The sequence below is a fragment of the Helianthus annuus genome, chromosome 7, assembly GCF_002127325.2.
Source record: "Helianthus annuus cultivar XRQ/B chromosome 7, HanXRQr2.0-SUNRISE, whole genome shotgun sequence".
NCBI lineage: Eukaryota > Viridiplantae > Streptophyta > Magnoliopsida > Asterales > Asteraceae > Helianthus > Helianthus annuus.
The window spans coordinates 66,054,170-66,126,258 of NC_035439.2; the positions used below are offsets into that span (position 1 = coordinate 66,054,170).

The 72,089-nt window shown below is 37.2% G+C and overlaps 5 protein-coding genes across 5 annotated transcripts; all 5 read left to right on the forward strand.

Moving 5' to 3' along the window:
* Positions 1-11,577: 11,577 nt before the first annotated feature.
* On the forward strand, positions 11,578-22,038 carry LOC110916109 (MICOS complex subunit MIC60). Its single transcript, XM_022160869.1, has 12 exons — positions 11,578-11,723; positions 11,933-11,996; positions 12,935-13,618; positions 13,716-13,820; positions 13,911-14,063; positions 14,163-14,240; positions 14,350-14,442; positions 14,525-14,644; positions 14,731-14,808; positions 16,019-16,198; positions 18,185-18,286; positions 21,481-22,038. The coding sequence occupies exons 1-12, from the start codon at positions 11,713-11,715 to the stop codon at positions 21,712-21,714; spliced, it is 1,902 nt and encodes a 633-aa protein (XP_022016561.1). The 5' UTR covers positions 11,578-11,712; the 3' UTR covers positions 21,715-22,038.
* Positions 22,039-39,508: 17,470 nt separating this feature from the next.
* On the forward strand, positions 39,509-43,050 carry LOC110890853. The gene is made up of 2 exons (XM_022138506.1): positions 39,509-40,079; positions 40,181-43,050. Exons 1-2 carry the CDS (start codon positions 39,509-39,511, stop codon positions 43,048-43,050), a joined length of 3,441 nt encoding a protein of 1,146 aa, XP_021994198.1.
* Positions 43,051-43,909: 859 nt separating this feature from the next.
* LOC110916099 (photosynthetic NDH subunit of lumenal location 4, chloroplastic) lies at positions 43,910-46,177 on the forward strand. The gene is made up of 5 exons (XM_022160859.2): positions 43,910-44,311; positions 45,430-45,522; positions 45,616-45,676; positions 45,748-45,816; positions 45,901-46,177. The coding sequence occupies exons 1-5, from the start codon at positions 43,985-43,987 to the stop codon at positions 45,978-45,980; spliced, it is 630 nt and encodes a 209-aa protein (XP_022016551.1). The 5' UTR covers positions 43,910-43,984; the 3' UTR covers positions 45,981-46,177.
* A 2,855-nt stretch (positions 46,178-49,032) lies between these two features.
* Positions 49,033-52,306, forward strand: LOC110903911 (protein FAR1-RELATED SEQUENCE 5-like). Its single transcript, XM_035975552.1, has 4 exons — positions 49,033-50,272; positions 50,368-50,626; positions 50,936-51,493; positions 51,652-52,306. The coding sequence occupies exons 3-4, from the start codon at positions 51,044-51,046 to the stop codon at positions 52,279-52,281; spliced, it is 1,080 nt and encodes a 359-aa protein (XP_035831445.1). The 5' UTR covers positions 49,033-50,272; positions 50,368-50,626; positions 50,936-51,043; the 3' UTR covers positions 52,282-52,306.
* Positions 49,189-50,623, forward strand: LOC110890847 (protein FAR1-RELATED SEQUENCE 5-like). The gene is made up of 3 exons (XM_022138493.1): positions 49,189-49,207; positions 49,477-50,272; positions 50,368-50,623. The coding sequence occupies exons 1-3, from the start codon at positions 49,189-49,191 to the stop codon at positions 50,621-50,623; spliced, it is 1,071 nt and encodes a 356-aa protein (XP_021994185.1).
* Positions 52,307-72,089: the final 19,783 nt, after the last annotated feature.

Here is a 72,089-nt window from a genome sequence, read left to right on the forward strand (position 1 = left end):
GGGCCGAAAATATTGACAATGAATTTCCACTAACCGCACATGGGCCGCAAATATCTACTAAACCAAAAACTTGATTGGGCCGCAAATATCCACAAAAAAAATGATCACATGTAATTCTGACTGGGCCGCCAATTTTCACTAAACCAATACTGATTGGACCTCAAATATTCATCTTTTTAATGATTGGGCCATTCAAATAATATCTCTTAAATGTTCAACAAAAATGATGCAAACAATCAGACATCCACAAAATCGACAACTGATGTTGAACTTTTGTGATTGGGCCTCTTTAAAACACAACAACTATCATTGGGCCGACAACATCATGTAACCAACTCACAGTCACTTTAGTTTATACTTTGTGATTGGACCAATTTTATAATGTGGACAAACAACAACACATACAAATTTAATTATGGCCGACAACTTTTAGCAATTGATTAGTGATTGGGCCTTTAAATGTGTCAATTCTATTGGACCGTTATTTGATTGTGGCCGACAACAACCTTATCAATTTATTAATGATTCAAAAACATTGATTGGACCAAAGAACTGACAACTATGATAATCGAGCTGAATGATGAACCAACATTTCGTTTATCTTGAGCCAACACAATCACATGCACATTTATTTAAATCTCGTGGCCGACAAACTTTTATTACTCAGTTTAATTGTCAATTTATAAAGGGGCCGATACGTTTGTATTCAGTCGATGACTGATAAGCGGACCTAATGAGCGGAACCTTTAAAGTCACTATGAGCGGACGACACGATAATGTCACTATGAGCGAACCTCTGGAGCGAACCTCAAAATAATGTCACAATAAGCGGACCTCTGGAGCGAACCTCAAAATAATGTCACAATAAGCGAACCTCTGGAGCGAACCTGCAATTTTGACGGCGAATTCGAACTGAAAATCTTAGATTTCTCCTAAAGAGGAATTTGGATCTGAAACTTGGTAGGGTTATAGATCAGGTGTTTTCGCACAACATATAAAAAAATCAGACGATTTGGACCGTAAAAACCCATTCAATTTGACGAAAATCAGTTAAAAACGTGAAAAATATGAAAAAGATGAAGAAATAGATGAAATCCGGATCTGAAATCAATGAAATCACGAGCGGAAATATGTGTTGGATCAGTGCAATCGAGCTCCTGCTCTGATACCACTTGTAGGACCGGTTTTGACTCCGAAACGATTGCGTAACCGAACGTGTGACGTGCGGAATCCGTACACGAACGTGACCGAACACACGAGACGTAATATAATCTGTGATTCTATTGATCAGATTTGAAAACGTACAAGAACTTGAATCACGATGTCACTTTCTCTCTCTAGTTTCTCTCTCTAGCTCCTATCTTCTCCAAAGCTCTAAAGTGACCAAAGTTGCAAAAGTTCTAAATGAAAACCCTAAGTTCTCTATTTATAGGCCAAGGGGCAATAAGGAATCTTTCCTTATTTACAATAATGCCACCTTACCTTTTAGTAACTTCTGTTGACTACGTCTACATTACGTCTTAGGTCAAGATAGGTCAACATAGGATTTAGAAAGTCAAAATCATGTATTATGTTGATAGGTTCGCTTTTGTGAACATGTTTTGTAGTAGGTTCGCTTTTGTGTCATTAGTTAGACATAGGTTCGCTTATTAGTCATCAGGTATGGTCCGCTTAGAGCATTCACATCCAAATAACCAAATTATGTGTGTGGTGTTTTTAAAATATAAAGAGTATAAAAAGTGGTTGTGAGTGGAGGAGAGAGAAAATGTTACTGTTCATCTGTATATTTGAGGGGACACTGTTCACCCTCTATAATTTTTTAATATATTTTGAAAGTGGTTGTGAGTGAAGGAGGGAGAAAAAATAATGATAAAGGTATAAAAAATATTATTTAATTGAAAAGGAGAGAGAAAATGTAGTGTTTTTTAGTGTAATTTAGGGTAAAAATATGGTGGATTGAATGTGAATGCTCTTATATGTCAATGTAGTGGGTTCGCTTATTCGGCACTCCATATAAGCGAACCTCCAACACTATAAATACCTGATCATTTGTAACCTTTGGAGCGGATCTATCTCATTGCTTTGTTACCGAAACTCTGTCAAATTAGTATCAAAAAGCAATAAAAGGAAAGGAATTGAATAGGAAAGCTGTTGTAACTTCATTTACGTTGATTCCGCCTTCGTACGTGAAGATGAACGTTCTCTACTGACTATCACCTTGCCTATTTGTCTAGATATTACATCATAACGACTCGTTTTCTTCTGTTTCTCGCTACTGCTCGGATTGACGAAGGCTATAGACATAAATGCACCAATAAAAGCAGTTGAGTTTGAACCACCAATTGACAGAACAAAATTATTCAAAAATTCAAAATTTGAAATTGGTTAATGTTCAAACAAGTTTTACAACAAAAGAGCTAAATCTGACAACCAGAAATGGGTTGTTAAAAAGTCTGTTGATAGCTCTAGCGATGATTCTGATAGGTCAAAGTCAGAGGAGCTATCTTCTGGCGATGAATCTGATTCCACAAAATCAGAGGAGCCACAGGTTGCAGAAAATGGTGAAAAATCAGTTTCGACTGTGGATGATGAGAATTTTCCACCACTTCGGGCTGAAAATTTTAAAAAGAAAATTGGTAAAGTTGAGATATCAAACCAATTTTATGATGATGAAAAGGTTTTTAATGTTGAAAAGGCTTTTAACCCCAAGGTAAAACATATCTTTGGTAAGATGATTGATCGAAAAGTTAAAGGGGTTAAAGAGTTCTATGAGAAGAAGAGGGGAGGTAAGAAACCGAGTGTTGATGACTCGGTAACACCCAAGGCTGGTCAGGCTTGGGTGGATATTTTCTTTGAATAGAAAAAACCTGACTTGTCGGAGATCCCAAATTTGTAATTGTGGATCAGGAATCGGCATCATTCTTGTTTAAAAAGGTTTTTGGTGAAAAATTTAAAATTGTTGAAATTTTTACAGGTGATGGACTATGCCGGAGCTTCCAGGCTGGTAAGTGCGAAGCAGGAATCGGCATTCTAGTGGGTAAAATGATTGAGTGTAGATGTTTTATTCCTACACTTGATACAGGTGATTGTGTTCCTACATATGGTCTGAAAAGTGACTTTATTCTACAAGTGGTACAAAGGTTTGATAGTGCATACTTGCAAGTGGTAAATCAGGAACATTAACTTGTACTTGATTTACTACTAGTGATTAAAAATGAACAAGATGATGAACCAGTCCCTACAAGTGGTAAAAACAAACTTATTTTCCGGAAAAATCATTTTGATTAAAACAAACTTAAGTGTTTTGAAATCTTAATGAGAAAATAGTTTGTTAAAAGGGGGAGTTCTGATTTTTTTTATGCCAAGTGGATGGCGAATTGATGCGATTTGATATCGGTTGTCATTTTACTTGTATAGTTTGTTTTCAAAATTTGTTTCTAAGTGGTTCAAGAGCTTAGTTTTTGTTTTTCAAACTTTCTTTAAAATGTGTTTGCATTTTAGGGGGAGTAAAAATTAAAAATTTCAGAAAATCCAAAAACATTAGAAAATTTGAAAAAGTAAAAAACATGATAAAATCAAAATTGAGTTTTGGTGTATAAAAGAGGAAATGACAGTACATCAGTAGACTGTCACAACATGCTAAAGAAATGGAAAGTTAAAAAAATGTGATAAACAATCTCACTGTGGATATGCCAGTAGGTTTTTGCACATTTAGTAGATTGCGACGAGATATAAACCTAAAATTCAAACTTGCTTATTTCGTGGGTAACAACTTCTTGGATATATGGGTAACCCCCGAAATCTTGTTTGAAAGGTCCCTCTTTCTGAGATACTAGGTCTTTATACTCAGTGATATCTGGGGTATTATCCCGGGACTTCTGCTGTATGGAAATACTGACCTAGTCCCCGTATAATACTTTCCGTAAATGCTTGAAATACAGCGCCGCCCTCAGCAACTTGATGAAACAATAAAATTGATAGTCATTGCTGTTGTAAAAAAGATCCTCTAAAGGGGACTCACCTAAAAGTCGAGCCGTCATCTCTCTGCTGAACGGAAGTTCTGACCTGAGCTCTCACGGTTTCGCATCTAACCCCTTACAGATATCATCTAGGAATACTCACTTGTAAGACTGAATATTGGGATCTGGATACGGGAGTATATTCAAGTAGTGGGACACGCGAATAAGTTTAAGTGCTTAAAACATTAATTTCGTATCTCGAACCAGTTGAACTTTGTGTGAAAATTTAAGTGGACCAATATATTGACAATCTAGGTGAATTGTTTAGAGCTTAAAATGAAATGAAGCTTAACGGTGTTGGTGATCTGTCTTGAAAACTGATATGATCCTCTTGCACAAACTCAAAAAAATATTGATACTGCATTCCTTATATTCAAAAATCCCAAAAAGATTTTAGTGTGTTTTAGCATAAATTTTGAAAAAAAAATTCAAAAAGATTTTCGGCAACTGGTGTTGAAGAGTTGATTTTCAAATTTCCAAGTGCTAAACATGACGATAGTTGGTTTGGGGTATTATCCCGGGACTTCTGTTGAATGGATATTATGACCTAGTCCCCGTATAATACTTTCTGCAAATGCTTTGAAATATAAGCTCACCCTCAGCAAAATGATGAAACAATAAAATTGATAATCATTGTTGTTGAAGAAAAGATCCTCTAAAGGGGACACACCAAAAGTCGAGCCGTCATCTCTCTGCTGAACGGAAGTTCTGACCTGAGCTCTCACGGTTTCGCAGCTAACCCCTTTACAGATATCATCTGTGGTATATTCACCTGTAAGACTGAATATTGGGATCTGGATACGAGAGTATATTCAAGTGGTGGGACACTCGAATAAGTTTAAGTTCTTAAGACACTAATTCATATCTCGAAGCAGTTGAACTTTGTGTGAAAATTTAAGTGGACCAATATATTGACAATCTAGGTGAATTGTTTAGAGCTTAAAATGAAATGAAGCTTAACGGTGTTGGTGATCTGTCTTGAAAACTGATATGATCCTCTTGCACAAACTCAAAAAAATATTGATACTGCATTCCTTATATTCAAAAATCCCAAAAAGATTTTAGTGTGTTTTAGCATAAATTTTGAAAAAAAAATTCAAAAAGATTTTCGGCAACTGGTGTTGAAGAGTTGATTTTCAAATTTCCAAGTGCTAAACATGACGATAGTTGGTTTGGGAGAATGTGTTTAAGAGTTTAAATCTTTCAAGTGGTCATCAGAAATTTTTGTAGAGAAAATGTTTTTGCAAGTGGTAAAATCTATATTCCTATAAGTGGTTCATCAGATACTAATTGTTAGATCATTTTATGATTTCTACAAGTGGTGTCTGAGTGAATTAAAGGTTTATTTTAGAAATCTTATGTTTAAGGTAGAATTGAATACGCTGGGTTATACACTAGTACAGGTAAATACCTTTTAGCTACTTTTTGTTGGTGCATACATCTGTCGACTTTGTCTTGTATCGAGTCTAGTACTAGATATGTTAGATCAGGGCACATTGTACGGGAAAATAGAGTTGTAGAGTTGATTTCCCACGAAATGGACATGTCATTTCGTGGGGAATTAGAAAATTACACTTTCGTGGGGAATCAGAAATTAGTCATTTCGTGGGGAATCAGAAATACTATAAATAGGCTTGTGACATTGTCATTTCGTGGGGAATCAGAAAATCATACCGAGGTGCTGCCGGTTTGATTCTTGAAGGTACAAGCTGTAATATCAATCAAATAAGTGATTTAAGTGAATTGCTAGCTGTTTCTTCATCAGTTACTTGTTTTCCGCACCTGTAACTGATTAAAACTCCTCTGAACGACTCGTTCGGGTCAACAAACGATCCTACAAGTGGTATCAGAGCGTAGGCTTGCTTTGAGCACTCTAATTTCTTCAAAGTAACAACGCCAGAGGCACGACTCGCCCAGTTAAGTGGTTTTCTAATTTCTTCGAATGATTGAATGGACAAAATGATGAACCAATCCCTACAAGTGGTTTTCTATCAAACCTGCAAGTGGTAAAAACAAACTTATTTTCCGGAAAAATTATTTTGATTAAAACAAACTTAAGTGTTTTGAAATCATAATGAGAAAATAGTTTGTTGAAAGGGGGAGTTCTGATTGTCTATGCCAAGTGGATGGCGAATTGAGGCGATTTGATATCGGTTGTCAATTTTTTGTATAGTTTGTTTTCAATTTTCTTTAATGTGTTTGCATTTTAGGGGCAGTAAGAAATTTCAGATTTCAGAAAATCCAAAAACATTAGAAAATTTGAAAAAGCCAAAAATATGATAAAATTCAAAAATGAGTTTTGTTGTATAAAAGAGGAAATGATAGTACATCAGTGGACTGTCACAACATGCTAAAGAATTGGAAAGTCAAAATGTGATAAACAATCTCACTGCGGATATGCCAGTTTGTTTTTACACATTTAGTAGATTGTGACGAGATATAAACCTAAAATTCAAACTTGCTTAATTCGTGGGTAACAACTTCTTGGATATATGGGTAACCCTCGAAATCTTGTTTGAAAGGTCCCTTTTTCTGAGATACTAGGTCTTTATGCTCAGTGATATCTGGGGTATTATCCCGGGACTTCTGCTGTATGGAAATACTGACCTAGTCCCCGTATAATACTTTCCGCAAATGCTTGAAATACAGCGCCGCCCTCAGCAACTTGATGAAACAATAAAATTGATAGTCATTGCTGTTGTAAAAAAGATCCTCTAAAGGGGACTCACCTAAAAGTCGAGCCGTCATCTCTCTGCTGAACGGAAGTTCTGACCTGAGCTCTCACGGTTTCGCATCTAACCCCTTACAGATATCATCTAGGAATACTCACTTGTAAGACTGAATATTGGGATCTGGATACGGGAGTATATTCAAGTAGTGGGACACGCGAATAAGTTTAAGTGCTTAAAACATTAATTTCGTATCTCGAACCAGTTGAAATTTGTGTGAAAATTTAAAGTGGACCGGTATACTGACAATCTAGGTAAATTGTTTAGAACTTAAAATGAAATGAAGCTTAACGGTGTTGGTGACTTGTCTCAAAAACTGATATGATCCTCTTACACAAACTCACAAAAATAGTGCCTGTAAATATTTCTTTACTGCATTACATTTTCTTTATTACAAAATCCAAAAAGATTTTTAGTGTGTTTTAGCATAAACTTTTGAAAACTCAAAAAGATTTTCGACAACTGGTGTTGGGAAGCTGATTTTCAAAATTCTAAGTGCTAGACATGATGACAAATTCTGTGAAGGAAAGTTTGGCCTTAAACAAATATTTTTTTAATCTAATCTTCAAGTGGTTCATCAATATTGTCATTGATAAAGTTTCTGTTTGGTTTGAGGGAGAGTTTGTTTTAGTGCATACATTTTTATTCTAAATTGTAAAACTTATGATTTGGGTAGAGAATTTGCAGGTGATCCAGGTTGTGTTGCTTGAATCTGTAATTTGCCAGACTACGATCCTGAAGCAGATGATGCTGATGAACTTAAGGAATGCCAGCACATTGTTAGGGGGAGTCTGTTGATGTTGATTGGAAAGAAAAGCCCAAAGACTGATAAAGACTGAAGATGAAAAGACTCGACACTGAAGACTTGTCAACATCTGAGGGGGAGTCTGTTTGTGCATACATCTGTCGACTTCGTCTTGTATCGAGTCTAGTACTAGATATGTTAGATCAGGGCACATTGTACGGGAAAATAGAGTTGTAGAGTTGATTTCCCACGAAATGGTGATTTCCCACGAAATATGATTTCCCACGAAATGGACATGTCATTTCGTGGGGAATTAGAAAATTACACTTTCGTGGGGAATCAGAAATTAGTCATTTCGTGGGGAATCAGAAATACTATAAATAGGCTTATGACATTGTCATTTCGTGGGGAATCAGAAAATCATACCGAGGTGCTGCCAGTTTGATTCTTGAAGGTACAAGCTGTAATATCAATCAAATAAGTGATTTAAGTGAATTGCTAGCTGTTTCTTCATCAGTTACTTGTTTTCCGCACCTGTAACTGATTAAAACTCCCCTGAACGACTCGTTCGGGTCAACAAACGATCCTACACTTTTATTAAAACTTGGGATATAGTATATAACCCCTTAGTTCGGGTATTGTAACGGACTAAATGTCTTCATAATGCAATAATCCGATTTAATTCGTATTGTTTGATAACAGAAACGATTGGGGGTTGATAGTAGCGTATCTGGGTCCCCCGGTTCATTACTTATAATGGCCATAAGTGCGGGGTGTAGGCATACACCTGACAGTCACAAAATATAGTGTGTCTATTAATCTAGTATTGGCTTCCACCCCAGTCCCCGAACATGACAAACATGTAAATATGGTAACAAGGATACTTGTCCCGATGAAAAATTAAATGTTTTAGAAATGAGTCGGTTAACTGTATTTACAAGTGAAAGCTAATATATTTTTAAAGATTGACTTACATGTGGCAAACCTAGGTGGCAAACCTAGACATTAGGCTGGATAAGGCTCAGTCTATATCTTTGGAATTTGCGACACCAATTGCCAAGATCTATGATGTCTCAAAGTCCATTTTATTTTGATCCTACCTTTGGGTTACCTTGTATCGAATATTTGATACTTACAGTTTTAATATTATTTTGGAGTTTTTAGATACATGTACTTTTCTATTACATAACTCCCTACTTTCGTTACGATGTGAAATTGGTATACAATCGTCACGCTCAAATCCCACATCCGGGCCCATCAGGAAATCAGGGTGTGACATTGACGATCAGTGTTACCTATTTATTATTATTATTATTATTATTATTATTATTATTATTATTATTATTATTATTATTATTATTATTTAACTGTCATTAGGTTACTAGAACAGTTAAAATGGGCTACTTTGGGTTGATCAATTTTTGGGTGTGTGGGATTAGTGATCAAGGGTAACCCATGTTTTGATTTGTAACAATGATATATGACTGATGATATTTAACAGTGATGAATGATTGATGGTATTTAACTATGCTTATTGTTGTTTTAATTGAATGATGTTTATTGAATGCTATTTAGTTAGACCATTGAATGTACCTGAGACAGTCTACACTGATCAAGCATGGCTTGGATTTATTTTGACCAGGGAATGAACCTGAGATACTCATGTTTGACCATCAACTGAACCTAAGGTAGTCAAACCTGTGTTTGAGATCGAATTGGAAGTTTTGCTTAGATAACCTATGTATCATGAATTGGATGTTTGTTTTAGATAACTTGTGTTTTAACAGTAGATAACATGGATTAGATGTTTGTTTATTTGACAATTTTTGGTTTTAGACATTGGAATGAACATGTATTTGGTGTTCATTTAACTGTATTGGAATGGACATGTACTTACTTGACAGTAGATAACCTATGCATTTAATTGCCTTTGGACTTTCAAATGAACATGTATTTGATAGTAGAAAACATGTACATTTAACTTTAATTGACTTTTGATGTTCAAACTCGTTTGACTAAACATAGGTCAAAACCAAGTCAAGTAAGTTGCACCAGGTGCAGAAATGTGTTTAAAAATTGACTATACATAGGTTAGACCAGGTGTAGAAATGTGTTTGAAAATTGACTATACATAGGTTAGGAATGTGTTATGAGTGACTATTGTTACTAATTTTACCAAACAAAGGTCAAATAGGTTTCTAGTTCTAGAAGCCAAACCACTTCAACATGTTAAAGTCAAACCCATAGATTTTGTTTACTCTAATTTTGTAATGAAACCTATTAAACTGTTATCATTAATGATACCTGTGTTTAAGTAATTGCTTTAGGGTGTAATATGCTATACAGTAAATTACAAGAATTGTCCTTTACCTTTAAAATTGATGAGATTTATACTTTATGTTTACAAATCTTACATGTTATGTCCTTTAGGCCTATCCCAGTTAATTTTTCTCGTTAAATCTAGTCATGTGAGGACAATTTTGTCAATCTACTTAATTTATTTGTTTTTGCTAAAATAAAATTCAATGTTTTATCCTAACCTATCTTCCCCTCTTAACTCCATTTCTATATCATATTTCTAAAACACCCCACCATTATCACCCCCATCATAGACCTCTACAGCCACCACCACCCATGACCTCAACCTCCACCACCATCACACCATCCCACCAAACCTCCTTTTTCCTAATTTCTTTGAACATCCTGTTTGTTACAGAATCACCCTCAACCACCTAAAACATTAACAGAATCACAGAGCATCATCCATCATCTCGATCCCCTAAAACTAACAAAATCACATATCATCATCCATCACACACACAAACATCTTTTTCATGTTGAACCATCAATAAAGATTCGTACCAAAATCGTCCGAAACCCTCAATCAAAATCCTAAACCGAATCCGACCCTTTCCAATTCACTTCGAAAGCAACAATCTTTTTCATTTAGTAGTGAAAATGGTGGCGATTTTGTAAATTACTTGCCATAGGATGAAGCGATTATCGCGGGTTTGGGTGTTGAAGAAGGGGGTTTGGATCGGGTGGAGCTCAAGGAGTTGTTGATTTGTTGAGTAGCGAGTGTTCTCGTTTATTGAAGCTAAATACTAATGGTTTGTGGAAAGTAATTACCTATATATTAAAAAGAGAATTGAATGAATAGTAACATCACTAAGGGATATCGGGTGTCGGTACCGGTATCAAATTTACTAAATCGGGTGTGTTTTCCGTACCGGTTCGGCACCAATATTCACCGATTTTTAGCCTCAAATACCGGTGCCGTATCAGTACCGACCAGTATCGAACCATACCGTACCATGTATATTCTGTACTGGTACCCACTTTTGGGGATTTCGGTAACGGTATTTTCGGTACCTGTTGGTACCGATCTCATCAAATCATGTAGCAACGTAGCAATGCAAGTAATTGTACCGTTTAGATTACTTTTCATACACAGAGTAAGTGATTTATTTAAATTCTTGATTTGGGTGATGGATTTGATTGTTTAATTTGGATGTTTTATGGCTTTTATGTTTGGTTGTTGTTGAATGGATATGCAGGAAATTGCTTCATTGCCGTTGGTTGATCTTTAGTGGTTTTAGTTGTATATGTTGATTATGTGATTTATGGACAATGGGTGTGTGGATGCTGGTTAAGAGCGGTGGAGGATGGTGGTGATTATTGGCAGTGGTCGAGAGAGGTAAAAAGAGAAAAGGGTTATATATATATATATACTATTATTTTTTTAAATTTAGCTATGTTTTGTTTGTTAAAATATTTTTAAATGAATAGGTAAAAAGACTAAACTACCCTTGTTTTATCTGATTTAAACAAAAAAATTAACAGGGTTTGTGCTAAAGGAGAAGACTTGTAACATTTTAAAATATTAAGTATAAAACTTATCAATTTTAAAGGCAAAGTACAATATGTGAAATTTGGTACATAAATAAATTATGTAATTTACTCTATGGTATATTTGGGAATATCTTTGAATTTGGAGGGAATATGTGAAAAAAGTGAGTAGGGACTGAAATGGTAATGAAACTGTGGGGGTATTATAGTCCTTTTGAAATTAACCCAAGTTCATGTATTGTATTCTTTTTTTCTAGCTAAACTTGTTTTCGGGTACCTGAAATTAACCCAATAAAATACAGATTCAAGCCATTGAAGAACAGCTTAATCGCTCTCGATTCGTCTCTCCATTTTCCATTAACTTCCGACCATGCTGCGGAGGTACAAATCACATCTCCACTCTAATTTCCTTTATTTTCTTCCTGAAGCTGCAGGATTAGGGTTTATTTCATCTTCATTCTGGATTTTTCATCTTTTCATTCATAGCGCTACCACAAAAGTTAACCTAAAACTTGCAGAAAGTACCATAAATGTTGAATTTCAAAGATTTATCTATACATATGTTTGATCAATTTGCTTCTCTTTTGAAGGTCTATATTGCAACTATCTTCTCGTCGATCATCTGGACGAATTTCACCACGAATAACCACACAGGCATGTTCATAATACCTCTATACTTACCGCCTGCTTCTTCTTAGGTTTATAGTTTTGTAGAAAATGTTAGTAGAGTAGGGGTTGTTTATAGTTACTTGCAACCGGTAAACCATCTAGATTGTTAGGCAAATTGCTTATGACTCATTGGCTGGTAATAATACGCACCGATGACACTCCTAACTTTGACTTTCGTCGCCAATGGCAATCCCAGTCACACAATGTAAATCTATGATGCTTATGTGACTAGGATTGTGCACCGCTTGCGGTGTGCACATATAATGTATATATGTGAGGGCGCTCGGGGGCAAAAGTGAAATGGTACTAACTTTAACGTTATTTTACTAATTTAGTGAAAATAACGTTAAAAGCGGCGGATGGTTAATCATGCATCATGTGGTGACGTTGATAGCTTAAAGACACGGGGTAGATGCACCAATCAGTCTCTGTCCCGATTGTTTTGAGTGTTATGTGTCTTAGGTCCAAGGCTTGATACAAAACTACAATCGAGCCGGGGGTCTCACTGGAAGCAGCCTTTGTATTCCTACGGGGTAGAGGTAAGGCTGTCTACATCTACCCTCAGACCCTACCTTAGCTTTGCTATTGGTGGGATTTACTGAGTATGATGATGATGATGATGATGATGATGATGATGATGATGATGATGATGATGATGATGATGATGATGTGACTAGGATTGCCCTTGGCAACGGAAGTCAAAGTTAGGAGCATCACCGCCAAAATTGCTAGTATGAATTATTATAGGCCAATGGGTCGTATTGTAGACTTTTTATTAAAATTGAATTTGCCAAGATATTAATATACATGTTTATGCGAATTTGGAAAGTACTAGGAAGAGCTTGTATGGCATTACGCTTCAATGCAGATTGATAAAGACTTGTTAATACTGTTCTTTTTCCCTGGTTTGTACTTTGTAGCAGATACCTTTGTATCTTTCCTCTAGGAAAGAATACTCTGTTGCATCTCAGCCCAATACATCTAAGGTGCCTGGCTCAACCGGAAAACCGTCAAACTCTGGGTCTGGGAGCAATGTGTCTAAAGTTTTTATCGGAACTATAGCCCTAGGTGCTGCAGCTGTTGTAACAGCTTACCAGACTGGCTACTTAGATAAACTTCTCACTAAAGAACAGAATAATGATCTTAATACACATCCAATTCCGGTTCTCCATGAAGAACCTCAACAGTCGACGACAGTTAATGGAGATTTGCCCAATGGTGAAACTGTAACACAAGTTGCTGTTCAAAATGTTCAAGAGTCTGAGAACTCGAGTCCAACTGTTGATGACGTTGGTGAAAAAAACAGCAACTTTGATCCGTATTATGGTAGAACAGAAGATAAAGATAAACAGTCGGAAATTAAACAATTGCCAAAATCAGATGCTGTTTCTGACCACGATATCTCAACTTCTGATACTGCAAGCATTGATTCCATAGCACCGATTAAAGATGAATTTAGCGCAAAAGACCAAGATGTGAAGCCTTCTACAGAACAACATGAGGGAGTTCAGAGCACCTCAATACCAACTGAGGTTGCTCCAGTTATTGAAGAAACTGCGATAAAGTCTGAGCCACCTCAGCAGCAAGAGACTGCAGATGTGACAAAGGTGCTTCTTCTTCCATTTTTTCCTTAAAAATAACACAGTGGGTACTAATTCTGTTTAAAGCTAACTTCTGGTTTAATTTTTTTCTTCTTTTTTGTAGGCTATCGTGAGCAACGATGCCAAAGAGCCAAATTCCCTTCTTGATTCATACCTTGTAGAGGATCAGGTGGAACAAAATCCTGCAACATCTTCATATCCGGACAAGGTTAGATACGTAGATGCCATATGATGTATATAGAAAGCAGAATAACTATCTTCAGGAAAAGTGTCTAATTACGTGTGATGTGAAATGAAGGAAGTAGCTGCGGCGGTGGAAGGTAATGATGATGATGATGTGTTAAAGAATGGAACATTAATTTTGGATCTCTTGGAAGCCATTCACGCAGCTGAAAAAAGGCAGGCGGATTTGGATGCGCATATTTTTTCTGAAGAGAAGAGGTTGATGAAGGCAAGACTATTTACCTTATATATTGAAATGCAAACATTGTTATATCACTTTTCCATTTTCCATTTTATAGCTGCTTAACGTTTGACTAAAATGTTTTAGGAGAAATATGAAAAGGAATTGAAAGATGCAAGAGCCCGGGAACTCATGTATGCCGAAAGAGAGACTATTTTGGACAAGGTTATGTACAGTTCCATCTTTTAACGTTTTCTGATCACGCTACTGTGAATGGCGAATTTTGGGCAATTTATGTGTGATTAGCATCTGAAATCGCTAAACCCATTTGTAGGAATTACATAAAGAAAAGATAAAAGCAGCGGCTGCTCTCAAGTCACTTCAGGAAAAGTTAGAAGAGGAGTTCAGAATGGAGATTGAAAAAAAGGTGTTTGGCTATTTCACCATGTTTCAACAACCGGCAGCATTTAAATAGCAGTTATAGTGTTCGCTAATCTTGAATTTTTCAGGAGTCTGAAGCAGAAATGGAGCTGAATAAGTTAAAGGATCTAGCAAAGGCTGAATTACTTGCAGCGATTACAAGGGAGAAAGCATCCCAAATTGAAAAACTGCAGGAGGCAAATCTCAATGTATGACATCATTTGAAGTTAGTTCTTGTATCTTAGTTGTTTTTTTTTTTGCGAGGAAGCTAATGTTTAAATGTTCTACTATGTAGATAAATGCTTTATGCATGGCATTCTATGCAAGATCTGAGGAGGCGCGTCAAAGTCATTCTGTCCACAAGCTTGCCTTGGTTTGTTTTCACAGAGCATTTTCTCACCTTTATACATGATTTGCTCTATAGGAAAGGTCTTCATTATGGTTTGAATTTGATTATTTTTATTGGACATTCAATGCTATAAGAGTATCCGCTTAGGGCCGATTTAGTATCCGCCTAATGGTTAAGCATCCCCTTAACATCTGATTAACCACCAAGGCTTAAGTATTCCATTGTCTTGATCAGCATTTAGTATCAAATTAACTTTTAGAAAATAGAGTGGATTAATTAACATATTTCAAATTGTGTTCATCAATAAGCTTTCCTCAGTTATAAGGTAAATTTTTATCTCATCTTAGGTTAATTGTATTGCTAGACAACAAGACTAACATACAAAATATTGATGCTAAATTGCTATGATCATTTTTATAGTTATGACTTATCATACATATACACGTAAGGATAGAAGTGTCAGAGAATAGAAGCCAACTGTTGGCTGCCAAAAACGATCTTACACTCACCACCCTTCATCTCTTGCTACCATTTCTTTACATCAACAACATTTCCGTATTTGTTACCATCATTGTCACAACCACTATGGTACACTCGTATTCAACTATTCATCATAGTTTCTTTCTAGGACTAATAAAGGTGAAATTATGATTTAAATATAATCCTTTTCCTTTCATATATTTGCTTATATATCCTCTCTACTATTTTCATCAACATGTATAGGATGGCCTCTCTCGTCATAGATATTAATGGAGAAGATTTTGGAGTGAACACACACTTCATTGCGATTCACAACTTGATTTTTATTGTGTAGACTTGTAGTATGTTTTTGTTGATGTATCATCATCTTTTTTGAAAGAGCTTAGTGCTAGTTACACATCGTGCGTACACGTGAACTTGTGATATGATAAGTATATAGACAGCTTTAATTTTAAATCTTAACTAGTGACATGTCTTATTTTGCAACACTTATCATATTTCTTATCTTTTTATGTTCTCTATGAAGTTTATACTAGAATGTAAAACTGTGTTTGACAAATTTTTTGTTTCCAAGAAACAAAAACAAAAATCATAATCCATTTACAGTAAGTAAACATAATACATCTATACCAATATACAACTGAGTGGTTGCTTTTATCAGCTCTGAAGTGTAGTCAGTAGTGGCAACTCTACTACTTTGACGAATTTAGTTTGTCTTTCATAGAGATCAGACGGTTATCATTTCGTTTTGCAGGGTGCTCTTGCACTGGAAGATGCTCTGTCTAAAGGATTGCCTATACAGAAAGAAATAGAAGCTCTTAAAACTTACATGGATGGGGTTGATAAAGACTCACTATTAGGTTTGGTCATGGCTTCTCTTCCTGAAGACACACTGGAAAATGGGACCGATACCATATTGCAGTTAAATCACAAGGTATGCCTTATATGGCTTTAATATTTTTGTACTATACAGACCATTATCTAAATATATGCTTTTAATATATATTTTTGTTTTGTAAGTGCACTGTAAATCTGTAATTTTGCATCATCATTGCGCGTTCTTCATTATAAATTGTGGTTTTGGTTTTTTGTTATAATCGACAAGCTAAAAGGGATTCATTATACTTTATCTTGTTTAGTCGTCATCTTAAGTACATATTGTTTGCTAAGAGTATATTCTTATTTTTTTAATTGCCTTACTTGCGTCACCTTTATACTATCCTTAGATGAAAGTAGTTCAGTATTACAGCTTTTATAGCAGATAGACAATTGATTTTGTAAGGTTGTGGACCATTTAGCAGACTTATTTATATGGCATGATGCTAGAAAATAAAGTTTTGGCCTCTCGAAGTTCATAAGGGTTTTGTCGTCTGTATTTAGTTTTTTTTTGCGCAACTTCAACCATAACAAATGCTAGGTCACTGGATGTTACACTTGTTATTCTCTGCCGAATCTCACGGGTGGAAATGCATAAAGATGGCTATTGCTCCGTTTTTTCTTCAAAAGCCTTTGCGCTAGACACGCTTTTTGCTGGAAGCATGCATCTTGTTCATATAATGCCATAATGGTAGCTACTCCTTTCTCATGTGAAAAAAAACTCGATGATTATAATAATGCTTTAGGTCCGCAAGGTCCCCCACTCCACACACACACCACCCTACACAGAGTGGCAAGCCCTTTATATAATACCAAACCAAACACAATGCTGTTATAAAACTATATATTTTAGTATTTCAAAAATTTTATAAATAAGAAATTCTATTTTTAATACTATGATATCAGGTTTGAATTTTGTTTATAAATTATATTTCCAGTTTTTATTTTCTTTGCCAAATATTATTCTAATACTTAGTTTTCTACAGTTTCATTAGATGAATTTGTATACATTTGTTCACAAGTAAGAATAAAAAGAAGTAATGGATCAACTTAACCCAGTTGACCTGTTATCCATTATTCAGTTCTTGTCATACAGACATACACACGAACACGATACAACTTTTCTGCTTTAATTAATGGTCTTGCTCACTACTCATCAACCACCCACCACCTACATTGATTTGTAGAAACCTGCCTTATTTATTTAAACCTAAAGTTCATCTACGAACTTCTCTACTTCTCCTCTTTCTTGCAAGTAGACACACTGCTTCGGAATCTTCTACCCAACAGTTCTCAACCTGTCTTCTACCCAGCAAATAATACTGTTTTAAATACTTGCAACTTAATGTTTCTGCAACTTACTGTTTCTCTATATGTTTTCACTTTTACTTTGCTTAAATCTACCATATTGTGTAATTCCACCATATATGTTTTTTCACTTTTATTTACCTTCAGTTTACCACGTGTGTGCAATTCTGCTAGATACCCTTTTCACTTTCACAATCTTCCGGACACATCTGAACTTTTGTTACATTTGAACGTTTGAACATAAGATGATTTTAATTGCTAACTGTGTTCATTTTTTAGATATATGTGGAATAGTATTAACTGTCTCAGACGTGCGACTTGTTTGTGTCTGGGCGACATGTGAGCCTGTAGCACCTTGAGTGCACCTTGCGAATTTGAGTACCTAGATTCAAGCTTTCCCCTATAAGTTATTTATAAACTCAAAATGCAATTAAGTTGTTACATTGATTGATACAAGTTTCATGCAGTGGGGGAGTGGTGCAAATGTGTAATGATATGTTACATTGTAAAAGTGAAAATTTGCAATATTTAACAGCTTAAGATTTATTCTCTCGGCCGGTTTTGAAACTTTATGTATTTTGTGGCTGGTTGGATTAGTGCAAGATAAAAACAATCCCACGTTTTTCTCACACAAGCATCTATATCTGGTTATATTAATTCTGTATCTTTAGATGTCTTGTAAAAAGCTATTTGAGGTTATGGTTATACTTATAATTTTCTTGTAATTATGGTCCAGTTTGATGGCTTGAAAGGGACTCTGCGGCACTTCAGCCTACTGCCTCCAGGCGGTGGTGGCATTTTGGCGCATTCTTTGGCTTATATTGCATCCGTACTAAAGGTGCGTGCACATCTGGGACAAATTATCCTTTTGAACTATATAAATATTATATTGCAAGTTCTTTGTTAACAGATGCATATTTTTTTGTGAGAAAAATGCCCGGATAGTCCCTGTGGTTTCACATTTTTTCACCTATAGTCCCTATCTTTCTAAAACTACTTGAATAGTCCCCAAGTTTTCACGTTTTGTTCTCGGATAGTCCCTGGGTCTAACTTCAGTTTGTTTTCTCTGTTAAAATGATGCGAAATGACAAAAATACCCTTTCCTTAAAAGGCCAAACCACAAGGACTATCCGGGCATCTTCTTCATTTTTATTTATAAAACCCCACCACCACACTTCATCTTCAACCTCCACCCACCATCACTCTCCTCCACCCTCACCGCCACATTCACTTATCTCTTCTCCAAATATCTAGGCTGACGTGTCACACCAAATTTGGCTGAAACATATTTTTCCCAAAATCTTCATACGAACTCATGTCTCATGATATATGATTTCTACTTTTGACAAACAAATCCACAACCCGATTCACTGAATCCGGACACTTTTGAATCCAGCCAAAATCACGAGCCGAATTCCGTATCAAAATTCATTCAATCCGTTTCTCACCTGCACCATTAATTACTTCAAATAATATCCTTCTTCTTAATTAAACCAATGAAATACGAGTTGCTTCACATCACTGATCCGGCTACAGTTTCAGAATCAGATCTGAACTTTCCGGCATCATCATCAACGCCGTCAATGGATCTGGTTACTAACGGAAGCGTTGACTTCAGAGGCAGAATTGCTGATAAACGGAAAACCGGTGGATAAATTAGCACACACCACTGTACCACACCCCACTGCTCCGCCGCTGTGCCATCACCATCGGCATCACGTATCAATCACCCACCATACCTCCACTCGAACCACCTCCCTGCCGTCGCGACCAGGTGGCCGGAGACCACCCGTCTCGATCTCGCCTCTCTCTCCCTCGGCTCTCTCTCTCTCTCTCTCTCTCTCGGTCGAATCTCACTCTCTCTCTTGGTTATGCAGGTTATGTGTGTGTATATTGTGAGATAAAACTAATGGGGGCTAGGGTTTTGAAGAAGATGAAGAAGATGCCCGGATAGTCCCTGTGGTTTGGCCTTTTAAGGAAAGGGTATTTTTGTCATTTCACATCATTTTAACAGAGAAAACAAACTGAATTTAGACCCAGGGACTATCCGAGAACAAAACGTGAAAACTTAGGGACTATTCAAGTAGTTTTAGAAAGATAAGGACTATAGGTGAAAAAATGTGAAACCACAGGGACTATCCGGGCATTTTTCTCTTTTTTTGTTGTATATCATTCTAGAGTAAAATGCCCGGATAGTCCCTGTGGTTTGTTGAAATTTCACCTTTAGTCCCCAACTTTTTAAAATTCTCTTGCTTCATGTGGTTTGATGAGGTGTTACTCGGATAGTCCCTGAAGCGGATGGAGGTTAGTTTTCTCAGTTAAGTGGGTGTGAAATGACCAATTTAACCTTACTATTATAAATAAAATTAAAACAATAAAGGATAAAAAGTTAAACTCAAGTGGGCCCCACCACCCCACTGAAATTTTTAAATCTTGTCCTGTCATCAACTTATAAAAAGAAATTAAATAAGTAACAATGGTCATTTATTGTTTTAATTTTATTTATAATAGTAAGGTTAAATTGGTCATTTCACACCCACTTAACTGAGAAAACTAACCTCCATCCGCTTCAGGGACTATCCGAGTAACAACTCATCAAACCACAGGGAGCAAGAGTATAATTTTAAAAAGTTGGGGACTAAAGGTGAAATTTCAACAAACCACAGGGACTATCCGGGCATTTTACTCTTCATTCTAATAATGATATTATTATATAATAATATCTTTCACACTAAAAGGGTGTGTAGAAAAGATGGATGAAGTAGTAATCTTAGTATTTCTTAAATCTTCACTTTTGCTGCGGCACATGTGAAGAAATTGCTAACCCGATAAATCATAATAAAGATCACTCCATCCAAACACTAAAACTGATTCTTACAACCTTCTAGGTGGTGCACAAGCCCCTTGGCTAGGGGTGCAAACGAGTTGTGAGCCGAGCCAGAGCTCGCCTAAGCTCGAGCTTCGCTTGTTTAACTTACAGGAGCTTGACTCATTTCGAGCTCTATTTCTAATTCTCGAGCCTTGCTCGTGAGTAGTTTTTCAGGTTTGGTTTGGGCTCGGCTCGTTTATTATTTACTAATTTATTTGTATACATTATAATATTTTTTGTACATATAATTATAATTATACTTTTTAAATGTAACATTATGTTTACTATCTAGTTATTCTTATCAAGTTATCATGATTATTTATATAACTATTATTATTATTATTATACAAATATAGGGTAAAGATAGTGTAAAAAGTGCTCAAAGTGTGAGAAGTGTAAGAAGTGTATTATAACACTATATATAATACTATATAACACCATATAAACATCGTATAACAATATGTAACACCATATAATACCATATAACACTATGCAACACTATATATCATTATATAACAAATATAACACTATACATCTATAATAGACATGCTATCAGACAACCTATAGTGTTATATTTGTTATATAATGATATATAGTTTTATATAGTGTTATATGGTATTATATGGTGTTATATATTGTTATACGGTGTTTATATGGTGTTATATAGTATTATATATAGTGTTATAATACACTTCTTACACTTCTCACACTTTGAGCACTTTTTACAGGATCCTCTACCTACAAATATATATATATATATATATATCTAATATATTAAATAAAATTTATATAAGCATTAGGCTTGTTTAGGCTCGGTAAGTGAAGCTTAGACTCGTTTTTAAGCAAGCTTATGACTTTGAGCTCGTTTAAGCTCGGCTTGATTCGAGCTTTTAGCTAGCCAATCTCGAGTCTCTCACGAGCGGATCGGCTCGTTTTGCACCCCTACCCTTGGCAGAGGTCTTAGGTTTAAGTCATAACTTTTTCACTGCTTTTTTTAAAACCCCCTTGAATGCCACGTTTTAAGCGCAAACTGCATTTTTTTGGTCCACTGGCTGGTAGGGTATTGAACTGGGAACCTGTGAGTTCACTGGTAACAACAAAAAGAACTTATTATTACGACTTAGCTAGAGGATTGCATTATCTAATCATGCTTCAAGTTTCAGGTTAAGGAAGGTGACAGTTCTGGTGACGGAATTGAGTCGGTGATAAACCGAGTGGAAAGCTTGTTAGCGGATGGGAAACTTTTGGAAGCCGCGGAGACACTAGAAAATGGTCTAAAAGGCAGCCAGGCAGCGGAAGTTGTTGGTGATTGGGTCCGACAAGCCAGGAACCGGGCAATCACTGAGCAAGCACTAACTCTCCTTCAGTCTTATGCTACATCTGTAAGCCACACTTGAATCACATTGCTCTTGGGTTCTGGGCAAATAAAGACGGTGGCGTTTTCCGTCTTCATAACCCTGAAATATTTAGCTTTGTTATCGAGAATTTGGCCTCTGAAATTGACCCGAGTTCTTGTTGTGGTGTTCTTCGGTTGACACCTATTTTTTAGTTGGTTGGTTGGTTGGAATGCCAATATACTACAGTTTTTTTCTGGTTAATGCTTGAATTGTTGAGGCTATATTGACATGTACCTGTAGTGAGAGACGTGCAAATTGCTATCATGTTTAAAAATACACACTAAAACACTTTACTTTCTATAAAATGAATAACTTTTAGAACTATTATGATGGATATACGATATAGAATGATAAGTAGAGGGAATTGGCCCTTGATCCATTGAGTGTCCTCCTATGTTGCCTCTTTTGCGGATTGTCCGTGCCACTGGGCTAACCATTGTTCCACCGTGGCTAGCACTGCCACTGGAGTAATAATGTCATCAACATCCGCATTCAATTCTGGAGGTAAAACTGGTTCACTAAGGCCGACAACAACTTTTTTTTTTTTAATAAGGAAACATGAAATACCGGATGGATTTTGCGGTGGGAGGTAACTGAAGTTTGTAAGCCACTGGTCCAATCTTCTCAACTACTTGAAACAGAGCAAAGTATTTAGCAGCTGGTTTTTGATGAATGTGGCTGGAAACCGACATCTGGCGATAAGGTGTCTGCATGTGCTTTCATAGCACTTAGAGCATTAGCTAGATTTTGTTTAAGTTGTTTGAGAGCTTCGTCTCTATCTTGTAATTCTTGTGCCACCGCTTCCACCCTAATTTCGTCATACTATTTCAAAAGGAGTCGTACCGGTGGAAACATGAAAGGTGGAGTTAGACCAAAATTCCACCCATGGTAGGCTGATCCACAGCAAAGCAACGCAAATAAGCTTCCAAGCAACGATTAATTACCTCAGATTAACCATCAGGTTCAGGATGATAAGCAAAACTCATACGTAACTTGGTTCCTATGGAACAGAAAATATCTTGCCAAAATTTGCTTAAAAATAACGGATCACGATCACTGCCAATAGATTTAGGGACCCGTGATGCCGAATTACTTTCGTCAAACACTTCAGCCACCGATTTTGTCGTATATGGATGTTTTAAAAGAATGAAATGAGCATATTTCAAAAGACGATCCACCACCACTAATATGACATTGGATCCCTTGGACGTTGGTAAGCCCGCAATAAAATCCATAGATAAATCTTCCCAAATAGCATTATGAATCGCTAATGGTTGTAAAAGACCATCGGGAAGGACGTTGGTAAGCCCGCAATAAAATCCATAGATGAATCTTCCCAAATAGCATCATGAATGATGAATGGCTAATGGTTGTAAAAGACCATCGGGAAGGACGTTGGTAACTCCGCAATAAAATCCATAGATAAATGTTCCCAAATAGCATCATGAATGGCTAATGGTTGTAAAAGACCATCGGGAAGGGCTGAACTCGCCTTGCAACGTTGACACTTATCGCATTCCTGAACGACGGTCTATGTAATTCCGGGCCAGTAAAGATTTGCAGCCAATCGTCGATAAGTACGGTAGAACCCAGAATGTCCTCCCATAGCCGACGAATGAAACTCATGTAATAATGCTAGAATAAATTTAGAATGCTTAGAGATGAGGAGCCAATTTCGATAGTATAAAATTCTCTATTTAACCGCATACCCCGGATACTTGGAAGGATAAATTTGGCATTGTTGGAGGATTTGCTGAACGTCGTAGTCTGCTTTTGCTTCTTCAATCAATTGAGCCCCCTGCACCCAAATTGGGGAAGAGAGAAGATGACCGAATTCACCAGCATCAGCTCATCTAGATAACGCATCAACAACCCTGTTTTCGCGTCCAGGTTTATAAAGGATGTCAAAATTATACCCTGCTTACGATTTTGGCACTTATGCTTGTGTGTTGTTTCTTAAATACCAACTCCTTTTGCAATTCATACTTTAATCAAATTTTAAACTTCACGTTTTTACCCCTTGCATGATTACTCCATTGTTATCGTGACCACCTCACCTCTCAAGTTTTAGACTTTGCGTTTTTACTCCTTGCACTATTACTCCCTTTTTACACCTCCTCAACTTTGAAAATTTCAATATACCTGCACCGCAACACGCGGGGGTAAATAGACTAGTTAGTAATAATTTTTGGATATATACATATAAATAACTTTTTTATGATTCGTCTATGCGTATTAATTTTTATTTAGATATTAGTTTGGGTTCGTACAACTGAATACATCATATAATATCTAATTAATGAATCGTTGAAGAGTCTCTAAAAGACAAGAATGTAAGACGATTGTCTTCCTTGCAATAATCGTAAAACATTTCGTTATATACAAGAATACAAATATATAATTTGCCAATTGCTATACCTAGGCAAACGGTGCATAGGGAGAGAGAGAGAAGGGAAAATGTGTTTTAATTTTCCTAAAATATTTGTTAACAAAAGCAAAAGGAAATCTAAGAAAAATGAAGAAGACGATATCGACGAAGAAAAGGAAACTAGAGGTTTATTAGCAAGAGAGGTTGAACGATGGAATAAAGATCAAGACACGGTTCAGAAACGCGTACGCGTTAATGGAATCATGTAACATATAGTTTTGTAAGTAGTTGATGGTGGCTTACCAATCTTCTTTGTAATGTTTTTATCTCGTTTTTACTTGTATTCCACTTAGGATGCGACGTTTAGTTGATGTGTTTCTGGATTAAACAGGTAAAATAACTAACTAGAGGTTTGTTTGACCTAGATTTCAAAAAAGCACAACCTAATTGACTTAGATTTAAAAAGAGCACAACCTAATATAACAAAATAGACAAAAAAAAATCCTCAATGTGCTGCTTGAACACCTAACCTTTGAATAAGTGAAAACAAGATTAACGATTTTAGTATATGTTAGCTTCTATAACTAGTATCGTAAGAGACTCGTATAAAAAACAAAATGTTTATTTAGAAATTTAAACCTTTTGTTTGGATCGCTGATCAATAAATGTAGCGGATTTAGTTTATTAATTGATCTGTATATAATTGTTTCCCCTCGCAGTCCCCCTCTACGTCCGTACCCCGCACCCCGCTTCCCTTCCGGAACCCACACCTAAGCAACTTAGTAACACAATATAGTTTTTTGTTTATAAGATTTGCATGTAGCGTATACAAGATATTGTATACTATATTAAAAATGTATGTCATTGCTATTTCCACCCCCTCAACTTTTGGAATTTTCTTTTTTGATTCCTTCTTTGAAATTTACGGTTTTGGCCCTTATGCTTTGTGTATTGTTTCTTAAATACCAACTCCTTTTGCAATTTACAATTTCAACAAGTTTTAAACTTTGCGTTTTTACCCCTTGCACTATTACTCCATTGTTATCGTGACCACCTCTCAAGTTTTAGACTTTGTATTTTTACTCCTTGCACTATTACTCCCTTTTTACACCTCCTCAACTTTGAAAATTTTAAATGTACCCGTGCTGCAACGCGCATGGGTAAATAGACTAGTTAGTAATATTTTTTTGGATATATACATATAAATAACTTTTTTAGGATTCGTCTATGCATATTAATTTTTTATTTAGATACTAGTATGGGTTCGTACAACTGAATACATCATATAATATCTAATTAATGAATCATCGAGGAGTCTCTAAAAGACGAGAAAGTAAGACGACCTGCTTCCTTGCAAAAATCGTAAAACATTTTGTTATATATAAAACCTATACAAATGGTGCATACAGAGAGAGAGAAGGGAAAATGTGTATTAATTTTCCTAAAATATTTTTTAACAAAAGCAAAAGGAAATTTAAGAAAAATGAAGAAGACGATATCAATGAAGAAAAGGAAACTAGAGGTTTGTTAGCAAGAGAGGTTGAACGATGGAATAAAGATCAAGACACTGTTCAGAAACTCGGTAATGGGATCATGTAACATATAGTTTTGTAAGTAGTTGATGATGGCTTACCAATCTTCTTTGTAATGTTTTTATCTCGTTTTTACTTATATTCCACTAAGCATGTGATGTTTAGTTGATGTGTTACTTGATTAAACAGGTAAAAAAACTAACTAAAGGTTTGTTTAACCTAGATTTAAAAGAAGCACAACCTTATTGACTTAGATTTAAAAAGAGCACAACCTAATATAACAAAATAGACAAAAAAAAAAAAAATCCTCAATGTGGGGCTTAAATACCTAACCTTTGAATAAGTGAAAACAAGATTAACGATTCTAGTATATGTTAGCTTCTATAACTAGTATCGTAAGAGACTAGTATAAAAAAACAAAATGCTTATTTAGAAATTTGAACCTTTTGTAGGATCGCTGATCAATCAATGTAACGGATTTAGTTGATTAATTGATCTCTATACAATTGTTTCCCGTCGCAGTCCCCCTCCACGTCCGCACCCCGCCTCCCTTCCCGAACCCACACCTAAGCATCTTAGTAACACAATGTAGCTTTTGTTTAGAAGATTTGCATGTAGCGTATACAAGATATTGTATACTATATTAAAAAGATATGTCGGTGGTATTTCCACCCCCCTCAACTTTTGGATTTTTCTTTTTTTTATCATCTCTTTGAAATTATGCTTTGTGTGTTGTTTCTTAAATACCAACTCCTTTTGCAATCGACAATTTAGTCAAGTTTTAAACTTTGCGTTTTTATCACTTGCACTATTACTCCATTGTTATCGTGACCACCTCTCAAGTTTTAGACTTTGCAATTTTACTCCTTGCACTATTACTCCCTTTTTACACCTCCTTAACTTTGAAAATTTCAAATGTACCCGCGCCGCAACGCGCACGGGTAAATCGACTAGTTAGTAATATTTTTTGGATATATACGTATAAATAACTTTTTTATGATTCGTCTATGCATATTAATTTTTTATTTAGATACTAGTAAGGGTTAATACATCATATAATATCTAATTAAGGAATCTTAGAGGAGTCTCTAAAAGACGAGAAAGTAAGACGACCGGCTTTCTTGCAATAATCGTAAAACATTTCGTTATATACAAGAATACAAATATATAATTTGCCAATTGCTATACCTATACAAACTATGCATAGAGGGAGAGAAGGGAAAATGTGTTTTAATTTTCCTAACATATTTCTTAACAAAAGCAAAAGGAAATTTAAGAAAAATGAAGAAGACAATATCGATGAAGAAAAGGAAACTAGAGGTTTATTAGCAAGAGAGGTTGAACGATGGAATAAAGATCAAGACACGGTTCAGAAATGCGTTAATGGAATCATGTAACATATAGTTTTGTAAGTAGTTGATGGTGGCTTACCAATCTTCTTTGTAATGTTTTTATCTCGTTTTACTTGCATTTCACTGAGCATGTGACGTTTACTTGTTGTGTTACTGTATTAAACAGGTAAAAAAACTAACTAGAGGTTTGTTTGACCTAGATTTAAAAAGAGCACAACCTAATTGACTTAGATTTAAAAAGAGCACAACCTAATATAACAAAATAGACAAAAAAAAAAAAAAAATCCTCAATGCGGGGCTTGAATACCTAACCTCTGAATAAGTGAAAACACGATTAACGATTCTATTATATGTTAGCTTCTATAACTAGTATCATAAGAGACTCCTATAAAAAAGCAAAATGCTTATTTAGAAATTTGAACCCTCTTTTAGGATCGCTGATCAATCAATGTAGCGGATTTAGTTGATTTATTGATCTGTATATAATTGTTTCATCATCAACACATCGTAATCTAAACAATAAACAAAGAATAACCTCAGTTAATCAACACGAGATAAAACATTCAAAAATCATATTGCATTGGTACGTTTGTATATTGATTACAATACATAATAACAAATGGTTTTTAGCTAAACAAGTTTTGCGGGGTGGTGATTTACGAAGTTCCCAAAGGAACTTGCAAAGCAAAAGTTCACACAGACGATCTCGACTTCAAAACAGTTTTGATTGAACAATTGCATAGATGTCAATAGGCTCAAAAAGGATTCCTTTAGAATCCCCTCTCTATATGTGCGTTTAGCAACACATCATTGTCTTTGTGACAATGACAACTAACATTCTCTAACACTATTGTTTTCACTAAATTAGCAACTGCCATGTAGTTTTGCCTTATCACATTGTTAGCCATTAGTGGTTGTAATAATTTGTACTTCATCAATAGATGATTAGTTAGTGTTACATACATACTGGAACACTTACTTGAAAACTAATTAATACGTTAAACTGTTGCAACGTTAACGAAAGTCCTCAACGTTAACGTCACCTAGTGTAATTATCTTTGACTAGTGGGTTACCACTCACGCTCCACGGCGGGTTCGAAACACAGATAAAAATATGCAAATCGCGGCTGAATATTCTACATGACGATAAAAAGATCACATCACGACGGTATACTTGAAAGTCAAGAAAAAGTTATCGGTTAAATTCGTTACGGTATGGGTATCGACAAAAACGAATACCCAGGCGGGTCCGGAAAGCAGTTAAAATAACCTACTTATGACAGTGCATACGAAATTTAGAAAAGAAAAACATTACGTACATAAAGAACTAAAAAGAAACGACCAAAAATAAGTAAAAGGGAAAAATTGAACGTTTAGGGGTCTAAATAGTAATTATCATAAAGTGTAAGGAAAGAAAAAAAATCTAAAGTCGAGGGTCCAAATGGTAAAGTGTAAGACAAAGAAAAATCTAATTAAAGCTGAAGGGGTTAAACATATTATTATCAAAGTTAAGAGACTAAAATTACTTTGAACAAAGTGAGGGGCTAATTTTTTGTTGATGTGACAACTTAGCATTTTAATGATATATGAATAAGTTGTGGCATGAAACTTGCTAGGAAATTTTTTGAAAAGAGCTCAAACTAAATCGAGACGTATAACTTTTAACCTGACTCATAATTTCAAAACAAGTTTAAATTGAGAATTTGTGAGTTGTGACTTTTATTATGGTTCACACACGCCCCCTCTTCTCCCTCTTGTATTTTAAAATCCCTTTTAATGACATGTTAAATGGGCAACTTGCAATCCAAATCGCTCTTGTAAGTCATCAAGTCGTTGTGTGATTTTCCATTTGGTTGTCCCTGGCTTCTTTTTTATTTCAAACTGACTCCTCAAACCACAAGCAAACTCGAGTTTCGAAACTCAACACTACAATAAGTTATATCTATATATTTAAACAATATATAAAGAAAAATATTTTTTTAGACTTTGCACCTAAACATTCTTATTTGGAAGTTTCATTTGGATTAATTTACAAGGAAAATTACTAGAATAAATAAATTGATCTTCAAAGTTAACAGAATAAGTATATATATTCAGCTTTGATAAAATAGACAAAAATCAAATAACGTCAAACAGGATTCCGTGGACTAAGACGGCTAAGCCTAGCCTACACACAAAAAAAAAGAATCTTGTCCGTGAGCTATTTAGCATACGCTTTTGTGTATTCCGTGAACTTACATCTCCCGGTAATTTAAATTATCCCTTATTTTACCTACGAGTTAAATGCCCGGATAGTCCTTGTGGTTTGATCTTTTTTCACCTTTAGTCCGTAACTTTCTAAAATTACAGCTATAGTCCTCAACTTTTCAATTTCGTTCCCAGATAGTCCCTAAGCCTAACATCAGTTAGTTTTTGATGTTAAGTGGATGTGAAATAACCCTAATACCCTTTTCAACACATTTTACCAAATCGATCTTATCTAACCCAGAACTGTGACTGGAAATGATCTCCAGACATGGAAGTGATTCGACCAAATCAGAGTCTGCTCCGTATACTCTGTTGCCTACAACTGCTCTAATTGAGTGCAACTTGTGGTTGAAGAAGTCTTGTTTTGATGGGATCTCCCATGATTTGAAGAGGGTGAAGTGGGTTGTTAGTTGTAACAACTACCACTAAAATCAATAATTAGGACAATAATTAGTCAATAAGAAAACCCTAATTGAGACACCCAAGTAATTCTGCACTAACCCTAAAATTTTCAGAACAAGCGGAATCATGATCAGGGCCCCTAAAACTCAAGGGGGACAAACCCTAGTTGATAATTATCTAAATTTAAACGTTGCTATGCTCTGATTGGTTAAATAGTTGAATCACCCAAGCTAGTCCCGAGTCTAGGCAGCCTATGAATTAGACTGCTTAGCTTACGGACCGTAAGGGTTGAGGCATACGGTCCGTAAGGGAGACCCAAAAATTGCTATAAATAGCCGACCTTGGGACTTGCACAGAGGAGTTGAAACGACGTTTATACATTCTGTGTACGTCGAATTATCATAGTTACAGTACAATAAACACACACACGATCACGAGGTGCTGCCGCAATCAGGGTAATAACTCGATCACTATTACGATTCAACGTCCGATCGATTATAACTATCCAACGATTGTCCGAGTGCTGCTCAAATTGAGCTTATACTTTGTTATTCATTGTGATTTCGACTTGAATGTTTGAGTGCTGTTCGAATTCGGACTATGCTCTGTCATTCGTTGTGAATCCATTGGATTGTTAAGTATCGCACTTGATAATAGTTGTGAGGGTTTAATCTCGTGAATTGACGTAACTGCTGAATTAGTTACTAACCCCGTTTGTGTGTGCATTGTTATTTAAATTAGGTTAAAAGGCTAATGAGTAAAGCTTATACTCTGCTCGTAAATCTGCAAAGTGAGTCATTCTCTTTTTTATCAACTGTTTTACAAAACTCCAAATTATTTTCAAAGTTATAATTACAGGGATTAAGTCTATGTAATCACCAAATTACAGCCGATATGTGGGGTTTTGTATACATTACTTGATAACCGTCACTATTGGACAACGAGTTAGCCAATGAGTGATATGAGCATAGTCACAGACACCATCGGGCAAAGAGGCTACCGATGGATGTTCGAGTGACAAGTACTGTGGGTAGTTGGTTTGATATCTGAAACATTGTAATCGCTCTTGATACTGTAATTTATAACAAATGTGTCGTTTCAGTAAAATGAATGATTCACTCAGTATTTCCCCGCTGACAAAACCTTTTTCAAACATGTTTCAGGTGATATGTTGTGAGCAAAGAAAGAGAAGTGCCGTGAAGCACTCCCAGCGTAGAAAAGTGGCTCAGTGTAAATAAATAAAAGAAGCATGTTTTGAAAATAAAAGATTTCCCGGAGAAATCATATTATTGTAAATTATGGGATTTATCCCTCAGCTATAAAACGGGCATTTTGAATTATTAAAAGATCTTGTTTTAAAAAGACTTCCGCGGTCGCCTAAATTAAATACCACGGGATTCCTGTCCCGCGGCTCCTGAAACGGGTCAAACCGGGTCGGGGGCCGTGACAGGAAAAGGTGGTATCAGAGCCACTGCTTTAAGCTTACTGATTAAGCTCACTGTTTTAAGTACTTAGGAAAATTCTAATTGCCATTCTGTGAACATGTGTGCATTAACTGACTAATTGTTAAAATTACAGTATGGGTAAACAAAAGATTTTTGCTATCTACCACAAATTGGATAGTACACCTAAAGAACCAGGAACTTCTTCCTCCAAATCTCCCACCAATTTAGAAGAAGGAATCTTTGTCCGTAAGGCAAATTATGAAAACCCTCTTACCACGGAGAAAAGGAATTCAATTCTTAGAAAGGGTCAAGAGAAAAAGAAACCCCAAGCCAAGAGAGTGAGGTTTAATCCAGAAGTCCAGGAATTAGACAATTTAGATGAAAAATGGACAAACCTGTATATGCTAGCTACTGTAGCAGAACATGCAAACCTTTAAAACCCTAAGTTTAGTAACAACACTTCCCAGTAAATAAATAAATAAATCTGAGTGTGTTCTCCTTCCTATTATGTTGTACAAATTAAATGTGCAATAAAAATGTTTGTTTGTTAAACTTTGTTCCAAAGTTTTAACTTAGCATTTTGTGCATTTTGCATATATGCTGCTCAGCATGAATGAGATGTCGGAAGCATTTCAGAATCTCAACCTCTATCCAGTGCCAATTGAAGTCTCCCACAACTTCACTGGTTACATTGCTGACATAGAGGAACCGCTGGAATTCCAAGCTCCACCGTTGGAAAAAGCAAAACCTAAAAAGAGGAGAAGATATGTAGGATGGAGAAAAGTGCGCAGAAGGAAACCTAGGAGACTCCCTAAAATAGAAAATTCTGTAAGTGTGAGCAAGGGAAAGGAAATAGAAACCGGAGAAAGTTCCAAATCAGCAGGGACAGAAATAGGGATAGACCTAAAGAAAAAGGGAATAGAGATCGGAGAAAGCTCTAAGCAGCCTGAGGAAATCACATTCCAGGACGAAATAGACCGCCTACTGGATAATTGTGATACACTAGAGCCTATCAACGACAATCTCTTCTCTTACCCTGTTACAGCCCAATTCCCAATAAACCTAGAACCAGCTATTCCAGACCCACTAGTCCACACACGACCGTTAGGCCAAATAGAGAAATGGTGGACCAATGACTGGCAATTCCAAAATATAGTCAATGGTCCCTATAGTTTTCTCCCACAATTTGATCCAGAACCTATCCCTAATCCGCCAATGAGCTATGAAAATTTAGCTGAACTGCGTTAGTTTGGTGAAGAACTGATAGGCACCGGGAATAGGATCCGGGAAATGGGGGAACAAATCTCCTGGAAGTACGACGAGAGGGAGCGTCGTTACTGAAACTGCCAGCAAACCAAAAGATAGGAAGGGTTTGGAGAAGTTTGTTTGTATTATAACTAATATAGTAAAACTGACTCTGTAAAATGGGCAATAAAACAACGTAAGATAAACAGTGTGTATTGAAGCAGGTATAATATATAAAACAAAACAAAAGTCGAGGCATCGACAATTTTGGCTATGCTTGCATGTTATAATGATTTATGTGTTTATCCGTGATTTTATTATCAATAGTTAGACACTAATAATTCCTACTAATTAGCAGATGGAAAACGCTAATAGTGAACCAATTAATGAAGTAAATCAGTCTGAGCAAAATCAGGAAGATCAGTATATAACTAGACAAGATATTGAGAACTTTATTGCTCGAGGAATAGCCAATGCTATTCCAGAAATTGTGGCTGCTGTTCAAAAACCTGCCGAACCACAACAATTAATTCCTAGTAAACGTACTCCGGAAGATAACGGCAGTAACAGCATAAATGGAGGCGGTAATCATGACGATCATGATCCGCAACAGGCCCCACTCCCAAAAAGAATGAAAGCTGCAACACCTGGTTGCACTTACAAAGAATTTCTTGCATGTAAACCCGCAGAATTTGTAGGTAATGAAGGGGCAACTGCAACACTGCGATGGTTAGAGAAAACCGAAGCAGTAATTGCAATAAGTAAATGTGCTGAAGAAGATCAAGTGATGTATGCTTCGAATCTATTCAAAGAAGGGGCGATAGAATGGTGGAACACGGTGCTACAAGTAAAAGGAAGAAAGGTGGCCTATGCAATGAATTGGGAAGAATTTAAGAGTCTTGTAGAAAGAAAATTCTGTCCCGAATACGAAAAGGAACAAATGGCCAACAAGTTCCTGAGCCATCACATGATAGGAGTAGACTGTCGAGGATATACTTCGACATTCTTCGAATATGCGAGAGTGGTACCTTCCCTGGCTTCGCCAGAACCGGTACTCATTTCCCGTTATATTTGGGGATTAATCGGAGAAATCCGTAACATCGTTAAGGCCGCAAGACCACACACTATTGACGATGCTGTGGAGTTAGCAAATACCTTAACCGATGAACTAGTACGCACAAGGGAAGAAGATCGAAGGAAGGAATTGGCCCAGAAGATTACCCAAGGATTTCGTATGGGTAATACTAAGAAAATAGGAACAGGGCAATCATTTTCACCTCCTTTCTACAGAAATTGTAGAAAGAAACATTTTGGAAAATGCAACCTGACCTGCAATTTTTGCAAAATGATAGGACATCGTGAGGAAGATTGTAGGAGAAAGACCAGGGTTTGTTATAACTGCCGAGAAGCAGGGCATTTCAAACCCGACTGCCCTAAATTGGTTAAACCAGCAGATAACAAAGGCAAACCAACTGAAGGGACAACCAAGAGGAATGCTCGCGCATTCCAACTGACCACTCAAGAAGCCGAACTCATTCCAGACGTGATAGCGGGTACGTTCTTAGTACATAACGTCTATGCAAAAGTATTATTTGACTCTGGTGCAAACCAAAGTTTTATTAATACTTCATTCTGCCAAGCTCTTAACTTACCTCTAACTACCCTTAGGCAGATCTTTACTGTTGAAATGGCAGATGGAAATTCTGTCAACATAGACAAGGTGTTGCAAGAAGGAAAGATAGAATTGTTAGGTCATAAGTTTTCTGCAAATCTATTACCTATGAAATTAGCCGGATTCGATGTGGTGTTAGGAATGGATTGGTTAATAGCCAACCATGCTCGAATCCTTTGTGATAAGAATTCCGTAGAAATCCGTACCCCCACAGGAGAAGTAATTCTAATTACAGGAGATAGACCTCGAAAGCCACTGAAATTTATTTCAGTAATGAAATTGGCTAGTTATTCAAGGAAACAAGAAATGGTATATATGATTTCTGTAATCATTAACACTAAAAGTAAGGAACTCCAGGACATCCCTATAGTTTCAGAATACCCAGATGTCTTTCCAGAAGAATTACCTGGGTTACCACCGGATAGGGAAGTAGAGTTTAGAATTCATCTAATTCTAGGTACTACACCAATAGCTAAAGCACCTTATCGATTAGCACCTACTGAAATGCTAGAATTGAAAAAACAATTAGATGAATTACTAAGCAAAGGATTTATACAACCTAGTTCATCCCCTTGGGGTGCACCAGTGTTGTTTGTGAAAAAGAAAGACGGGTCGATGAGAATGTGTATCGATTATAGGGAATTGAATAAGGCTACAATTAAGAATCGATACCCACTACCTAGGATTGATGATCTTTTTGATCAATTACAAGGAGCTAGGTATTTCTCTAAGATAGACTTAAGATCTGGATATCACCAGTTGAAAGTACAAGAGGAGGACATACCTAAAACTGCTTTCAGAACTAGGTATGGACATTATGAGTTTACAGTCATGCCCTTTGGACTAACAAATGCTCCAGCCGCATTTATGGACATGATGAATAGGATCTGTAAACCATACTTGGATAAATTTGTGATCGTTTTCATTGACGATATACTTATTTATTCTAAAAGCCAGGAAGAACATTGTGAGCACTTGCATGTACTCTTAACTTTGTTAAGAAAGGAAAAGCTTTATGCCAAATTCTCGAAATGTGAATTTTGGCTGCAGGAAATACAATTTTTAGGGCATATGGTAAATCACGAAGGAATTCACGTAGATCCTGCTAAAATAGAAGCAATCACAAATTGGAAGGTTCCACAAACAGCTATGGAAATTAGAAGTTTTCTAGGCTTAGCTAGATACTATAGACGATTTATTAAGAACTTCTCTAGGACAGCTGTACCTTTAACTAAGCTGACCTGTAAAGCCGTTAAGTTTGAATGGGGACCTAGACAAGAAGAAGCTTTTAAGATTCTAAAACACCAATTAACGAATGCTCCAATTTTAGCTTTACCCGAAGGAACAGAAGACTTTGAAGTCTACTGTGATGCTTCAAATTTAGGATATGGATGTGTGTTGATGCAACGCAAAAAGGTAATTGCGTATGCCTCTAGGCAATTGAAAAAGCACGAGGAAATTTACACGACTCATGACCTAGAATTAGGAGCCATAATTTTTGCCCTTAAAATCTGGAGACATTATCTGTATGGAAGTAAGTTTACCGTCTATACGGATCATAAGAGTTTAAGGTATATATTTGGGCAAAAAGAGTTAAACATGAGGCAAAGAATGTGGATGGAAATCCTAAGTGATTACGACTATGATATTCAATATCACGAAGGAAAAGCGAACGTAGTCGCAGACGCCTTAAGTCGTAAGTATCATGAAAAGCAAAGACGAGTCCGTGCTCTTAGATTAAATCTACAATTAAATTTAATGGAACAATTGAAGAAAATTCAGGAAACGGCAATCAAGGACGATGCCGAAGGAATGAAAGGTTACCTAAAGGAACTAGAACAAGGAAATGATGGAATTTGGAGATTCCACAAGAAAAGAATTTGGGTACCTAAACAAAGAGAATTAAGAAATAAGATTTTAGAAGAATCTCATAAATCAAGGTATACTATACATCCAGGAAATAATAAAATGTACCAAGATTTAAGAAATAATTTTTGGTGGATAGGAATGAAAAAGGATATAGCCGAATACGTATCTAAGTGTTTAACCTGTTCACAAGTTAAAGCCGAACATCAGAAACCTTCAGGACTACTACAACAGCTAGAAATGCCTGTATGGAAATGGGAACTCATAACAATGGACTTTGTTACTAAGTTACCCAAAACCAGAAAAGGTAATGATGCTATTTGGGTAATTGTGGATCGATTAACCAAATCAGCTCATTTTCTACCAATGAAGGAAACCTTTAGCATGGAAAGGTTAGCCAAGTTATATGTAGATGAAGTAGTATCCTTAGATGGAGTCCCACTCTCCATTGTATCGGATAGAGATAGTCGTTTCACTTCCCGTTTCTGGACAAGTTTCCAGGAGGCAATGGGAACTCGACTTAATTTAAGTACTGCATATCATCCTCAAACGGACGGACAAAGTGAAAGGACGATATAAACAATGGAAGACATGCTCCGAGCATGTGTAATCGATTTTGGTGGTAATTGGGATAGCCATTTGCCATTAATTGAATTCTCCTATAACAATAGTTATCATTCGAGCATCAAAGCTGCTCCATTCGAAGCACTGTATGGACGCAAGTGCAGAACTCCTGTTTGTTGGGCAGAGATAGGAGAAAGTCAATTATCAGGACCAGAGATTGTGCAAGAAACCACTGACAAAATAACACAAATCAAGGAAAGATTAAAGACAGCCAGAGATCGCCAGAAAAGCTATGCGGACAATCGCCGCAAGCCGTTAGAATTTCAAGTCGGAGACAAAGTACTTTTGAAAGTATCTTCTTGGAAAGGAGTAGTACGATTTGGTAAGAAAGGAAAACTGAGTTCCAGATATGTTGGACCATTCCCAGTGATCCAACGAATAGGACCAGTAGCTTATTGTTTACAACTACCAGAAGAATTAGCTGGCGTACATGATGTGTTTCATATATCCAATCTCAAGAAATGTCTATCAGACGAATCCCTGGTAGTACCTCTTCAAGATATAGAGGTAAATGAAAAGCTGAAATTCATAGAGAAACCCCTACAAATAAAAGACCAGAAGATCAAGTTTCTCAAACACAAACGACTAGTGCTAGTAAAAGTCAAATGGGAATCCAAGAGAGGACCAGAGTACACTTGGGAACTGGAATCAGAAATGAAGCAAAAGTACCCTCATCTATTTCAATAAATCTCGAGGATGAGATTTTTCTCAAGGTGGGGAGGATGTAACAACTACCACTAAAATCAATAATTAGGACAATAATTAGTCAATAAGAAAACCCTAATTAAGACACCCAAGTAATTCTGCACTAACCCTAAAATTTTCAGAACAATCGAAATCAGGATCAGGGCCCCTAAAACTCAAGGGGGACAAACCCTAGTTGATAATTATCTAAATTTAAACATTGCTATGCTCTGATTGGTTAAATAGTTGAATCACCCAAGCTAGTCCCGAGTCTAGGCAGCCTATGAATTAGACTGCTTAGCTTACGGACCGTAAGGGTTGAGGCATACGGTCCGTAAGGGAGACCCAAAAATTGCTATAAATAGCCGACCTTGGGACTTGCACAGAGGAGTTGAAACGACGTTTATACATTCTGTGTACGTCGAATTATCATAGTTACAGTACAATAAACACACACACGATCACGAGGTGCTGCCGCAATCAGAGAAATAACTCGATCACTATTACGATTCAACGTCCGATCGATTATAACTATCCAACGATTTCCGAGTGCTGCTCAAATTGAGCTTATACTTTGTTATTCATTGTGATTTCGACTTGAATGTTTGAGTGCTGTTCGAATTCGGACTATGCTCTATCATTCGTTGTGAATCCATTGGATTGTTAAGTATCGCACTTGATAATAGTTGTGAGGGTTTAATCTCGTGAATTGACGTAACTGCTGAATTAGTTACTAATCCCGTTTGTGTGTGCATTGTTATTTAAATTAGGTTAAAAGGCTAATCAGTAAAGCTTATACTCTGCTCGTAAATCTGCAAAGTGAGTCATTCTCTTTTTTATCAACTGTTTTACAAAACTCCAAATTATTTTCAAAGTTATAATTACAGGGATTAAGTCTATGTAATCACCAAATTATAGTCGGTATGTGGGGTTTGTATACATTACTTGATAACCGTCACTATTGGACAACGAGTTAGCCAATGAGTGATATGAGCATAGTCACAGACACCATCGGGCAAAGAGGCTACCGATGGATGTTCGAGTGACAAGTACTGTGGGTAGTTGGTTTGATATCTGAAACATTGTAATCGCTCTTGATACTGTAATTTATAACAAATGTGTCGTTTCAGTAAAATGAATGATTCACTCAGTATTTCCCCGCTGACAAAACCTTTTTCAAACATGTTTCAGGTGATATGTTGTGAGCAAAGAAAGAGAAGTGCCGTGAAGCACTCCCAGCTTAGAAAAGTGGCTCAGTGTAAATAAATAAAAGAAGCATGTTTTGAAAATAAAAGATTTCCGGGAGAAATCATATTATTGTAAATTATGGGATTTATCCCTCAGCTATAAAACGGGCAGTTTGAATTATTAAAAGATCTTGTTTTAAAAAGACTTCCGCTGTCGCCTAAATTAAATACCACGGGATTCCTGTCCCGCGGCTCCTGAAACGGGTCAAACCGGGTCGGGGGCCGTGACATTAGTTGTTGTTGGAGATATTGGGACATTGGGCAGGTTAAAGGTGCGGAGGTGAGGTTATGGAGAAGATGATGCTTTTAGGTTTTTAACATAAAATTTGGTCTGGGTGAAAATGGTTGATTCGTATACGGCATCGATGTGTGCTGAATCCTGGGGTCATAGCAGTTTTGCTCGGGCTCTTATTGAAGTTAATGCTGGTTTAGACTTAAAACGAACTGTTGTGGTTGCTGTTCCGTCGATGGATGGTAATGGATTTTCTAAAGCAGAGTTTAAGGTGGAGTATGACTGGGAGCCTTTAAGATGCCCACATTGTTGTGTTTTCGGACATGATTCTAGGTCATGCCCAAAGAGTACGAAACCGATTACTAATGATGAAGCTCATAAGAAGAATGATGAATTTCAAGATGTGCAAAGTAAAAATAAAAAGGGTGGTCGGTCGAATTATCAGGTTAAAGTCCAGAAGCAGAAGTTGGTTTATAAACCGGTGGTGAATAACAAATCTGAAGGACAGAGGCCTTCTACTTCTCGTGTAGTTTTATCCAATCAGTTTGACGTTCTTAATGAGCCGGTGGCAAATAATTCGAAGGTGAATAAGGGGGATGATGTAACGAAGAAGAAGGAGAACCAGCCAGTGGTCAATTCTGATCGATATGAGGAAATTGTTGATGAAGGGGTGGCTGTTGATGAGTTACTTGCTGAAATCCCAGCGTTTTTGGATAAGAAGTTGGATGGTGAAAGTTCTGAGGGTGCAAGCACACCCGGTCAAGCGGGTATCCATGGGTAGCCTTGCTGCTTGGAACATTAGGGGCTTGAACCGGCCTCTCAAACAAAAAGAGGTTCGACAAGTAGTTACTGATAATCATTTACAGGTGTGTGCGATAATGGAAACCCATGTTGATGCGTCCAATGTCTCGGATGTTTGTAAGAAAGTATGTAGGTCATGGAGCTGGACTACTAACTCTGGTTGCTGTACTAGAGGGACGCGTATTATGATAGGATGGGATGCTAATTTGGTTGATGTTATGGTTTTGTCGCAAACGGATCAGGTTATTCATACCCAGATTGTGTTTAAGATAGACCATAAAACTTTATTCTGTTCGTTTGTTTATGCTGATAACCATTACAAGAATCGTCGGATTTTGTGGAGTAATTTGTCTCTTCATTATTCCTTTATGAAAGATAATCCGTGGGTTATAATGGGTGATTTTAATTCTGCTTTGTACTTGGAGGATTCTTTGACCGGTTCGTCTATGCGCAGTAGTGGAATGAGGGATTTTAAGGATTGCGTGAATAATATTGAAGTGTTTGATATTAATAGCTTAGGGTTGCATTATACGTGGTCGAATAAACAACGAAACCATAGGGCTGTCTTTAAAAAGATTGACCGTATTCTTGGGAATACTCCATTCATTGATGCGTTTCCCTCGGCTGCTGCTTCTTTCCACCCTTACCGTATATCAGATCACTCTCCATGTATTTTGGTGTTACCGAATGTGACGAGGGATAAACCTTTTAAATTTGTGAACTATTGGCGGACAAGGAGGGTTTTTTAGATGAAGTTAGTCAGGTATGGGGCTCGGATGTTCAGGGGGTCCGGATGTTCCAGGTGGTTATGAAACTTAAAGCGTTGAAAACTCCGTTACGGAAACTGCTTCATAAACAAGGGAATATTCATGAAAAAGTGAAGGTGGCTAGGCGGTGTTTGGATGAATGTCAACGGGCTATTGATGCTAATCCATTGAGTACAAGTCTTTCGAATGAGCATGCTCGGTTGCTTAAAGAGTACATGTCGGCGGTCAAAGATGAAGCTTTGTTCTTACAACAAAAATCTAAGGTTGATTGGCTGGCCTTGGGTGATATGAATACCAAATACTTTCACAATGTTGTTAAAGCTAAGAATCATCGGAGCAGGATTTTCTCTATTAGGGATGCTAATGGTAATCTTCTTGAAGGGGGTATGGTGCCGCAAGCTTTCGTGGATTATTACTCAAAATTCTTTGGAGGTGTCGGTAATATTAATATAGATCCTTCTCCAGATCTGTTTACTAATGTTTTGCCTAATGAGAAAGCTTTAAGCATGGTTCGAGAAATCACGGATGATGAGATAAAGAAGGTAATGTTTTCTATAGCCGGAAATAAAGCCCCTGGGCCGGACGGGTACACTTCAATCTTCTTTAAAAGAGCTTGGCACATTGTTGGGGGTGATGTTTGTAGGGCGATAAAGGATTTCTTTCATAAAGGTAAACTGCTTCAGCAACTTAACCATACAATCATTTCGCTGATTCCTAAAGTGAGTACCCCGTTGTTAATTACTGATTATCGTCCGATTTCGTGTTGTAACACGATTTACAAATGCATTAGCAAGATTATATCGAATCGGATTAAGGAGGGGTTGGCTGATATTGTGAGCATTAATCAGTCCGCGTTTGTGCCTGGGCGAAGGATTTCTGACAACATCTTACTGACCCAAGAGCTTATGCATAACTATCACCGTAATGTTGGCCCTCCTAGATGTGCATTCAAAGTGGATATCCAGAAGGCCTATGATACGGTTGAGTGGAGTTTTCTTGAAAAAACTTTGGTTGGTTTTGGTTTTCATGAGAAGATGGTTAGATGGATCATGGTATGCGTCACTTCCACATCTTTCTCGTTGGCTATTAATGGAAACCTTCATGGCTACTTTAAAGGTAGACGGGGATTGCGTCAAGGTGATCCGATGTCTCCTTATTTATTTACCATTGTAATGGAGGTTCTTACGCTTATTTTGCAAAGCCAGGTTATGAGGTCCGAAGATTTCCGATATCATAGCAAATGCGAGAAGCAAAAACTTATTAATTTATGCTTCGCCGATGATTTGTTTCTTTTTTCTAGGGGTGATCAGCGGTCGGTCAAAGTAATTATGGAAGCGATTAATTTATTCAAGGATATGTCAGGCCTTGTGCCGAGTATGGGTAAAAGCACGATTTTCTTTGGTAATGTGCCGGATCATGTGAAACATAGTATTCGTTCCATAATGTCGTTTGATGATGGGGTGTTACCGGTGCGGTACCTAGGTGTGCCGCTCATTTCGTCTAGACTTCAATACAAGGATTGTAAAAAACTTGTTGAGAATATGGAGGTAAGGATTACGGACTGGAGAAATAAGTCCTTATCGTTCGCAGGAAGACTTCAGTTGATTCGATCTGTTCTCTCATCTTTGCACGTGTACTGGGCCTCGGTTTTTATTCTCCCTAAGCGTATCATTAAGGAGCTGGAAGATAGGATGAAACGGTTCTTATGGGCTCAAGGGGATGATATTAAGGGGAAAGCTAAAGTAAAATGGAAATCTGTGTGTGTGCCAAAGCATGAGGGTGGGTTGGGGATCTGTAGAGTTGCCGATATGAACAACGCATTAATGACGGCTCATATATGGAGTGTCTTTACGCATCGGGAATCTTTATGGGTTAGATGGATCCATTCGTATCGTCTCCAAGGTAGATCGTTTTGGGATGTCCCGGTGAAAAGTAACATAACATGGAGTTGGAGAAAAATGCTAAGTCTAAGATCTCATATTCGAAACCATGTATGGACTAACGTTGGTAATGGTAAGACTACGTTCGTCTGGTTTGATAAATGGGATGAAGTGTGTCCTCTTTTTTCGATACTTACTCCTAGAATAATTGCTAATGCGGGGTTCAGTTTGGAAACAAAGCTTTGTGATGTTCGTGGCCGAGATGGATGGCGTTGGCCATTGATGTGGTCTAATCGGTTTCCAATGTTGGGGTTTTTGAGTGATATTAATCTGGATGACGCGACGCATGATAAGTTGGTGTGGAAGAGTAGGCTGGGGAATATCATTGATTTTGGCACTGCTTCGGTTTGGGATGACATTCGTGTGACTCAACCGGAGATCCAATGGTCTAATCTGATCTGGTTCCCGCAAGCTATTCCGAGACATTCGTTTATAATGTGGCTTATAATACATAAGAAGTTGAAAACTCAAGACGTTATGTGCAAATGGAATACCTCGGGTAATGCGAATTTTAATCTAATGTGTTGCTCGTTGTGTATTTCTGGCCCAGACTCACATGAGCACCTGTTTTTTGAGTGTGGCTATGCTTCTCGTGTTTGGGATGGTGTCAAAGCTAAAGCAGACATGGGAGCTATTTCTAACAGATGGAGTGATATCTTTGACCACTTGATGGGGGTAGTGAATTCGAAGAAGGCAACGCATGTTATTTCAAGACTTGTGGTTAGTGCGTCAGCTTATTTTATATGGAATGAACGAAACAGACGATTATTTACAAGGAAAAGAAGGGATCACGATCAGACGATTATTTACAAGGAAAAGAAGGGATCACGATCAGCTGGTCAATGTCATTTTATCTACGGTTCGTTTGAAACTCCAATCGATGAAGTTCAAGCAATCTATCCATTCGGATAGAATTTTGCAAGAGTGGGCGCTGCCGCGGGGGATTATAGTTGCTGAATGATGATTATGGCTAGTTTAGTTTGAGTTTGTAGTCATTGTTGTCTGGTGTGTTCTTGGTTTGCGTGTTTGTTTCGCTTGTTTTAACTCTCGTTAGGCATGTCTTTCGAGAGAACTGAGGTGTGTTTTGCTCCTCACTTGTTTTATTGGTTTTTGGTTTGAATAAAATTTACCGGGGTAACCCTTTACCCAAAAAAAAAAATAATATAAAATTTGGTCCCCACTTGAATTATTTATTTATTTATTATTAAGGACATTTTAGTCATTTTATCCCCCACTTAACTGGGAAAACTAACCCTATCCGCGTCAGGGACTATCCGGGAACAAAATTGCAAAAGTTGAGGACTATAGCCGTAATTTTAGAAAGTTAGGGACTAAAGGTGATAAACGAGCAAAACATAGAGACTATCCGGACACTTTTCTCTTCTACCTACTATCCAATTGTTTCAAAAGTTAGGAGCCTCACTCTAGGGATGAGCTCGGTACCGGCCGGTACCGAACCGGTACCGGAACCGAAAGTACCGGTACCGAAAATCCTCAAAAGTGGGTACCGGTATCGGTATCGAATATACCCGGTATGGTACGGTTCGGTACCGGTACGGTACCGGTATTTGAGGGTAAAAACCGGTAAATACCGGTATCGAACCGGTACCGTACCGGACCGATACCGAAAATGTCAAAAGTCGGTACCGATTCGGTACCGAAAAAATACCCGGTTCAATAAATTCGATACTGGTACCGGGTCCATTTTACTCATCCCTACCTCACTCCATGGACCGGACAAGAAAAAAAAATCCATTCCCCTCACCATCCACAAACTATAGATAGACAGATAGAGATATCAATTAGCAGCAAAGACTGAAACTCCATTATCCCGCCCGGCCCAACAATGGTGAATTTCACACTTACCACACCATGTCCATCCCTCCACCATGGCCTTCCCTACATCAAAGCCTCTTCTTCTTCTTCTTCTTCTAAACCCAATCTCACTCCAAAGCCTGAGAAGAAGAAGAAGGGATTAGCCGGTGTGGGCATTGGACTGTTGGCTGCTTCCATGCTACTTTCATCACCACTCGACGCCAACGCTACCCGAATCGAATATTATGCGACTGTGGCTGAACCTCCCTGTGACCTTCAGTTTGCGCCTTCAGGTCTTGGTTACTGCGATCTCGATCCTGGCTTCGGTGAACAAGCACCCTATTCTACGCTTATCAATGTCAGTTCATTTTCAACCATCAACATTTCTATGTTGTAAACCTACCCAACGTTCAATGAATTCTTGGACAAAAATAGTTCTTTATTTAACAAAATATTTGCTCACTTAGTTTAGTTAAACAACGTATATGCCCGAATGATGTTGTATGCTATTATACATGATTTACATTATACTATGTCATTCTGATCACTTTCTTCATATAGGTGACTTCTTTTTTCTATATTCTATTTTTCTATATTCATGGACTTGATGTGTTGGTTTGCTGTTCGTTTTGGAGCCGAGGGTCTCTTCTGGAAGGAGTCTCTCTATCTCTAGGGATAGAGGAAATGTCTGTCTACACCCTATGAGTAGCTTTGCTATTTGTGTGATTTACTGAGTATGGTTGGTTGTAATTTAGTTAAACAACGAAACAACACTTGTTCATTTATCTCTCGCTTGTTTGTGTTTGTTCGTTTATGTTCACTTTTTTTAGGTAGGAGGCCAATTACGATTTAGTCTAGTTTTATGAAATTATAAGATCGTTCAATGCAATTTGGTCTAGTTTAATTATTTTTAAGACCAGTTACAATTTATTTTAGTTTTATGAAATTAAAATATGTTCAATGCAATTTGGCCTGGTTTAGTTTAATTATGTTTTTAAGCCAGTTACAATTTTATTTAGCTTAGTTTTATGAAATTAAAATATCGTTACATGCAATTTGGTCTAGTTAATTTATTTTTTAGGCCCGATATATTGATGTTCACGCTTACTTTTAATTGGTGGTTGCTCGGTTATGTTCATTCATTTGTGCTCGTTTACGTCATGGACCGTTCGTTTATACTATATCCTACTATTAACAAACGAATGAAAATGTCCATTTTTGTTTAATTGTTTATGTTCGGTTAAAGTTAAACTAACCAACATGAACTCGTATTCGTTCGGTTCATTTAGTCTAGGTTTATTTGATTTGTTGACATTTGTACAAAACTATCCATCTTATTTTTCTAATGGAATCGAAATCATGATTCAATGTCCAGTTTGGTGGTATAGGAAACTCTTGTATTTATTTACCTGTCAAAAAAAAAAAAAAAAAAAAAAAGGAAATTCTTGTATTTTAAAACAAGTGTGATTGTTACAGATTCACTATACGGCAAGGTTTGCTGATGGCATAGTTTTCGACAGCAGCTATAAACGCGGTAGACCTCTGACTATGCGGATAGGGGTCGGGAAGGTGCACATTCACCTTCCCTGTGATACATCAACTTTTTTGTGTATTTACTTGCATTTCATGTTGTTGATAAATTGATGTATGTTGGCCTTCTAGGTAATCAAGGGGCTTGATCAAGGAATCTTTGGGGGAGAGGGTGTTCCACCGATGCATGTTGGTAAGAACATAAAACATTTATTCATGTTCCTGATCCTGTTTTGCATCACAATCCACCCATTTGTTGCTCAGGTGGACGACGTAAACTTCAAATTCCTCCAGAGCTAGCATACGGACCTGAACCTGCTGGTTGCTTTTCTGGTACCGTTCTTTCATCATTATAATCATGGTGTTTCAATTTATTAAAGTGTAGTTGTCGTAAAAATGTTTAATACATTCTTGTAGGTGACTGCAATATACCTGCAAATGCAACACTCCTGTATGACATTAACTTTGTGAACATCTACTCGGGTAATCGAAAGTGACTGGCTTCAAAATGATTAGCAATGTATGATGCATAATCAAGTGAGTTTTTCCCTCGAAGTTGTTCACTTGTTATTATCGCGGATAATATGTATGTATATATATACACGCTTTATTTGTTTGTATATGCATCTTTGGGAAATCCCAAATCTACACATTTATCAAATTTACTATCACAAGGGCTTCCCATGACTTGCAACTTTGACTTGTTTATTTGAAATGCGTTGTTTGGGTCAAATGAGAAAACTTAAATAAGTAAGTTGAAAGTTGAAACTAAACCGATCAAATGGTGCCCCTACATGTTAAAAGTCGACAAGCATATAAAAGTGCATACCATCTTCCAAATAGTTTTACTGTAACGCTACGCAGGGATGACCCAACGTTTTTGGGGCCCTTTTCCAAATCTTATTGTTATAAACCCTCCATTATCCATGGCTAGGACATGAATACTTTTCTTGACTCTTTGCTAAGATAATACACTCTCTAACCTGTAAGCTTTAATCGGATTCAATTGTCATTGTTAAAAAAACATGACTGGCTATACTAATGTTTACATTTAAACCAAGATTTATTTTAAATTACTTTCAATAGAGGAACACAAGTTCCATGGGCTTTTCAAATCTTGTATTTAAGTTTAAAAATCTTAGCTTACCTACTAACTTTTCAAACTAATTCAAAATATTTGGCTTGTTTGTGTATATAGGCTTCTTTTCTTCTAAACAAACAAACTTATAGCAGAATGAATGAATGTACTTGAAAGAATAAGTTTCCATACAAACCCAATGGTGCGATATATATATATATATATTTTTTTTTGAATCAAGTTCTAGCAATCTGACCCTCCATTTTTCTTGTATGCCCTTGTTCTTAGTTTTTTTCAGTGCATTAGCCCACAATATTAAGCAGCCCAAGCCCAACTATGTATAATATTTATCAGAAAACTACTAATATGGGACTTACAAGTGGAGGCCCTAGACGACGGGTTTAGCCCATTGGCCTATTGGGCCGGAAGTGTAACAATATTAAGTTATAGGTTTTATACCAACCAATTTTTTTTTTCTGACTATTTTTAGTAAAAGGTTGTATTGTAAAAAAAAAAGAAAAAAAAAACAGGTATGTTGATTGACGAGCTATATGTATGGAGCTCATGGTAGGGATCCTAAGAGAATAACACCATATTTGAAAAACTTGAAAAGCATTCTGAACCACACATTTCCCAAGCAATTTTTTTATCGCTTATTTTTAAGTTTTTTTTTTTTCATATATACATATATGTATATTGTCAATTTTGAATTATATACATATGTACATAGGTAATTTTTAAACTATGCATATGTGTATATTATGAAAAATATATATATCCTTAACCTAAGAAGTGTAGGAAACCGGGTCAAACGAATGTTGATTGAGCTCATTCCAGCGGAATTAGGACAGCCTCATTGAACAATAACCAAAAATTTCTAAACCCTAAACACTTAAGCTAAACCCTATGCTAAAATCTAAAAACTAAACCCTAAAGTAAAAAAACTAAACCCTCATGCTAAAGCCTAAAGCTAAACCCTAATGCTAAACCCCAAATACTAATGATAAATACTAAAACTAAACCCTAAATACTAATGCTAAACACTAAAACTAAAACTAAATCATTCACCTCAATCATAGATTTACAACACTTATTTTTCAGTATTAAACATGTATATATATATATATATATATGTATAGTTAAAAGATTGACAATATATACATATATACTTAAAAGATTAACAATATACACATATGTATAAGTTAAAAGATTAACAATATACACATGTGTATAAATCCCTAAAAAAATCTTATACAAAAAGCTCTGATTTTTCCAAAAAAAAAAACGTTTTTGTACTCTTTTCTTTTTCTTTTTTTTTTTGTTTTGCATTTTTTTGCTTACGAAAAATGTGTGATCCAGAATGCTTCTCAAGTTTCTCAATTAGCCTACTACTTTTCACACGATCCTAACCCTATATATATAAAAGTATAATGTACTTCAAGGCTTAACCTACATTAACATACATGACAAAAAATATAACGTGCGTTATTATCATAGAACGTGCGTGATTATAGTCGCATGCGTGATTATGTGGTCCCATGCGTGATTATGTGGTCCCATGCGTGATTATACCCCTGATCCAACGGTTATCATTGTCTCCTACGTGATGTATGATAAGGCTTTTTGTATGTTAACCTTACTCTATATATATATATTTATATATATATATATATATATAGGACAAAGATCCGTTAGGAACCACCTTTTATTGCGAGAACCGCGAGAACCAATGTGAACACAACCAAAAATGCCTAAGAATAGCTAAAAAACACACAAATTTTTTTTTTAATATTTTTTTATGTTAAAATCGCTACTTTTAGTAGCAAAAAAAAATTAAAAATTTTTTTTGGCTACTAAAAGTAGCGATTTTAACATAAAAATATTAAAAAAAAATTGAGATTTTCTTTTTGATTTTTTTAGGTTTTTTAGGGGTTTAGTTTTTAGCAGTTTAGCTTTGGGGGGGGGTTTAGGTTTTTGGGGGGTGGGGGTGGGGGGTTTAGGTTTTTTTTGGGGGGTGGGGGGTTTAGTTTTTTTTTTTTTTGGGGGGGGGGGGGTGGGGGGTTTAGGTTTTTTTGGGGGGAGGGGGGTGGGGGTTAGGTTTTTTAGCTATTTTAGGTTGTGTTCACATTAGTTCTCGCATGAACCTTACCCTATATATATATATATATATATATATATATATATATATATATATATATAGGTAGAGGTTCAACTAAGAATTTAATCTTCCCTAAGTTTCCTAAGAAGCAATCTTGAGCTTACATGTGGCAATCTCATTAATTTAGGTGAAAGGGTAATATTGGAAAATGCAAATTTCAAACAGATCTGTACTTAGTTTTAATCACACGATTTTCATTCCTTCTTTCATATTTTTCATTCATTCATTCATTGAGCTTCATCATCTGACCACATCTAATTCAATCGTTTTCATCATCTGACCACATCTAAATCAATCGCAAATCTCAATCTCAATCCTGCTGAATCGTTCATCGTTTTCATCGATTTGCCGGTACCTGCGAGATTGAGATCAATCCTGCTGAATCGTTCATCGTTTTCATCGATTTGCTGGAACCCTAGCTCCTCTGTTCATTCATTGATTTGCTGATTTATCCTCCTCTATTTTAATGATGTCTACTACTGTCGATGGTAAAATACCTTCTAGTTTTAATTTCATCTACTTTTTAGGTTTTTAGTTTTGATCTAAGTTGTGCTGGTTTTTATTTAAAAGTGTAGTTCTGAAGTTGTGCTGGTTTTTTTATATTACATCATATTTTAAAGTGTAGTTTTGTAAAGTTGTGCTGATATCTTTATTTTGTGCTAGTTTGCCTGGTAAAGTTGTGCTTGTTTTTTGTGCTGGTTTATTGTAAAGTTTGTGCTGATATCTTTTATTTGTTCTGGTTTTTTGATTTGTTCAGGAGTTCGTATATGTCCAACTACTGGTAATCAGTATTATACTCCTATTGTTCCAGATTCTTCCAAACCTGTAGTTGGTATGCATTTCCAGTCAATTGATTCTGCCTTTAATTTCTATAAGAAGTATGCTAAGTTATCTGGGTTTGAGGGTCGAAAGCATACTCAATCTTCAAAAAATGGTGTTGTCATTAGAAAGTACTTTGTTTGTGCGAAAGAGGGTTCAGCGACATCCTGTGCTGTTGACACGGTAAATGATAGTGTTGGTGCTGATAAAAAGTTAAATGACCGAAGGAGGAGACCTTCTAAACGTACCGGATGTAAGGCACACATCCGTATGTCTTTAACTCCAAAAAATACTTATAGAATTTCTCATGTATTTGAGGAGCATAATCATTCTTTTGTTGATGAAGAGGATTATCATCTTTTAGCTTCGTCTAGAAAGTTGACATTCACTGAAGAGCAACTGCTTTCTGATTTTTCTGAGATGAATATTGGTCCAGTTAGGGCATTCAACCTTATGAGAAAGATTCGTGGTGGATTTGATAAGGTTGGAGTGACGTCTACTGATTGTAAAAATTTTAAAAGAGATATTAATTTGTTCATTGGAGAGTTTGATGTGGACATGGCTGTCCAACGTCTTATGAAGAAGAAGCTGTATTTGCCGAATTTTTCTTGTGAATTTTATTGTGATGAAAAAGGTTCTCTTGCTGGATTATTTTGGGCTGATGAAGAAATGAAACTGAATTATGAGGTCTTTGGGGATGTTATGTCTTTTGATGCTACGTTCCGTACGAACAGGTATTTTATTCATTTTTTGTAGATCATTTATTCATATTTTTATTAAACTAGCACAATTCAGCAAGCAGTTGTAATATAATCAATTCAATTTTTAGGTATGACTTGGTATTTGTTCCGTTCACTGGAATCGATAATCATCATCACAATGTCACGTTTGCTGGTTCTTTGTTAGCATCTGAAACTGCTGAATCATATAAATGGCTTCTTCAAAGTTTTTTGAAGGCTTTTGGTGTTGCACCTAAGGTGGTTGTGACTGATCAGGACGCTGCAATGAAAATTGCCATCCGAGATGTTTTCCCAGATACCAGACATCGTTTGTGTATGTGGCATATAATGATCAAAGTTTCTTAAAAGGTAACTTTCTTAAACCAGCACAGTTTTACAATGTTATAATTTTTTAAACCAACATAAATTAAACCAGCACACTTTTAGCATATAAACCAGCACACTTTAAACAATCCATTTAAACCAGCACACTTTAGCATATAAATCAGCACACTTTTAAACCAGCACACTTTGGCATATAACTCAGCACACTTTTAAACCAGCACACTTTCTTTAAACCATCACAGTTTAAGCATCATAGTTTAAGTTTATACATCAACTAGCACATTTTAGGATTTGTTTGCTGTTTTAATATACTAATTATTTTTTTTGTTATAGGTTGGTACTGAGCTATCACAAGATGAGGTTTTTAAAGAAGATATATGTGCTGTTGTATGGACTGATGCTCTTAAACCAGCACAGTTTGAGACACAATGGTGTGATTTAATGATTAAGTACAACCTTACTAGTAACAGCTGGCTGTCTGATATGTACAACCTCAGATCAGATTGGATTCCTGCATACTATCGTCATGAACATATGTCCGGTCTTATGCGTACAACATCTAGGTCTGAGAGTGAAAATCATTTTTTTGGTCAATTAACCAACACAAAATTGTCATTAGTTGAGTTTTTGAGCCATTTTGATACTGCAATGGAATCTCAGAGGTTTAAGCGCAGCAAACGTGATCATGATACCAGATACACACAACCTGCCATGAAAACCAATTATGAATTGGAACGGGAAGCTGTAAAGATTTATACTCGGGGGATATTTTTTGATGTTCAAGAAGAAATTCGACTTGCTTGCAAGAATTGTATGTGCAGGCGTGAAGAAGAAGTTGGTGATTCAATTAAGTTTTATATTCTACAGGTCAATCTTCCCGGCCTTCATGAGGTATTTATTTATACCTTTAGTAGCACAAACATGTTCTGCTTTTTACAATACATTTTAAGTAGCACAGTGATTTATATTTACAATTAGAATTTTACATATATAAACCAGCACACTTTGTTATAAACTAGCACAATATAAAGCATTTGTTATTTGTGTAGGTTCTTTTTACTCCTAAGGATATGGTAATTAAATGCAGCTGCAACCGATATGAGCAGTATGGTTTGCTATGTAGGCATGCCTTTTGTGTTCTTCGTCTTTGTGGTATAAAGGAGTTCCCTAAAAAATATGTTATGGGGCGTTGGACAAGAGATGTTGTTCCAAAAAAGACAAAAGTTTCGAGTTTTGATCAAAATGTTGCTGGTAATCAAGTTGAACGTGCTTCCAGCATTGTGCGTGAGATAATGACTGCAACTGGACATATTGTTAACCGTCTTGTTACAAATATGGACCTGTTATCGTTGTATAGAGACCAAGTGATCGAGTCGAAGTTGAAGGTTGATTCTGCTGACCTTCCTGCAGAATCACTTGACAAGAATGCAAGATTAGCTAATATTCTTCGTGCTGATCAGCCATGTTCATCGTCTTCTGCTACCATTCTTCCACCTAGTGGTATTAGAAACAAGGGATGTGGTTCAAACAAACGCTTAAAGTCTTTTCGTGAGGTATCATCTTCAAGAATATCAAAGAAACCTAAAACTAGAGGCTGTTTGATATGTGGAGGTCATGGACATAATAGTCGGACTTGTAAGATGAAGACTACTGTTGCTGATTCCCAGAAGAGCAGTTAGTCGTGTGTCTTGGAAATCATGATATTTGGATTTTTTATTTTTTTCATTTCAGTTTGGATTTCTTGTATTCTTATTATGTTTACAACATTCAACCAGCACATTATTAGTTTTTGTTTAAAACTAAACTTTGTTCTTTAAAACCAGCACAATTATAAAACCAGCACAATTTTAAACTTCTTCTATGAAACCATCACATATTGTCATAGTGAAACCAGCACAATATTAATTGTAAAACCAGCATAAAATTAACTTTCCTAATATAACTGTTAAAGCAGTACAATGTAATTGTTAAACCAGCACCATATTAATTGTTAAACCAGCACAAAATATTACAGACAACTACCAAACTAATGTTATATTGTTCAACCAACACAATCAATATTTCTTGTTCAATCTGTCATTGATTTTCTTTTCCGCATTTTTCTTGCATTCCTCTTTCTTTTCAGGCTCCATCTTCTCATACTTCTCTAACAGTTCCATCATTTCACCTTTCGCTAAGTTGATGTCGGATAAAAGTATTTTGCTTAAATACTTGTATCTCAGTTCAACCAACTCTTTGTCTTGTTCCGGTGACTCTTTCGACAGCCCACTATCCCATTCCTTCTTGCTCACATGCTTCCCTGTGTATGTCTCCATGTGTCTCATTGCAAAGACACCACAATCTACAAAGTTCTTTTCCGTTTGCCACGACATTTTCATTATTTCTGGTTCCAAGGGCGACATCTTTGGGTGCATTGTTGGGTATTCAACTTCAAGGTAATCACATACAATTTCTTTCTGTAATTTGAAAATTTTCAAAATCAAAATCCCTAAGCATCACAAATATAATTAAAATAAACAGCACAGAATTAATGGGCATCAATATATTACCACTCTTTTAGCACGTGCCATTTTTTGTGCTTTTGCTTTCCCTTTCATGTTGTCTATAATCTTGATGTCTTCTCCCTTGAAATCAAAACATACAATGTAGTAGTGCTTGTTTTGTAGTATTGGAATGAACAACATGTCTACTTTCCTAATAGTTTCAAACCCGGTAGTCATCAATGTCGCGGCAATGTTTTCTCTGAAATTTTGTGTGCAGGTGTGACACTTGTGTCACTGTGACCGTCAAACAAATGCCAAACCAATGAAATTTTGTATTTCATACTTGGGAATTGTGAAAATATGTGTATCATTTGCACATATCAATTCTTGTTCGATTTCGGGCTTTAAGTCGCTTTCTGGAAGGTTATACACGATCGGATGCGTAAATATAACCAGTTTAATGCAACAAACACTCCGGAATAGTGACATAGGCTTAACATACCTTAAATAACCTTTACATAACTTAGAAATAAGTTTTGGATGGTTTGGTATGCCGAAATCAAGTTTATTCGCTTACAGGGACTATTTGCGTCAACTTGCAAAAGTCTGCCGTTTCGTAAGGTAACGTATAGTCCGGAACTTGATCATAAGTTAAACATACCATATATAACCTAAATATGGCTTAGAAATAAGCTTTGATAGGTTCGGTGTGTGAAAACGTGCTTATATGATCTTACAGGGACTAAAAGTGTCAAAAACGGCGTAAGTTTGCATTTTCGCGCATATCTTATGTTCTGGACACATCTGGACATCCAAAATTTTTGTACACACTAAAATATTTTTATTTTAGTGATCTCCATGCAAAAATTCCATTCGTCGCTTAATTTGGATCGTTTTCGCGTCCGTTCGAGTTTCGTCGTAAATAACCGAACAACGTGACCATACGACAACCGACATCCGAGATGTTTTTGAGCATGTTTTGAGTCCCCTATACTTTAACTTCATTTTAGAGCCTTGAAATGAGGTTAACGGGGTTTAAACGCATCGAAAAAGGCTTTAAACACGTGCAGGGACCATTTCTGCCATTTTTGAAACTTTGCTGAACCTGATACATGGTAGCGTAGCGCGAGCACCTACTGCCTATGCCGTCGCGCTACGCGAGCGTCACATCTGGGCAGAAAGTCTGTTTTAAGCAACAGTTTGTAAATTCAGGGGCCAATCTTGTAATTTCTTTGTGTGGTAACCAAGTTACCACCTCACCAAGGCTTTGCACTTGCTCCTAACACTTGTATGGATGAGATTTATTCCTTAATGGCTAAACAAACCACTTGTGATGATCCTAGAGCATCACCACAAGTATAAATAGCCCATCCATTTCATTCATTCCTTGCTCATTCACTCATTCCTCTCTTCACATCTGCTTTGGAGCTCTCTCTCAAGCATTTGGGACTTTGTCTTCTTGTAGAAAAGATAGCAAGGACCTTAAGTGAGCTTCTTTCATTCTTTTTCTTGCTTTTTCCTTATGTAGTGCAGAAAGTCAAACAGTTTGGCCAACAGTTTGACTTTCGGTTTTGACCATCAATTGGTCAAGTCAAAGTTCAATTGAACTTTGAAACGTGATTGTAATCACGATAGTTATAATCCTTCGTGATTATAGCTGCTGATTACCACGTTAGCTAGTTGTAGTGTCGAGTCAAAGTTTCGGTCAAAATGCGTTTTAGCACGCATTTTGCCTCGGAACTACTTTAGGGTATCAAAACACTTTGTTTTGATACCAAATCAGTAGGTTAGACATGTTTTGACATGTCTAACACGACACTATTAGTTTGTGCTTGTTTAGGGTCGTGAGGTAAGCGGTCTAAACCACCGCTTAGCCTTTCGAACCCGACCCGTTTGGTCGATCTTTAGGATCCGACCAAGCTTAGTTAGTGATCATAGTGCATAGGGAATAACCACTGAGGTTATACCTTATGATCACATAGGATTGGTTAGTCATTTGCTTGTTAGCTTGTATGCCCATAGGAAATGACCAAAATGCCCTTTTGAAGCTAAAATCCGTATTTTGCCTATGTGAACATATTTTTGACAAGTAATCTGATTTAGTAACATGTTTAGGGATAATTGGGCATGTAAGACTTGGCATAGCACATAGTTAACCATCCGAACATAGTTTTACGCTAACGACGCCTTATAGTAGCTTATGTTACCATAATGTGTCGAAACGGGTCAAAAGCACTTAGGTAGGCCTTTCAATCAGAATGTAGGGTCTATTAAATCATACCATATGAGTTCAATTACTCATTTGATTTATAGAACCTCATTCTATCCTATCTCCCGATTTAGGTCCGGTTATTTACATAGTTACCTATATAGGGTGCCGTTTGATTCCCTGATCACTCTAGCTTTGCTTGGTTGTTGTTCAAGACTTCTAAGCACCCTCAGGTGAGTACATAGTCCCCTCTTTTACTGTTTTCAAACTGTTTTGGGGTGGAACACATGTGCCTACTTGATACTTTCATGTTTCTCATGTTTTTATATCATATACTTACTATGTTCAATAGTACACTATTAGTACACGATTTCATTATGTTTTGCTATGTATGTTCACGTAACATGCTAGCACATTGATTTCCATATACTACATTTTGTCGCATATGCTCATCCAGCATATGGACACATTGTTTTACATTTTGAACCGTTGTAACCATATGATCATTTGAACCGTTGTAACCATTTGATCATATGAACCGTTGGTAACCATTTGACTATGTGAACCGTTAGTAACCGTTGATTATGTGAACCGTTTGTAACCGTTGACTAGATGATCCGTTGGATTATGTGAACCGTTTGTAACCATTTGACTATGTGAACCGTTTGTGACTATTTGACTATGTGAACCGTTTGTAACCATTGATTGACACGAACTGTTTGAATCTGTTTGAACCGTTGGGTTAGGGAAGTGATTAGGTAACGGGGCGGGTATAATGTGTTAAAAGCATGGTGGATACGCCGCTGGTACTTCCTATATATAAGTGCTTTTAATACATTATATATCGTTACGTTATCTAGATCACTTGGGCAATGGTAAACAAAACAAAGTTGTAATACAAGGTTTTCCAACAATATATTATACTATTCGAGTTTTATTCCATAAACGATTTACAAATCTGGATTTAATTAAACAAATGTTTTGGGGTTAAGAATCATGGCTACGAGATTTTTTATAAAATATAACCAATTTGATTTGAGTTGGTTATTTATGTCGCAATACTATACTTTTCAAAACAAGGTTTTTAAATAAGTATTGAAATATGAAAAACGAGCCATGAATCTGAAACTCATACAAAACCTATGTACTCGCCGACATTTTTATGCTGACGTACCTATTTTCACATGTGTTTCAGGTACAATAGTTGATGATGCTTGATTGATGATATTGGTGTATTCTCACATAGGAATGGACAAGGCCTTAGCGACTTTAAAACTTGGAGGATAATAGTTGTATTTATCTAATTTGTATCAAAACATTTAGTTCAATAATTCAATAAAACGAAACTATTTATTCTATGGTTGTGAAACAACGATTCTGTTACAACACTCCCCGACGTTTCCGCCACGTTTTGTTGTTTTACGTGGTCGGGGTGTGACAGAAAAGTTGGTATCAGAGCCAATGGTTATAGGGAATTAGGTTATTAGTAATGCTTTGACCTAGACTATAAACTTCCTAGGACCCTAACGCGAGTTTACTTGCGTTTAGTCATAAAACAATACCGTCACTTATCCTTAAGTGACAACCACAACGAGAACATAAATTTGACCTGCTTTGAAAACTAATCATTTGTTCTAGGATGATTGATTACTAGGTTTTGAACCCTTTGTTATAAGGTTTCGAACCCTTTAAGTTTTCAAAATCTCGTCAAAGTTTGGGTCTAAATAATGTGAACACGTGCAAACTGGAAGAGTGGGTGCCTGTACCCTAGGTCTTCTGTCTAAGGCTAGAGTGTTCGTACAAATCCGCACTATCGGACCAGTCACTCTTACCTGGGAACTCTTGGGGTGAGTGTCCACTTATAGGTGAGCATGTCTTCGCGATACATTATATTGACCCGCTTACTTTGATTAGTCACTATCTCATTTGTTTGCCTTTGGTAACAAACAAATGGTCATAATCTTCATGTGTTGTCATTCTCTTTTGGCTATCTTTTGCTTGTTTCCTCCTACGCCTTCCATTGTCTTCAAGATGCCTCTTCATCGCAACAACACCCAAATGTCCGAACCAGGTGCCGCAACTACCCAGTAAGTAGGCGTCGTACTCCAGAGGACCATTGATTTAGCTACCACCATGACTCGCCTCAGGGATGAAGCCGTATAAGGGAACTGCTCCTTGGTGCAATCAATGCCACCATCATCACCCAAATCAAATACCCTGTTTCAAATGTACCCACGGTGGACGATGGGGACATTTGGTTAACATCTGCCGCTTTGCGATCCAAAGCAAAGTTGTTACCAATCCTGTTGCTACTCAACCTTCAAATTCTGCTTCATATGTCGCCTTGGCATATCTAGTGCCTCAACCTCATGAACTTTCTACCTTGTGTATCGACGTAAGCACGCCTAGTGCAAGGTGTCGGAACACCTCTCGTTACACAAATTCCAAAATCCATGTAGGATCTTTCTATCCTCATAATTAGATCCTTGTGGATGGGTATCGTTCATCGGAGCCCTTAATTGAATTCTTTGTATGATTCAATACGTACATTACAATTCAATAAGGACAAAGCCGAATTCCTATTAAGATTTTCCTATCTTCATAGATAGATTCTTGAAAATGATTAAAGTGCCAAATGAAATCCACGGATTGGATTCCTGGTATGCTTTAAGTATCCGCGTTCAAAGATAACAATTTAAAGGCCAAATTAAACAATTATGTGATTATATGCTTATGTTCTCCCTTTTATGTTTTTGTGATCCAATTTTGTTATCCAAATCCTCGTAGAATCTTCCATATCTTCGTATAAGGGATTCATAGTAGGATATCCAAAGGTACTATCTTAAATCCTTAATGGACTTCTACGTTGGAGTTGAGTCCCTTGGGTTATGAAGTACTATTCCATAATTAGACCCCTTGAGTGGTCTAGTTAAACAGACTGATCCAAAATTCTGGTTAGGAATATCATGTGATGATATAGCTGAAAAGACTCCTTGAGTGGTCTAATTAAAGAGATCTTTTGTTGATCTAATTCAAAGGACCCTATGGTAGTCTAGCCACACTCATCACAGGTTTGATTTTTCTTCCCCTACACATTATGAAATGAACTATGCAGACTGTGCAAGGAATTACGTAATTATGGAGGCCTACATAATTATGGAATTTAGTGCACAGAAACCACAGCGAGTTTTGTCATGCGTCTAGAGTGAACCCTGTTCATTTTCAATTCTGATGAAGCACCCGTTGAAGAAAAATGAACTAGCTACTCATTTTTCACTTCTGAAAGAATATCCGTTGATGGAAATGAATATCCGTTTGTTTAATCCTTCATTTCCGTTCTGATGAAGAATCCGTTGAGGAAAATGGATCATCCATTCATTTTCGCTTCTGAAGAATATCCGTTGATGGAAATGAATATCCGTTTGTTTAATCCTTCATTTCCGTTCTGATGAAGAATCCGTTGAGGAAAATGGATCATCCATTCATTTTCGCTTCTGAAGAATATCCGTTGATGGAAATGAATATCCGTTTGTTTAATCCTTCATTTCCGTTCTGATGAAGAATCCATTGAGGAAAATGGATCATCCATTCATTTTCGCTTCTGAAGAATATCCGTTGATGGAAATGAATATCCATTTGTTTAATCCTTCATTTCCGTTTCTGATGAAACAACCATTGAAAATGACTCCGTCTGTTCATTTTCGTTTCTGAAGAATATCCGTTGAAGGAAATGAGTATCCGTTTGATTATCCTTTTTCATTTCCGTTTCTGAGGAAGCATCTGTTGAAAATGACTCCGTTTGTTCATTTTCGCTTCTGAAGAATATCCGTTGATGGAAATGAATATCCGTCTGTTTAATCCTTCATTTCCGTTCTGATGAAGAATCCGTTGAGGAAAATGGATCATCCATTCATTTTCGCTTCTGAAGAATATCCGTTGATGGAAATGAATATCCGTTTGAATATCCTTTTCATTTCTGAATCTGAGGAAGCATCTGTTGAAAATGGATCATCCATTCATTTTCGCTTCTGAAGAACATCCGTTGAAGGAAATGAATATCCGTCTGATTATCCTTTTCATTTCCGTTTATGAGGAAACATCTGTTGAAAATGACTCCGTCTGTTCATTTTCGTTTCTGAAGAACGTCCGTTAAGGAAATGATAGGATTATGCTTTGCATATCTCTAGGGGTTATTTGACACAAAGTCACAGACAGACTCCTACGAATAAATTTCGGGACAAAATTTCCTAAAGTAGGGGAGACTGTGACACCTGTGTCACTGTGACCGTCAAACAAATGCCAAACCAATGAAATTTTGTATTTCATACTTGGGAATTGTGAAAATATGTGTATCATTTGCACATATCAATTCTTGTTCGATTTCGGGCTTTAAGTCGCTTTCTGGAAGGTTATACACGATCGGATGCGTAAATATAACCAGTTTAATGCAACAAACACTCCGGAATAGTGACATAGGCTTAACATACCTTAAATAACCTTTACATAACTTAGAAATAAGTTTTGGATGGTTTGGTATGCCGAAATCAAGTTTATTCGCTTATAGGGACTATTTGCGTCAACTTGCAAAAGTCTGTCGTTTCGTAAGGCAACGTATAGTCCGGAACTTGATCATAAGTTAAACATACCATATATAACCTAAATATGGCTTAGAAATAAGCTTTGATAGGTTCGGTGTGTGAAAACATGCTTATATGATCTTACAGGGACTAAAAGTGTCAAAAACGGCGTAAGTTTGCATTTTCGCGCATATCTTATGTTCTGGACACATCTGGACATCCAAAATTTTTGTACACACTAAAATATTTTTATTTTAGTGATCTCCATGCAAAAATTCCATTCGTCGCTTAATTTGGATCGTTTTCGCGTCCGTTCGAGTTTCGTCGTAAATAACCGAACAACGTGACCATACGACAACCGACATCCGAGATGTTTTTGAGCATGTTTTGAGTCCCCTATACTTTAACTTCATTTTAGAGCCTTGAAATGAGGTTAACGGGGTTTAAACGCATCGAAAAAGGCTTTAAACACGTGCAGGGACCATTTCTGCCATTTTTGAAACTTTGCTGAACCTGATACATGGTAGCGTAGCGCGAGCACCTACTGCCTATGCCGTCGCGCTACACGAGCGTCACATCTGGGCAGAAAGTCTGTTTTCAGCAACAGTTTGTAAATTCAGGGGCCAATCTTGCAATTTCTTTGTGTGGTAACCAAGTTACCACCTCTTCAAGGCTTTGCACCTGCTCCTAACACTTGTATGGATGAGATTTATTCCTTAATGGCTAAACAAACCACTTGTGATGATCCTAGAGCATCACCACAAGTATAAATAGCCCATCTATTTCATTCATTCCTTGCTCATTCACTCATTCCTCTCTTCACATCTGCTTTGGAGCTCTCTCTCAAGCATTTGGGACTTTGTCTTCTTGTAGAAAAGATAGCAAGGACCTTAAGTGAGCTTCTTTCATTCTTTTTCTTGCTTTTTCCTTATGTAGTGCAGAAAGTCAAACAGTTTGGCCAACAGTTTGACTTTCGGTTTTGACCATCAATTGGTCAAGTCAAAGTTCAATTGAACTTTGAAACGTGATTGTAATCACGATAGTTATAATCCTTCGTGATTATAGCTGCTGATTACCACGTTAGCTAGTTGTAGTGTCGAGTCAAAGTTTCGGTCAAAATGCGTTTTAGCACGCATTTTGCCTCGGAACTACTTTAGGGTATCAAAACACTTTGTTTTGATACCAAATCAGTAGGTTAGACATGTTTTGACATGTCTAACACGACACTATTAGTTTGTGCTTGTTTAGGGTCGTGAGGTAAGCGGTCTAAACCACCGCTTAGCCTTTCGAACCCGACCCGTTTGGTCGATCTTTAGGATCCGACCAAGCTTAGTTAGTGATCATAGTGCATAGGGAATAACCACTAAGGTTATACCTTATGATCACATAGGATTGGTTAGTCATTTGCTTGTTAGCTTGTATGCCCATAGGAAATGACCAAAATGCCCTTTTGAAGCTAAAATCCGTATTTTGCCTATGTGAACATATTTTTGACAAGTAATCTGATTTAGTAACATGTTTAGGGATAATTGGGCATGTAAGACTTGGCATAGCACATAGTTAACCATCCGAACATAGTTTTACGCTAACGACGCCTTATAGTAGCTTATGTTACCATAATGTGTCGAAACGGGTCAAAAGCACTTAGGTAGGCCTTTCAATCAGAATGTAGGGTCTATTAAATCATACCATATGAGTTCAATTACTCATTTGATTTATAGAACCTCATTCTATCCTATCTCCCGATTTAGGTCCGGTTATTTACATAGTTACCTATATAGGGTGCCGTTTGATTCCCTGATCACTCTAGCTTTGCTTGGTTGTTGTTCAAGACTTCTAAGCACCTCAGGTGAGTACATAGTCCCCTCTTTTACTGTTTTCAAACTGTTTTGGGGTGGAACACATGTGCCTACTTGATACTTTCATGTTTCTCATGTTTTTATATCATATACTTACTATGTTCAATAGTACACTATTAGTACACGATTTCATTATGTTTTGCTATGTATGTTCACGTAACATGCTAGCACATTGATTTCCATATACTACATTTTGTCGCATATGCTCATCCAGCATATGGACACATTGTTTTACATTTTGAACCGTTGTAACCATATGATCATTTGAACCGTTGTAACCATTTGATCATATGAACCGTTGGTAACCATTTGACTATGTGAACCGTTAGTAACCGTTGATTATGTGAACCGTTTGTAACCGTTGACTAGATGATCCGTTGGATTATGTGAACCGTTTGTAACCATTTGACTATGTGAATCGTTTGTGACTATTTGACTATGTGAACCGTTTGTAACCATTGATTGACACGAACTGTTTGAATCTGTTTGAACCGTTGGGTTAGGGAAGTGATTAGGTAACGGGGCGGGTATAATGTGTTAAAAGCATGGTGGATACGCCGCTGGTACTTCCTATATATAAGTGCTTTTAATACATTATATATCGTTGCGTTATCTAGATCACTTGGGCAATGGTAAACAAAACAAAGTTGTAATACAAGGTTTTCCAACAATATATTATACTATTCGAGTTTTATTCCATAAACGATTTACAAATCTGGATTTAATTAAACAAATGTTTTGGGGTTAAGAATCATGGCTACGAGATTTTTTATAAAATATAACCAATTTGATTTGAGTTGGTTATTTATGTCGCAATACTATACTTTTCAAAACAAGGTTTTTAAATAAGTATTGAAATATGAAAAACGAGCCATGAATCTGAAACTCATACAAAACCTATGTACTCGCCGGCATTTTTATGCTGACGTACCTATTTTCACATGTGTTTCAGGTACAATAGTTGATGATGCTTGATTGATGATATTGGTGTATTCTCACATAGGAATGGACAAGGCCTTAGCGACTTTAAAACTTGGGAGGATAATAGTTGTATTTATCTAATTTGTATCAAAACATTTAGTTCAATAATTCAATAAAACGAAACTATTTATTCCATGGTTGTGAAACAATGATTCTGTTACAACACTCCCCGACGTTTCCGCCACGTTTTGTTGTTTTACGTGGTCGGGGTGTGACAGCAGGTCTTTTTGTTCAGTTTTGGTTTGAAATTGTTTTCTCCCTGCACAGAAACCAGCACAATGTGTTATAAACCAGCACCAGCACAATGTGTTATGAACCAGCACAATAATAGCATTTCATATATTAGACTAACCAGCTATTAATAAAACATTAATATTTCAAAACCAGCACAATGTGTAATAATCCAGCACATTTTGTTAAATGTGCTTTTTCTAATCTGTTATTAAAACCAGCACATATTAGAAAACATACCAGCATGTTGCATGGGCAGAAAACTCTTGCCGGTGAACCTTTGCTTCTGTAGACCTCTTCACTGTTTAGTACCAATGACCAAGCTGTTAGGACTTGGACATGTATGTATAAGTTCGGGTGAAGCGACTCCAGAAATACCCTTGAAAGGTTTGTGCTAAATGCTGTCTCAAATATAAACACCCTGCATTGTTGTAATACACATTAGTTTAAATACTTATTTTTATCCAATTAAGATTTTGTTGGTTTTTATACTTACCAGGGGTCGTCAACTGTACGTTTGCTTTGTCTTTTTTTCTTCTGGTCTCCGGCGTTTAGGTCTTCACCTATGAATTCTTGTTTTTCACTGTCTTTTTTGGTTTCCTTTTCTGGTGTTTTAAAAACCTCTCCTTGCTGTGCTGGTTGACCAGCAGCCTCATTTCCTTCTTTCTTTGCTGGTTGACCAGCAGTGTCACTTTCTCCCTTTGGTGGTTCATTAGCATCTTCACCTCCTTTCTTTGTTGTTTCCCCATCAGGTTTACCATCTTTAGCCTTTTCTCCACCTGCATCCTTTTCTTCTTCACCACCAACTCCATGATCAGCACCATCTTTTTTGCTGCTTGCTACTTGTTCTGCCTTTTCTATTTCTTTTATAATCTCTGGCCACATTGAACTGGTGATTCTGAAAGGAGTTGAATCAAATTGTGAGACCACCATTTTTTTTTGTGATTGGGTAAGTTTAACTTCATTCCCTTCTTCCTTTTCATTCCCTCCTTCTGTCTTCTCTCCACTTCCTCCTTTTTTCTTTTCTTCATTCCCTGCTTCTGATTCTTGCTTCTCGAAATTGTACTTTTCACCATATACTACCAATCTTTTTCTCCACTCATCCACAGCATCCACAACCTCCTCACCTCTGTACTTTGTTAAACATTCTGCAATCATTTCGTGTGTTTCTTTGACATGCATGTCCAGCTCTTTTGTTTTGGATTTTATCAGACAAATCCATTCCTGAAAAGATAACCAGCACATTCTTTTTATAAAGTAGCACAAATTGTAAAAGTAGCACATTCTTTTTATAAAGTAGCACAAATTGTAAAAGTAGCACATTTTCCATTTTTATTTTTACATACACATGATAAAAGTTTACAATAAAAGTAGCACATTTCAAACTAGCACAGTTTTACAATCCATTTAAACCAGCACACTTTAGCATATAAATCAGCACAATTTCACATTCCAAATTCTAACATTAAACTAACATATACTAGGTATAAACTAGCACAATTTAACATTCCAAACACTAAATGTCATAAAAGTATCACATTTTTCAACAAATGTCATAAAAGTAGCACATTTTTTCAATAACCATCTAAACCAGCACTTTTTTCAGTAATACTACAGATAAACACAATAAAATAGAAATTACCACTCCACTTGTTGGATTTGTTGGTGGAATTTGTGAGAGTTTTTCCTGGGATTGTGGAATGTCCAAACTTTGTGTAATGTCTAGAGATTCTGGGAAGTCACTAAAGTAATGATTTCTAGCTTCATCAGTTTCCTTTGAGATTTTTTGATATGTGGATAGAGATTCTGGGAAGTCACTAAAGTTAGTTTTTGTTATTATGTTTGATAAAAAACAATAAATATAGATCATTTTTAGATAACTACAACATACCACTAGAAATGTTATCGGTCCGATGTAATGTGCTGCTTTAGATTGGAACCAGCTTGTTGTCTTTCTGTTCAAGCAGTCGATCACGTAGCTGCACCAGTCAACATCCTTAATATCTACATCAGGTTGCAATGTTGTAAGGAATTTCATGTTGACGCTGCCACCGTGTGTGAGCTCTGCCATTATTGAGTTGAACATTACAAGAAAGTTCAGTTGAAATAGCCTTCCACTCTCCTTCTGTTCTTTCACAACATGAATAATATGATGCATTTTTGGCAGTTCATCATCAATTTCAAATTGATTTCTAAACTCTGCAACAACTGGATCACTCATTGATGGTTTAGTCACCTTAACCTTCACTTTACCCATTGGTATGCCAAGAACTTCTTGTACTAGGTTAGGTGTTATCACTACATTATGTGTACCTAGATTCAGTGTGTTGATTGTAGGTTCATAATTGTTAGTGAGCCAGTATCCCAGATCAGTTGGTATTTTTGTTATATCAAAGTTCTTCATGCTTTCAAATCCCATGTTATCTACTTCTGCTTTCTGTTCGTCAGATAACACTTGCATGAATTGAGCAAGGTTTTTTGGGCTGTTCCTGATTCTAATTCTTTTTTTCCGGTTTGTGGCAACAACTTTTAGTGCTGTTTTTTGTTTCTTTTCCGGTTGTTCGAAGTCACTGTCTGATGAGCCTGCAAGTAATTTCAGAAGAAACATAGTAACCAGCACAAGTTATAAAGTGTACTATATATTAAAAAAACAAAAGTAGTTTTTTGTACAATTTGTAGTGGTTTGGGATTGTACAGCTCTGTTTTCACACACAAAAAAGCAACTGAAACTTATATTACTTATCTCCTGAATTTAAAAGTAGCACAGTCGGTAAACCAGCACAGATTTGGAACCCAAAAAACCACTTGTGCTAGTTTCTTCTAAAACACTAAAGTAGCACAGACGGTAAACCAACTAGAATTTGTGCTAGTTTACTAGAAAACACTAAACCCTTTGTGCTAGTTTCTTCTAAAGCAATAAACTAGCACAGATAGTAAACCAGCACATATTTGGAACCCAAAAAACCAACTAGAACTTTGTGCTAGTTTCTTAAAAAACACTAAACTAGCACGGAAGTTAAACCAGCACCGATTTCAAAACCAGAAAACCAACCACAACTTTGTGCTAGATATTTCTAAAACACTAAACTAGCACATAGGTTAAATCAGCACAGAAAATAAACCAGCACAAAAAATAAACCAGCACTATTTCATTAAAACACAACGATCGATCTGTTTTATAAAATGCAGAACATGAATCAGTTTAGACATATTAAAACCCTAGAAATATGTTCGTTTACAGATCCTTAACAAACCTTCGAAATCGTCATCAGGTTTTGTTTCTTTATGCTTCTGGCTTCTTGTAGATCTCTTAGAACCTGTGTAATCGATTTGATTTCGAAGAAACTTAGAAAAACCGTACAAAATTGAAACGAATACACCAAAATGCAAAAAAAAAAAAAAAATGGAACGTACTCTCTGAATCCATCGTTGATGCTGTTTTTGTTGTTGTTTGTTCGATTTTCGTCTGTCTGATTGTCGATTTTAGGGGACGTTTGTTAGCGATTGGGAAGTTTTGAGAGAGAGTGAAGAAGAACTGTTTTTGAATCGTCAATAACTGCTTTGCTTTTGTCCAGTACTATTTTTTTGTTTATGGCGAAAATACCCCCGCGCGTTTTATTTTGTTTACTTATCTAGTTTAATATTAGGGATCTAATCTGGTCCATTGGTTGTTTAAAAAAATGGTGTAGATTGCTTCTTAGGCAACTTAGGCAAAATAGGCTTCTTAGGGGAACCGCCCCCTATATATATATATATATATATATATATATATATATATATATATATATATACACACACATATATATAGGGGAAGGTTCATTGGGGAACACTAAAAAAGTGGGGAACAGCGGGGAACCGACTCAAACGAACTCCGATTGGACTCATTCCAGCGGCGTTGGAACCGGCTCGTCGAACCCTAACTAAGATCTCTTAACCCTAAACCCTAAATCCTAACTCCTAAACTCTAAACCCTAAAGCTAAAAAATAAGGCTAAAACCTAAGCTAAACCGTAAAATCTAAACTATAAACCCTAAAGGCTAAACCTAAAGCTAAACCCTATAGCTAAACCCTAAACCCTAAAGCTAAACTCTAAACCCTAAAGCTAAACCCTAAAACTAAACCCTAAGGCTAAACCCTAAAACTAAACCCTAAAAGCCAAACCCTAATATATTTAGGGTTTAGGGGTTATGATTGTCACACCCCCAAAATCCCACCTGCGGAGTACTACCGCTTGGAGGCGTGACTGACCAGGATCCAGCCACCAATCATACTGAACAAGCATATAAATAGTTATAAAAGTTTTACCAAACAATTGGTGATCAGACAAAACAAAGTTTAAGTTGTAAGCGGAAGCATAAGTCTTAAAGTTAAAACATAAGTTCAAATGCTTTCAAGTTCAACATGGCACGCAGCAATCCATGTCCCACAACGACTCTCCTCCATGCAAGCTCCAGCTGAGTACCTATGGTCCTGCAAAGCATGTAGTAACGAGTCAACAACTAGTTGAGTGAGTTCACAGTTGGGTGTTCGTTTTTAGTTGTTTCGAAAACAGTTTCCTTTAGTTGGCATCCTGCCGTGGGGGTTACCCCATAGTTTAAAAACGTGACTTGTTCATTCCCAGTTACTCTGGCATTCCAGCCGTGGGGGCTATCCCATGTTAGTTATCAGGCATTTCGGCCGTGGGGGCTACCCCATGCGTACACTAGACTCGTTACCATATCGACTGCTGACTGTAGTCATGTTTATGTGCCCTGAAACTGTCAATGTCTATCATCATTGACGTGCCCCAGATCCATTAGTTCACGCCCGTCCTCTGCGGCACGGTATGAGGTTTGTCAGACCTAAATAGCGCTATCTAACTAATGACCCGCTCGCCATTGGCCCGGCGATTAAGTCGATATAAAAAGGAGGGACTTCGTGATAGAGTTTTGGTCTAGTACGAGTTATCCGTCCGTCCGGACGAGGAATCACATTCCTGAACCACTGCTGTCCTACCCAAGGAGGACGAGGAACCCACGTTCCTTAACCCCATTCCCAACCCAGGGAATCCCATGCTTTGTAGAGGGTGTGAACTCACCTTGGTTTGCTCGGCAGTTAATCACAGAAAGGGCAGTCAAGTTGCAAGTGGTCAACTATGTCCTAACATAGATACCATTTATATCAGATTTAAACCAAGCAGTGTGCGTACAAGTAACGATCCTAGCATACAAGTTCTATCATGGCAGTTTCAACAACAGTGTACAACATATTCAGTTAACAGTAGCACGTATAGCCTATATGTTCAGCCCAATTACTTAAGCCCAAAACACGCATTAAACAGTAGCACAAGGAGTCCATAAGGCCGACCCATTAACTTAGGCCCATAACTAAGCAAGCCCAATAAGTGTGGTCTCGAGTCGCAACCGGACTCGCAAGCGTGGTTTCGAGTCATGCTGTTTGTGTTGATCATAGGTGGTTGCGAGTCGCAACCTATGTCGCAATTGTGGTTTCGGCTCGTCATGCCATGGTTCCGAGTCGCAACAGGACTCGCAACCTGTGGTCTCGGCTTGTAAGGCTGTGGTCTCGAGTCGCAACCAGAGGTTTCGACTCCCCAGCAGTTGCTGATCCTTCACAGTTTGTACTATCCAATGAAATTCATGCAGAATTATGTACTATCCACTAAACATGTTTTGTTGTCTAACATTTACCCAAAATGGATCAAACAATTCAGATTTCAAATATTCAAAGCACCTTCAAAGCACATTCAAGTTGTTCTTCATATATTCATCATGTTCTTCAAACATTCAAATCATAAACAACCCTTATTCAAACACATTTTGCATCAATCACCAACATAATCATGAATAACAAATCAACACATTTAACATAACACTACAAACTCGGTTCTATACTAAGCCGATTATATGACACATGTAAACCGGTTTCATGAACATCAACAACTAGTGGTTTAAGCTTCATTTAGACACAAATATCATAACTCTACATGCAATATATCCGAAATCAAGACATGTTAACCGATTTATCACCATCATACATATAATATCATCATTTGACAACAAGTAGCTACTTTCTATCAAGCAAACAATCATTTCTCATGTGAAATCTTAGCAAGCAAACATAATATCATAATCATCAATCCAAGCACAAAACACAACAAGGATTACTAACCGGTTAAGAGATAGGAAAGGTGAACTCCAAATGTCGATTTCCAAGCTTGAACCGAAGGTCCTAGTGCCCACCGATTGGATCCGAGAATGAAGTGTGTTTGTGTTTCTTAGGGTTTTAGTGAGAGGGAAAGTAGGAGAGTGTGTGAGAGTGAGTGTGTATGGTTGCCCAAAGAATGGCAAAGTTGGCTAGAAGTGTGATATATATACTAGTTTCACAAGGTGCACCCTAATGGGTTTAGTTTACAAGTCGGCTAAGGGGTTTACGGCCCAAATGGCCCAACCGGTTACTGTTCACTCGAGACCACATGGTCTCGAGTCGGGTCCTTGTGTTCTCGAGTCGCATACACACATACGTATACACATAGCACATAGTCACTTAGATTGCATACACATAAATCATATAATTCAACGATTCAATTAGCCATATATGTTCAAACACGTTACATCAAGACACAACGAAAGGTTCTAAATTTCGAGTTGTCACATCATCCCCAAGTTGAAAGAAATTTCGTCCCGAAATTTGATGGCACTCACTGAGGAAGCTAGTTAAGTTGCATGGTTTTCCCGGTTTTCCTGGGGTGTCACATCCTCCCCCCGTTGATCTGGAATTTCGTCCCGAAATTCCGTAGCTTCAGCCTCAGTAGTGGTCGTACCGTTTGCAAACAGTTGGGGATACTTTTGTTTCATCCGATCTTCGCGCTCCCAGGTGAACTCTGGGCCGCGACGTGAGTTCCAACGAACTCGAACGAGAGGTATTCTAGTGCTCTTGAGGACCTTAACATCCCGGTCCGTGATTTCGACTGGTTCCTCGATGAATTTCAACTGTTCGTCGATCGTGAGTTCCTTCAGAGGAACTACGTGGGTCTCATCTGACAGACACTTCTTCAGATTCGACACATGGAAAACGTTGTGAACTGCACCGAGTTCTGCTGGTAAGTTCAGTCTGTAGGCCACCTTGCCTATTTTCTCAATGATTTCGAAAGGTCCAACGTATCGTGGGTTGAGTTTGCCTCGTTTACCAAAACGAACCACACCCTTCCAGGGTGAAACTTTGAGTAATACCCGCTCCCCAACCTGGAGCTCAAGTGGTTTCCTGCCCTTATCGGCGTAGGCTTTCTGACGGTCACGAGCGGCCGCCATGCGTTGTCGTATTTGAGCAATCCGCTCAGTAGTGTCTACCACATGTTCCGGACCTGTGATTTGACTATCCCCCACCTCTGCCCAACAAAGAGGTGACCGGCATTTACGTCCGTACAATGCCTCGAACGGAGCAGCTTTGATGCTAGTGTGGTAGCTGTTATTGTACGAGAATTCCACGAGTGGCAGATGCTTTTCCCAGCTGTTGCCAAAGTCGATTACGCATGCTCGAAGCATGTCTTCTAAGGTCTGAATAGTGCGCTCGGACTGTCTGTCCGTCTGTGGGTGATACGCTGTGCTCATATCTAGACGTGAGCCAAAAGACTTGTGCATTGCTTGCCACAGTTCTGAGGTAAAACGTGCATCTCGATCAGAGATGATAGAGGTGGGCACCCCGTGCCTCGAAACAACTTCCTTGAGATATATCTCCGCTAGAGTGGAGAATTTATCCGTTTCCTTAATCGCCAAAAAGTGTGCGGATTTCGTGAGTCGATCAACGATCACCCAAATAGTATCGTTTCCGCGCTGAGATCTAGGTAAGCCAGTAACGAAATCCATAGAAATTTGCTCCCATTTCCATTGTGGTATCTCTGGTTGTTGCAGTAAACCTGAGGGTTTCTGATATTCTGTCTTGACTCACACACAAGTCAAACACTTGCTGACGTAAGTTGCTATGTGGGCCTTCATGCTAGGCCACCAATACGTAGTTTTAATATCGTGGTACATCTTGTCCGAACCTGGGTGTACCGAGTAGCGAGATTTGTGTGCTTCATCCATCACAAGTTCTCGTAGGTTGCCATAGAGTGGGACCCAAATGCGTCCTGTTACGTAGTAAGCACCGTCTTCCTTCTGTTCTAAGCGTTGCCTTGACCCGCGTAGGGCTTCGGCCCTTACGTTTTCTGGTTTCAGTGCTTCTATCTGAGCAGCTCGTATTTGCGAAGGTAGACTAGAATGGATCGTGAGTTGTAAAGCTCTTACGCGCTTAGGCGCAGTATCCTTTCGACTGAGGGCGTCAGCCACAACATTGGCCTTGCCCGGGTGATACCTGATAGAGCATTCATAGTCATTCAGCAGCTCGACCCATCGTCGTTGCCGCATATTCGGTTCCTTCTGCTTGAATATGTACTCTAGGCTCCTGTGGTCGGTGTAGATGGCGCACTTGGTTCCGTACAGGTAGTGCCGCCATAACTTAAGTGCGAAAACAACAGCTCCTAGTTCCAAATCGTGTGTAGTGTAGTTCTTCTCGTGAACTTTGAGTTGGCGCGAGGCGTAGGCTATGACCTTATCTCGTTGCATCAACACACAACCAAGACCTTGAATTGATGCATCACAGTAAACCACAAAATCGTCTGTGCCCTCTGGCAGTGAAAGGATAGGTGCACTACAAAGTCTATCCTTTAGATGCTGAAAAGCTAACTCTTGTGTATTTCCCCAATGATAAACAACGCCTTTCTGCGTTAGCGAGGTGAGAGGCTGCGCGATCTTAGAAAAATCCTTGATGAATCTCCTGTAGTAACCTGCCAATCCCAAGAATTGGCGAATCTCCTTTGGTGTACGAGGTGCAGGCCAGTTCTTAATAGAGTCTACCTTGGATGGATCAACGTGAATCCCATCCTTGTTTACCACGTGGCCTAGGAAATGGACCTCTCGAAGACAGAAGTCGCATTTCGAGAACTTTTCATAGAGCTGTTCTGTTCGAAGGAGTTCCAAAATAAGTCGTAGATGCTGTTCGTGTTCCTCCTGACTCTTAGAATAGATCAGGATGTCGTCGATGAAGACTATAACGAATTTGTCCAGATAGGGCTTGCATACTCGGTTCATCAAGTCCATAAAAACTGCGGGT

What these genes read in the sequence shown, in the direction of transcription:
- LOC110916109 (XM_022160869.1), top strand. An exon ending in TGCAGGAGGCAAATCTCAAT is followed by an intron (nt 14,645 to 14,730) that starts GTATGACATCAT and finishes TCTACTATGTAG; the next exon opens with ATAAATGCTTTATGCATGGC. An exon ending in CTGTCCACAAGCTTGCCTTG is followed by an intron (nt 14,809 to 16,018) that starts GTTTGTTTTCAC and finishes TTCGTTTTGCAG; the next exon opens with GGTGCTCTTGCACTGGAAGA.
- LOC110890853 (XM_022138506.1), top strand. Translation starts at nt 39,509, where the DNA reads ATGGAAACCCATGTTGATGCGTCCAATGTCTCGGATGTTTGTAAGAAA. An exon ending in TGCTTCTTTCCACCCTTACC is followed by an intron (nt 40,080 to 40,180) that starts GTATATCAGATC and finishes AGGGTTTTTTAG; the next exon opens with ATGAAGTTAGTCAGGTATGG.
- LOC110916099 (XM_022160859.2), top strand. Translation starts at nt 43,985, where the DNA reads ATGGTGAATTTCACACTTACCACACCATGTCCATCCCTCCACCATGGC. An exon ending in CCTATTCTACGCTTATCAAT is followed by an intron (nt 44,312 to 45,429) that starts GTCAGTTCATTT and finishes TGATTGTTACAG; the next exon opens with ATTCACTATACGGCAAGGTT. An exon ending in TGCGGATAGGGGTCGGGAAG is followed by an intron (nt 45,523 to 45,615) that starts GTGCACATTCAC and finishes TTGGCCTTCTAG; the next exon opens with GTAATCAAGGGGCTTGATCA.
- LOC110890847 (XM_022138493.1), top strand. An exon ending in GCTACGTTCCGTACGAACAG is followed by an intron (nt 50,273 to 50,367) that starts GTATTTTATTCA and finishes TTCAATTTTTAG; the next exon opens with GTATGACTTGGTATTTGTTC.
- LOC110903911 (XM_035975552.1), top strand. Translation starts at nt 51,044, where the DNA reads ATGATTAAGTACAACCTTACTAGTAACAGCTGGCTGTCTGATATGTAC. An exon ending in ATCTTCCCGGCCTTCATGAG is followed by an intron (nt 51,494 to 51,651) that starts GTATTTATTTAT and finishes TTATTTGTGTAG; the next exon opens with GTTCTTTTTACTCCTAAGGA.